The sequence below is a fragment of the Ischnura elegans genome, chromosome 9 (genome assembly GCF_921293095.1).
Source record: "Ischnura elegans chromosome 9, ioIscEleg1.1, whole genome shotgun sequence".
NCBI lineage: Eukaryota > Metazoa > Arthropoda > Insecta > Odonata > Coenagrionidae > Ischnura > Ischnura elegans.
In genome coordinates, this window is record NC_060254.1 from 96,605,904 (window position 1) to 96,677,992 (window position 72,089).

The 72,089-nt window shown below is 38.4% G+C and overlaps 2 protein-coding genes across 4 annotated transcripts; both read right to left on the minus strand.

Moving 5' to 3' along the window:
- Positions 1-2,830: 2,830 nt before the first annotated feature.
- LOC124166050 (ejaculatory bulb-specific protein 3-like) lies at positions 2,831-10,401 on the minus strand. The gene is made up of 3 exons (XM_046543643.1): positions 10,293-10,401; positions 4,958-5,180; positions 2,831-3,228 (listed from the first exon to the last, which is right to left on the minus strand). Exons 2-3 carry the CDS (start codon positions 5,163-5,165, stop codon positions 3,041-3,043), a joined length of 396 nt encoding a protein of 131 aa, XP_046399599.1. The 5' UTR covers positions 5,166-5,180; positions 10,293-10,401; the 3' UTR covers positions 2,831-3,040.
- A 9,779-nt stretch (positions 10,402-20,180) lies between these two features.
- On the minus strand, positions 20,181-47,878 carry LOC124166051 (allergen Tha p 1-like). Of its 3 annotated transcripts, none has more exons than XM_046543646.1 (3): positions 47,795-47,818; positions 21,604-21,826; positions 20,181-20,581 (listed from the first exon to the last, which is right to left on the minus strand). In XM_046543646.1, exons 2-3 carry the CDS (start codon positions 21,809-21,811, stop codon positions 20,394-20,396), a joined length of 396 nt encoding a protein of 131 aa, XP_046399602.1. In that variant the 5' UTR covers positions 21,812-21,826; positions 47,795-47,818; the 3' UTR covers positions 20,181-20,393. The 3 variants fall into 3 exon arrangements, with proteins under 3 accessions (XP_046399602.1, XP_046399601.1, XP_046399600.1); XM_046543645.1 differs by lacking the exon at positions 47,795-47,818 and adding an exon at positions 26,955-27,051; XM_046543644.1 differs by lacking the exons at positions 20,181-20,581; positions 21,604-21,826 and adding exons at positions 40,008-40,408; positions 43,204-43,426 and having other exon boundaries at positions 47,795-47,878.
- Positions 47,879-72,089: the final 24,211 nt, after the last annotated feature.

The window sequence follows — 72,089 nt, forward strand, 5'->3', positions numbered from 1 at the left end:
TGATGTATTACTTTGTACTATTTGACACATCAACAGGTGAGCGTCGAAGACCCTTTCCGTTACAGTAGTTGGCTTTTAATGCGTAAGATAGAAACAAAGAGTGAAAACCGGGGCAAATATGTAGTAGATGTACACAAAATAATCATTAAATTCAACATAAATTGAAACATAATGATATATTTGCAATTAAAAAGTAAAATTTCCCGTTGAGCGCGTATGTATTTAAGCACATACGAACTTAGCGATGTGTGGCCAAAGAAAACAAAAGGAGTAATGGAAACTAAATCCCATTGAGAAGCAGAAAAGACTTACATTAAAATGGCCCTCACAAATTCTATAACAGCCCATCTCTGAAGGAATATGCTGTCTCCGTGCAGCGTCGTACCACCGCCTTCCTCGGTCTGGGTCGTTTGGCACAACAAAAAAATTCTTTTCTTGTGTTTAACGAGAGGTAGATTCACATTAGGCACACAACAGTATACGTAAGGTTTCCTCCCACTCATTTAAAATTCTCCGTTTCATCTACTATTTATTTATACTCGAAATAACGCCTACGATAATGCACTCCTTATGCAAGCAATGCAGACATCATGAGGTTTACACGTCATCAACATGGCGTCGCCCGAGAAATACGTTTTTGGCGCGGAATTCAAGTTGAAACTTCAGACTCTTCTAGGGGCGAATTTATTCAGCGCTCAATGGTAAAATTTGGTGAGAGGCATTCTCACACCCATTACTTTATAAATCAAGCATAATATTCAGTAGTGTAATCCCTTCATGGTAATTAGGTTGCATAATCGTCAGGATACAACTGGACATAGTCATTTTCTCTTTGCGCAAGAAAAAATTTCACTTGGAAACCTCTGTCACATATCATCCGTGCTCAAGCCATAATGAGCCTTAGTGGCATAATATTTATTTCTTACGGAGCGGCTCATGTTTCATATTCGGTTTTCGCCTTGGCTTGCCTATTTGGTCCCATAAAATTCAGTTCCTATAAATTTTACAATCCGAGCCTACTCGGCCCAAAATCGCGTCATTTAATGGGCGCAACTTGATCGTGATATCACTCGTATATGTGCTCTGGTCCGTTACCCTCGAAGGAGGTTCTCCAAGTTCCCCGCCATGGTTGCACATTGCGGCATTCATTTTTTTCGGCAAATTTTGATATAATTTCTATAGGTTACGTTAGCTTCAGGATACCGCTGGTCTCAACCATTTTCTCTGCGCTGGAAAGAAACTCACATGAAAACCTCTGGCAAATAGACATCCGCCATCCAGGTAAAAAGTATAATATTTTTCCAAGGAGATATTGCTGTGACTATGTTTACCTGAAACAAAAACTGATTGCAAACAAAGATGAGCCTTACCTCTTTAAATTATTGTTGCTGGAAGAGTGCTTAAGTGAGTAATGTAACATCCAATGAAGGGAAACGAAATAGGGAGAGGAATTGTAATGATTATCCACGCCTAATCCCATTCACACGATGATGCAGAACTGATTCAGAAGCGTCTATGACTACCGTAGTCTGTTGAACGGTGCCGAGTTTCAGCGAATGGATCAGAGGGGGCACAATGGGGCGGGAACTTATTAAAGGCTTGCTGAAGACTTATGACGCAAATGAAGGTGGCAGAGATGAGAATGCTGAGATGGATTATGGGAAAACATGAGGATATTGGATTAGAAACAAGTCAATGAGGGAGACGGCAGGAGTGGATTTAGATCTGAAGGAAGGTGCAAAAGGGAAGGGTGTAATAGTTCGGTCATATTTTAAGAATTGATTAGGAAGGAGTATGTGGGGAGCAGAATTCGAAATTTAGAATGTATAAGGGAAGAGAAAGAGGGGAAGACCAAAGAGAAGATTGTGTCTAGAATAATTTGAGGGAGAAGGGTTTGATTGAAAGAGATGCCCTGAATTGAGTGACTTAGAGGCGATCAGCTAGGAAGAGCGACCCAAAACGGGAATAGATGTAGATGGCATTGACCTGTCTATGACCTTGGCATAATTTTCCCTGTGGTTATACCTATGAAATATTACTTTGAAATGCTAATAATGGTATATTCGTTGATCATTCTGTATGTTTAATTTGATTGTGAAGTGCACATTATCGTTTTTGAAATTATAAAGGAGATAGCAAACATTCTCAGCAAGCTCTAAGGAAGTGAAGGGTATTTCTATGAGTGGGGTAAGACTTATTGATTAAGTATCGCTGAGATGGAACATTTTAAATAAGTGCCTCTCTCTATCAATACCTCTAGAACTATGATAGTGTATATAATTGATAGAAATCATCGTAATTATTCCCTAAACGCATTGTTTTTAAACGTCTAATCCAGTACATGCAGTGATTTTAAGGGTTCAATTGGCATTAATTATATTATTTAAGTTTCATCTATGCCCTTTCCCCAACGGATTCCTTGGTAAGTCGGTGGGAAGTGAGGCAAGCGACAGCTTTTGTCGTTTGCGTCACAGGGAATGAAGGATGGAGAATAACCCGTCGTAGGCATTAGCCCTCTCTTTGCGAATGGCGCCTAGGAGACCACGGTTTAACGTTCCATCCAGCGGACGGAGTGTTGTACTAGAAGTGCTCCCCACAAAGCACTTAAGCAGTGATTGGTCAGCCTCTAAAAATCTCTACCGCTGCCGGGATTTGAACACGGGCCGAGTGGGGGGGATGCCAACGCTCTAGTTACCACACCAACCCGAGCCCCAAAAATATCTTTAAGTATTCAGGCTACTGAATCACGCTTTTTTCCATTTCAGCGCCAATTATATGCCCCCAACAGGTTTAGTCTCCACACTTATTCAATGAAACTTGAAACGAAAAATTTATTTCAAACGCATTTATTAGTCAATAATGTTGGTTAACAAAACAAAAGCTTGGTTAGGAACTATTCATTTGGTTTTAGTTTCCGTCTGTCGTGTTATCCAAGCCCGTGGTTTTAATCTTTGGTGTCCTCGTCCGGATCACGAAGTGGAAAAAAGACCCCTCACGCGCCTCTTCTCTAAGTCTTCTTCACTCGTCAGTCGCTCTCGCTTTAGTTCTTCTTCTCGAGGCGGTCGGCGTACTTCTTGCTGTATTCGCCGGAGGGGTCATACTTGTCGGACAGCTCCTTCCACATATCGGCCTTGTTCTTCATGAGGAAGGTGATCACCTTCTCGACTCCCTCCTTCTGCTTAGGGGTGCACTTGGCGCATTCGTTCTTCAGGGCATCGGGGATGTGGGCTGTGGAAAAAAAGAGACGAACGATGTAAACAAACGCTTTCAAAGTCCTCAGTGCCTTCCGGCGTACGAAAGCGAGTGATTGAAATGCATGATAAAAAAAGGAACGGAAAGGGTTATAAATGAACGGGTAACTAAGGATAGGGCTCGCTCTTCGTTCACATTTGGACCAGCGAAGGGTATGGCCGGTGAATTTAACGGATATATTGAAGACACAAATTTTAATATGGCTTCATTAAAGCAGTGATTTCTCACACGGAAAATTCCGATCAAACTTGATCGGGTTAGATCAAGAATTACATTAAGCCTGATTTAACTTGATAAGTTCTGTTTTGGAATTACATCAAGTCGGATATAACTTTTTCGGTTCTGATTTAGAATTGTATCAAGTATGATATTACGTATTCAAGTCTGATCAGGAATTATATCTCTGATTAAATTTGATCAGTTCTGATCGGGAATAATATCAAGTCTGATGAAACTTGATCATGAATAAAATAATTGAATTATGTGTGTATTTAAATTTAATTTTCTAATCTTTTAAGAAAATTATTGAATGACTCTCTTTATTTCCAGACCTGAAAACTCAAAATTAACCTCCAGCCAAGCAACAGTAATGGGATTATTGCTACGTGGCCTTAGTTAAAACCTTAAAGATGTTTCAGCTTACTCTTGCCGTGCGTGAGTCGTTGTGTCGTAAACACGTGTCGCTTCTTGACCACGTCTTCGTATTCTTGCGACTCAGTCCTAGACTTATAATTAAATTGCTAGCAATTGGTATAACAATAGGGTGGTTTCCTTTCATTTTTTCATTGCCTAAATCGAAAGATTACTACTCCTGGAGTACGTATTTCACGCTTTTAGAATTTTACATGACGATATCTATTTTTCGCGATTAAATGAAAGGTGAAAATTTTCTAGGGCGCCAAAACGCGACGCGCAAGTATGAATGCCGGGAAATCTCTCCGTATTTCTGGTCCCCGCCGCCGCCCTGTGAAGTGACCTTGAGGCGAAGCTGAGCGCTGATACGATGCAGGCTGCTAGCGGGTAGCTGAGTACCCTGCTGACTGGTATCGCTAGGCTTAAATAAGGATTATTAATACCTTATCAAACGAAGAAAACTTTCCGACTTTAGCCAGTTTTAATAAGTGATAATTAAGACATGTTTCCCTGAGCTCTGTGCCTCATGCATGCATTGGCCTCTGTGCCTCAGACGATGTATAACTCTTATCTTCTCGTATAGAAACTAGGTCCCTGTGACGTCACGAGGAGTGGCATCGCATGGGCGCATATCTGGCCCTTTTCAAATGAGGATAAAAACAGACCATTGCCATTCATCTAAACCGGTATTCCTAAAACGAAATAATTTGTATAATATGAATACCCTAATGGTGGGTAACGAATCGCAATCAATGCCTTTCGTTTTCCTTGATGAAGGAAACTGCCCTATTATTTTGTTGGAACTCCCTGCGTCATGCAAGAAAGATTCGATTCTAGTCGAATGTTTCATAAATAGAGCAGTAGATTAATCATTATTATGAGGAATAGGAGGAAAAATATAGGGTGCAGTTTTTAACGCTTATATACAGAAAAATAAATGTTCTGTATTGATCAATCTATCATCATCAACAATTTAGCCTGTCACCCATTTCGTAAGATGTGGAAACATATGGGTTTTTATAATGGGTGTTTTGGAGCGGGTTGCTGTTTCGCGTGCGTCAATGAAACTCACTCTTGAGCTCAGTTCCTTCGGCGGTGCAGGGTTTCCTGTCCATGAGGCAGTCGAAGTAGTTCTTGAGGAGGCGGTCGCTGGCCAGCACCTCGTCCAGGTTGATGCTGTCGAAGCGGGAGGTGTATGTGTCCCCTTCAGCCGGGGCGGCCAGGGCGACCTGGACGGCGGCCAAGGAGGCGACGAGGGCGAGTGCGAGAACAGCCTTCATGTTTGTTGCTGAGAACTGGAAAAGAGCAGAGGGAGAGAAGGATGGTTAAGACAGTGATCGTAAAAAGAATGTGAACTCGAGTCAGGTTACTCAATATAAGTGAAACTTATTGTAAAAAGGACGCATCACTACCACTTGATGTTCATTTTTCTTTCTTCATGGCATGTAGGTGCTCGTTCAAAACGTAAGTTGTAATCATAAAATTATTTCCGGTTGCGTACAATACATTCTTTTCAACATTTTCTCTGTGTCTTAAACATATATTATAGACTTGGAGAATACTTTTACATACTCACATAATTCAATTATTTTTATTCATGATCAAGTTTCATCGGACATTTTTTTCGCTTTATCTTGACCTCATTTAATTAATAATAAAATAATTCTATGAGTATAATAATAAGGTTTATTATCCGTGGGCAAAATACATTTGCATAGATTCGTCAAAAAGTACAATTATATAAAAATGATCAAGTCAGTTACATCACAAAACAAAATATACAACTTGTTGTAATGAGTTACAATTACAAAAAACACAGTATAGGTCAAATGCAAATAATGCAAAAAAGTTGTTAGCCAACGTTTCAGTTAGTTTTAAAACCATCATCAGGCCTTAGCTTTGCACATTTTTCTTGATATATTATTTAGACTTAATATTATTCCCGATCAGAACTGATCAAGTTTGAAGTGTTAAGTGTTGAAAAGGATCTTAGCCGAATTCATTCAATTATAATTTACTTCAATATAGACCTTTTACAAAAAATTTATATTAATTGATAAAAATTATAAACTTTGTATATATTTATACAATTAATAATATAATAACCATAATTTTTAGTAAGAAACTTGAAGTTTACTATGATCGAATCCTAGTTTAGCTCTGAAACTGAGATTTAACACGCAAATCCTGGCTGCCACTCACGCTTAGGATTATTAAAAAACTACAGTTTTTCATTTTCATTCGTGTTTTTAACTGCCAAGTATTGATGGATTCTGAAACATTGCGTGAATTGTTAAGAAATACTGTTTTTAGTGCTTGAATGTCGATAAATAAAGAAATTTACGTAGCCCTTTTATCGATTTGCGGAAGACCTACATTTTAGAAGATGCACTTGTACACTATGTAAATTGGAATATTCACTCTTAGTACCGTGGTGCATGTTAGGTTTTCATTTATATTCACAGTCATGCACATCTAAATATTTCCCCGCAAGCTGCTTCAATTGGCGGGGGTTGTAACGACGCCAGCTTTTTATAAATGAAAAGGAAATGCTCCAGCAAAGGTCCCCCTTGCATTTACAAAAGCCATTAACTGTTCCTGGGAAAAACGAAATCCTAACCCTATCCGTTCGGCCGAATATCTCTCTTAATCTGTCGTTTCTGCTGGAACGGAAAATATAGTGGGGTTCTAATATTATGTTATCCGTGTTTTTTTTAAGGTATCTATTCTCAATTGCTCAAGCAATCTAAGCCTAGCGCATAGCCTCCGAATTTCTAGCGGATCCTATCCTAATGAGTTTAAAATCTGTGTAACGCTTTCAGTCTGTGATATCCTATTCCGATGTCTTGCGTGCATTCAAGTCTCCGATGCTTGCTCCTCGCTCAACAACAACGTCTTCAATATCGAGTATTTCCCCCGCATTGCCATTGCGTGACTCTTTCGTTTCCTCATTGAAATAATCTCAATTCGAGTTTCTAGCTCTCTCATATCCCTCTTTAGGTCGCAGTTGCTAACTGATGGTTTTACCGAGAAGCCAATTAAGAACCAATTTGAGATTGCGCATATACATACCTACGAGTTATTGGTGAAGCCTTGCCTCTCCTTTTTTCCTCATGAAAATAATTCGTTCCCTTATGTTTTTCATCTGTTTAGCAACGTCGTTGAGAAAAATAAAAAGTTTTACTCAAGCGCGGAGATAGTTCATGCGTGTGAGACTAGATTGCGTTGCTGTGGCGTCCTAGAAGATTTTACTTGAAGCGGTGAGTGGTAAATCTGCAGGCCAGTGAACGTTAAACAGTGTCTCGCTCCATGGGATTATCGAGATATTCATGATAGCATTTTAGAGGATTGACTAAAAGGGCTGTTCTATAAGCTTTGTGCTTCTCACACAATCCAAAACTTTTATTTCACTTCACCGAACACGTCTTTTTTTTAAGAGAACGCATTGCTCCCTCTAAATCTTAGTTCTTTTGTTTTTTTGCGACTCATTTCCCATTCATTACTGGTGTTATCACATCGTATTTTTCCGGGCTCATAAAGAAGACTTTTCGTAGCATTTTCTTTATTAAAATAATGAGTAATTTTCAGTCGAAATTTTTGATACAGGCTAATGAGTCCACGCTCTATTCTGTATACCTTTTAAATTACAATATTTTAACATTTTTTTTAAGGAAGACTCCCATTCCATTTAAATATATATTAGAATATATTGACTTGAACGATTTCAAAAATTTTTCTCTAAATCATAAGAAACAATGAAAGTAGTTGATGTAACGCAGACGAATCAAAATGAATTATACCACAGTACGAACAGTAGTCAGTAAATTACGACCAGTGATCGATGGTATTGGCAATTGGAGGAAACGGCTGATGTCTAAGGTCATCGCAACCATTTAAGCTGTGAGAAAATTAGCTAAGTATGTTGAGGGCATTAGAAGTCTACATATGTGCAAGAGTAAACAATCCGTGTTTACCGTGAATCTATTCGAGGGAGGAAGTGAATCGTACAATCTCCTCATGAAAGCTACATGTGTGAACGTTGTGAATCTATCTGCGTGAAGGTGAAATATTTTGTCTTCTGCGCTTCGTAAAAGAGGAAAAGGAGAAAATTTAGTGCGCAACAATACGTAGAAATTTTTATTGGGCAGGTAATTATCTTCTCAGATGACTTGGCTTGTCGAACGCGCACTTAAAGTCATGGTTCCGAGACTAAACATTTTCATATTTTTATTGTTGATGAATGAAGGTGGAAAATGTTTCCGTCAACAACGTGCGCTGCTTGTGTCATTCCGTGGTCGTTTTGCCGTCCCACAGCTTTGCTTCAAATGCTCGCCAAAAAGGAATATCTGGATGAAATACCAATTGCCAATGAAAACCAAGAGAGACTGCTTAAGCAATCGGAAAAATAAAACGGAACCAGTTCTAACCGTAACTCTCATCTCGACAAGTGTAGTAAATAACCAAGTATCCGTTGCGCAAGTGGCTTGCGTAATGTTTTGGATTTTCTTGGCTAGAGTTAATTAAGAAATGATGGACTAGTGTGCACGGTTGATTGTGTGAGTAGTAACGTAGATGCATGTCTGCGTTCGCGAATATTCGTACGATTGTGTCTCCCTCTGTCCCCACCTAGTCTTGGGTGCGTGACGTGAAATGAGGTGGGGTATTGTGCTGAGGGGGTTGAGCTGCTGAATTGTGGGGGGTGAGGCTCTAAATGAAGAGTTTCAGGATTAAATCCAAGTAATCCTTGCGTACACTAAAACAAATTCACGTTGCGAGCTGGCCTGGGTATCGGCGAATGTCTAAATTTCACAAGAATTTAATTTAGCCCTGATGAGCCCTACTCTCACCCAATCAGATTTATCTCTGATGAATTATCGTGCGAGTGAATCAGTGAGAGTTAATTTTTTCCACTCAGAATACCCTGTAAATGTAAGATTTAAATATGTTTTTAAGGAAAGATTTTATCTAGCTATATACTAATTTAGTGACTATTACGAATTCTAAATATTTATTGGAATTATACAAAGCAATGTAAATAGTTGTAGTTACACTGAGGAATCAAAATGTCTGGCAAATATTTGTATCAAAATGTTTGTTGGTAGCAAGCCATTACGAGTTTTCGTGGAAATCGAATTTATTGAAAGATGATACTTAAAAGGCTTCGGACCGAATCTAATAGAAATTAGTGGGAATACGTGGAAGTGCCATGGAATGACAGCAAGTGAAGTTTGAACCAATCAGCAGATATTTATCTGGTATCAGTGTTAATCATTAGCTTGAAAACGACTTTAAACGTTCACTGAAACAACTAAAAAATAAATTTATACATTTTTCAAAAGTTTTGAACAATTAAAATGCCACAAAAAATAACCGATTGAGCGGGAGAAATGCGTAATCTTAAAAGAGAAAGCCGCTTGAATAGCCGATCGGAAGTGAAACTATGACATAATTAACGCGAATTTAAGACAAACGATAAATGCGCTCACTGATGAGATCAGGTTAGTAATGTCTTGCGGGTGAATTTGTATTTACTTCGAGGGCATCAGCAGCAAAAGGGAAAAGTAAATGATGGTGAGAAGAATTTTCAAAGGTTTAAGTGAAGTGGTGGTTGGGAAACGGGAAATGCGTCAAGTCTTTGGATGAAGGAAAAGTAGGGGAAGAGAAGTCGGATAGGAGGAGAATGTGGAGAAGGTTAAGACGGAAGATAATCAGGACCGGAATAATACACAATCATCGCTCCAAATTTTGTTGATGTGAAATACCGAACCTCAACTGCGTTGTGAAGGAAATCTTTGATTTCTAAACTTAAATCCCGTCCAGGTTACAGTTTATAGAGTTCTTTTGAGTGCTGTGCATTGAACCTAAAAAAATATACGACTTGCGCCCATTCTGATGTAATTGATTTGAACATAAAAATATAGCCACATCAAATACTGAGCAAATCTCCACGGAAAGGCCCCAGCTACTTACATGTAAGAAATAACTGCCCAAATAGATGACATGGCAGTACGTAAATGATAGCCTTACTCCAACCCTACGCAATGAGTCAGGTAGATGCAGTTACTTAGCCTGCACCTTAGTATATGCCTACTTTGTAGTAGCTAAACAAGCCAGAGTGGAGACCGATGCAGCATTAAAGCTGTAGGTACTCCACAAATTGAGCCAAGTGTTATTTCTACCGGAGCAAAACAAGCCGATGTGGATATAAGCGCAATACTGGAGCAGTAATCTAATACCAATAAATTCTCAATTACCCAGAGAAAGTCTCCTCAGGTCCTCCACCGCGACAGGTCTTTAATGGCCTAAGTTTCAGTGTGACAAAGTCGAGAACTGAAACGTCGCTGCTGGGCAACTTGACGCAGTGGAGAACTAATACTAATACTGGAATACTAATGCCTAAAACTCACCTGAATAGTTCCAATATAATATAAGACGAGGATGTGAGTTCACTGGGATGCTATGCCTTCAGCTGGTCTCTGGTAACTGTGCTTCTCCGATCCTGACGGAGGTGCTTATATACATCGCGACGAAAAGCAGAAATCACATTACACATCAATGTGACCCCTAGACTTCCACCCATCCCCCAACCTCCCCTTCATGACGTCGGGCTACACCTGGACTTCCGTTGAAAAATCCCACCCCCGTCTTTTTTAGAGTGACCACAAGTCTTGAGATGACCTCCACGGAGTTCCCGTCATGACAATCCCATATCCACCTCCCCACCATCCATCCTAATACCCCTCCTTCCTCCTCTCTATGCATAGTTTCTCTCCCATCCTCCAAATCAGATGATAACCTTCATTTTTACTTCCAAGATCGTACCCACCACTTCTCTCCCTCCCCCACCATAGACACTGTCTTCTCATTTCCACCATCGGTGCTTCTGTTGAGCAGAGCAAGGGTCTCCCATTCTTTCACACGTCCCCGAAGCACGTGGGTCGTGGGAGGAGTGTGCTATGGAGGCCGTGTGTGGCCATGGTTTGGCGACGGCGCGGAGGGGATGCATGCGTAGCCAAAGGGGAATATACTCGCGGTTGAAATTATGGAAAGTTAAAAATGAATTTTGCAGTACTTGGGTGTTATTGTTAAATCTCGAAAAGTGTAAATGAAGTGTCTCGACGTTATTCATGAATCCGTACAGGTGAGACTCTAAATATGGGCCAACTTTGGATGTAGAGCTCATAGGATACCAAGCAATTATCTTAGGAAATACCGTTAACAAATCTTAGGCATTTTTGGGCATTTTCTGATTTCTCTTGTTATTTTGTTGGTAAAAAGCTATCATAATGTCGTAAGTAGTATATTTTATATAGATATTCATATTTTAAAAATAAGAGTTGTCATTAAATCCTATAATTCATCATTTACTGCGACGGTGGTTTATAGGTGTAATGCGTTAAAGGTAACCAACCTATTACACTTTCTGTTTTATACTAGTGTTTTTTCATCGGAACTACGCATTTATGGTGATTGGGGAACCCTTTGAGTAATCGCCGTTAGCTAGTGGCGGATATTTCCGCTATAATTGATTTCTTCCTGAGTCTTTATTGCTATTTCTCGTTTTCCCTAGGTATCGAAATACCTCCTCGAAACTTAGTAAAATCTTCCTTGACATATCCTACTTGATTAAACAATTAAATTGCATTGGGGAAAAAGATTTTTAAAAAAGACGGCATGATAAACGTGCGACAGATTGGTTTGGGGCTCTGCGTGTCCATAAAAAATAAAATACGTAAACAGAACGTAAACCAATGATTCACGTAGAAGTGATCCACTCGCTCGTTTGCATTAGGTATCAACGTAGTTCGAGAAAACTCCAAGAGATGACGGTAGTTTACTATGCTTTCACGACCCGCGTTTCATCTGCGATACACCGTAGTGCATCGCCACGCCACGCCGAATTTCCTTTTTCATTATTCACTGTTCCCAGGCATTTGGCTGTCTACAGTGCATTCCATAAATTTTCATTTCTGTTGAGATTGATCAGGTATAGTCACAGTGTGGCAAAAAGTTATTTTTAAGGGGAGGGGAAACGGTGGGGGAGGAGAGCGTATTTAGGAGTTTTGTGCTTGCCGTGTTTAGCAGGGGAGTAGTTTCAAAGATTTAGTATCAAGTTATTTTCCGTTTCAGCCAGGGATTTTTCGAATTTGGGCAGTAGAGCTTTTAGGCTGCTATTCTGGATATGCGTGCAATAAATAGCATATGCTATTCCGCAGGTCATTATTGCAACGACCCCGTATTCTGAATGAAGCGTAGTAATAATTTTGTTCGGAATAGCATCATGCTATTTCTTGCGCGAGCTATTTGGAAGCTCCGCCTCTATCCGTATGAAAAACTTTCTGAACAGTTTTCGCAACCAATGAGGGAGAAGATATTTAATATATTTTTCTGTATTTTGCGGAATATTGACTTGCAATTACAAATAATTGCTTTATTTGCATTTAAAAATTATATTAAACCGTGGATGTACATATAATACGCTTTGAAAATCTCATTTAGGAAATCAGCTGTTTGTTGTGGTTGTGACATTGGCTTCAGACGGATGGGTTAAGCCATAATTTTATTGTTATAATGATGATTTATCGGGCATAAATATTTAATCATTTACCTATATCCGATCGGTCCTTTATCGTGAGATATATGTTATGCGAAATAATCATTGAAAGCTAAATATGTTTGATTTTCTTCGTAATTGTATTAGGCTTCGAAGTCTGTTTTTTCGTTGCATGTCAAAATAAATGTGTATCAACTTTTATTGCTGTGCTCGTGACGATATAGCTTTACTGTATGAACTAGAAGCTTTCGTTTCTAATACTAGCTTTATATTATATGACTCCCTAATTTCAGTATTCATTCTCTGTTTAGGAAATGAAGTAGGTGGCAACGTCACAGCTGTGCTTTCATGTATTATGATGGAATAGTATCGATATTTCAGCTGCAGATTTGGAAAAAGCAGAGGAAGGTGATGGTGAATTTGAGGATGGATGGAACAGCTGTGAAAAAGTGAATCTAACAATAGTGAATCGTGTGGAAAGTGCTGTTGTGTCACTTATTATTGTTTTTGTATAAGCTGATTTTAATATGTAAGATTTCACTTTTTCCCGGCGTATGATGGCGGTGAATTCTTCTCGGGTTTCCATCCGGGTGAGCTCCATCTCCATCGCTGCCGACGTTTCGATAGAATCCTTTTCTATCGTCATCAGGGCCGATGATGCCAGTAGGAAAGTGCCAGGTTTATATATCCTCGGTCGTTATGTTGGGTCGTTCTGATTGGCGGAGAAAGAGTGCGCTTTTCCCGCCACTTTCAAAATCGGGTTCCATGCCTTACTTAAGTTGAAACCCTCGTCTCTGTTGAAGTTTTTCTTGGAGAGTCGTATTTCAATTGCCTCCTTGGTGAGACGATCCCAGTAGCCGCTGGAGTGGCAGAGCATTTTGGTGTTTTCCCAGCGAATCGCGTGGTCGAGATTGATGGCGTGCTCCGCAACCGCCGATTTCGATGGTTGGCACAGCCGGAGATGACGCTTATGCTCTTTGATTCGGGTCTCGATCGTTCTTCCCGTTTCACCGATATACTCCTCACCACACTCGCATGATATGCTGTAGACACCAGGCAATTTCAGTCCTGCAGGGTCTTTGGCACGGACTAAGACTTGTCTTAGTTTTTTGTGAGGCAGATGCACTGTCCGTATGTTGTGTTTATGAAGAATGCGCGAAATCTTGCCGGATGCCGTAGAGACGTACGGCAGGTATGCGTTGGCCACCGGTTTCCGCTCTTCTTCATGTATCTTCCTTTTTCCTCTTGATTTTAATATGCTCACTGAAATTTTTGACAGACCCTGAACTGTGCCGATATACTGAAACTTAATTGTGTGAATAACTTAGTTGCCCATAGAGGAAACAATTTGTATTGAATTCCACAAAATATATATTGCATTAATGATGTACATGGATATTCAATTAAACGTTTGTGGTGAATCATATTTGTTCGGAAATTTTTTTTTAGTCGCAAGTCAAGTGAGAAATAAAATTATGAATTGTAAATATGTATAAAACACGGAAAATTTGGGCTAATCGTAGTAATTCTTTGCATCAATTGTTATTGTTTTCGTACTGTCGATGAAGCAAGCTTGTGCTTCATATATTAAGCTCGAATGTTAATTTCTACCCAATTCACTTAACTAGTTAAATATTCATCACTTATGCTACGATTATTTAATAAAAATAAAGCTGATATCATTTTTTTTTGCTATTATTCCATTTTTCAATACTTGATTACGTTACTTTAACTAGTGAAAAACAATTCGACATCGCAATGCGCACGTTTTCTGGGTTGCAGTACCGAATAGCTCGGCCTCGAAGACCGTGTATTGCAACCCTACCGGTTGCATTTCGCCGTTCAGAATTGTGAAATGCAACGGGGCTATGCTATTTTGAGAATTACGTCTTCCGGTGTAGTAAAAACACGAATTGCAACCGTTCTGAATACCGTATAGCATCTGGGTTGTAATACGCTATATTATTGCAACTTCGGTTGCAATATCGGCGAATAGCATAATGCTATTCCATCCAGAATAGCAGCCTTAGATCAGTAAGGATGGGTATAATTTTTAGATCCTTCCTGATATCTTTGTTTCGAATTAACCACCGTGCTCCCGCCAGGGGCGCAGCTAGGAATTAAGGCTAGGAGGTGTTTTAGGCACAACTAGTACTGGGGTGTTGGGGGTGTGGAATACCCGCCAGGGTAAGCGGGAGGTGCGGGGGCCCTCCACTAGGAAATTTTTCAGTTAAATGGTTCAAAATGGTGAGTTTTACGGCTTTCGGAGGGATATTTTATTGATATTTACACTATTCTGTAAGTAATATTAATCCAATTAAGTAAAATGAAAAAAAAACTTCTGAGCTCTGGGGGGGGGGGTTTATCCCCCAAATCACCCCCTTTGCTACCGCACTGGTTCCCGCAATTCTCCTGACTATCTTATTTTCCGCGGTTTGCCCAAAGTGTATAGAAATACGTGGAGATATGTTATCCAGGTTGAATCCCACGAGATACGCTGAAGGGAGCTCAGCAGAAAATACGTGGATGTGGGTATCTACTTACCCTCCTTCAATTAACACTGGAAAGGTTACACTGGTCCCTATAGACAAGAGTTGTCATTATTTTCCCGCGTGAGCACTCTGCTCACGTTCATCGCCGCTGAAGAGGTGGTGTATACATTATACACACCGGCAGCTGGCCTCTGGCTGGGTATATATAACACGGGCCATTTTGAGGAAGACGGACGGAATTATATTATATTATTTATATAATATATTTATATTATATTAATACTTAGCCGATAATAATTAAAAATGATGAACTGTGCAGTTGAGGAATGAGAATTTGTTAACAGTTCGCTGAACACATTGCTGTGCTTCTTAAAATTCAGAATATCGAACTAATTTGTGAGTAAAAATGATTCCCTTTTCGGCCATCTGCGTTTCATTTCGTGATTGAAGTGTTCTGAGGATATTTACCATATTAAAATAAAAATTATTACTGTACAAATACTTGGAAAATATTAGACAGTGTTCTAGATTCACGCTTGGATTTCGTGTTTTCATGTCTACGCAGCGATATTACTGGTTGAATTTGCACAAAACTGTGACGTGGTGGCAAAATTTTGGGTTTGAATTTGTTTTTTTAATGAAATTGCACTGTAGAAATAGCATTTCTATGCATGCTGCAAAAACTGTGGCGACCGGTGTTAGAATTCCAACTCATTTTCAGAATCATCTACATTAAATTAGCGGAACGCCTTTTATTTGCGCGAGTTATAGTTAGTCAGTTCAGTGACAGAGGCGCTTCGATCGGAGGGTTGCGACGATTGAGTATATAGAATAGAATAGAACAGCAGAGGATAACCTGAATGAGGACCAGTTCGCATTCAGGAAAAACAAAAGCACAAGATAAACAATATTGGCCATTAAGGTGCGTTTACACTGTGTAATATGTTATATAAAACAAGTTACATACATGTTTTACAAAAAAAAGTTAAAACAAGTTACACATAACATGTTTTACAAAAAGGTTTCAAATCCGTATGACATATTTCATGCAACATTGTGTTATAAAACAAAATATCGTGCTATATAACAAGTTTTTGGTTTCCTGCTTCATGTGATCAAGAAATATTCCTTCGAAAAGTCGGCAGACACAGAAGCCTAACAGGATTGGAATAGGGAGAAGAATTCACTGCAATGATTAACCAATAAAGCTTTTCCTCAGAATTCTCTTCAGGATGGAAATATAACATCATGTGTCCGCTTCGTGTGGGATTACGCTCAGGGATTGGGTGTACAAGTAGGCTCGAAACGCATGATCACTTTTTCCGCCCCTTCCGAGCGATTGCTCCAGTGATGTTGAAATCTGGGATGGCAAGTGAAGCGAAACGAAAATATTTAGCTTCGACCCGGAGGGTAATTAAAGTATGATGCCCAAGTTTAGTTTCGCTCCCGCACGAAATTAAAATCACCAAGGAGTTAAGTTTCGATCCGGGACGGAACTTTACTTCCAGGAACGAAACTAAATTAATCTAAACTCCGCTGCTCATGGTTAAGTTTCTATCCCAGAAGTTGAGTGGAGGGGGATAAGAGGGAATAGTTTCGACCCATTTCATGACAGAATATAGAGAAGTTAAACATTGATCTTAAAAATCGGATGGCCAGCTTGCGTTTCTCCTGTTTGTGGAAAAAAATATGAGTGCCCCATGCATCTAATTGCAGTAGGCCAAACCTTTACTACATTCAACCAATACTTCGAACTCGGCGTGTATGTTCAAACTAAACTGTTCGGAAGTGAAGGCACGTGGTCCCTCCGGTGCGAAAACATAATCTGTGTTTCGTTTCGTCACAGAAGTTTAGTTTAGTTTCGATCCGAAGTAGTTTTGACTCCGATTTCGTTTCGACCCCGAGTTTAATTATGTTTCGTTTCTACATTTCACTTCCGGGAAAGAAACTATTGAAATTTTATTGGTTCGACTTTCGTTTGGTTTCGATTGCCATTCCTGGTTGAAATATAATAGTTTCACACAGTCATTTTCCGCGATGCCTCCGAGGATAGAAATCCCATCCCGTTTTCCATCGCTGAAATAATCGCTGGTGTGTACCGTCTTTCATCCAATCAGAGTGCACGGCCGCCGCTAACAACGATTGCAACGCCACGTACGGCTTTTGACTTAAATACGGAAGTTGTAAATACGGAAGGTGACGATTGGAAATGCGATTGAAAAAGAGACGGTGGGAAAGATTCAGAAAATGGTTGTTCTATCAATCACTCTTATGGTCTCTGAAGAGCTAACGCTGGAGCTATCACTCCGAGGGAAGGAAAAAATGATCGTATGATAATATTTATATATTTTATATTTTTTAAATCAATTTTGATTTATAGTATTACAATATATTTTTCTGAAACCATCAATGTGAACTCCTTTATTACAGTTATTTGTGTTCGCCACCGCGAAATACACATATAAACCACATTGGTACGTAACATCAATTTTCTTATTTTTCATTTTTAACCCTTTTGTTAAAATGCCTAATTGGCTATTTTTACACTTAAAAATTAACATTCAATACTTGGCCACATTTTTACTTATTGTCACTCTTATCCTTATCATTATAAGCGATAAAAATGGAAAACAAACTTCCAAGGCGTCAGGAAATATGTTTGTTTATGAATTAACTTAACCTTGAGAGTTCATATTTAAATATTACCAAGAGAACATTAAAAAAATAAATATGTTGTGCGCAATGATATAATTCTGGAATGCGAGAATCCTTGCCAATCACGTGATCCAGTCTCTGCGGGCCAGGGCTAAGTGAGAATGGCAAGAACGTGTATCTCTCAAAGTTTATAGAATTGAATTCCATGGAATGTCTCCATAAATCTCTAGTTTTTAGAAATTAGTCAGAGAAAGGGGCCAAGAGGTTTAAACCCCCCGCAATGTCGGGATTTTATAAGCTACACTCCTCCAGCGATACCCCTCCGAATGAAAACCTCTGTTCGGTACTAGTCTTCCAAGTACTTCTGGTTGTCGGGTACATACGTACATCTAATTTCTGTCAGTGAAAATCGTTTATTCAGGATACATACCAATATGGATTTTCTTTGCATGTGGCAGAAGCTTTTGAGATGAGAGAAACCGTGAGATTTCACGTTAGACTGTGTTATCAGGAACCCACACTTATATCATCATGGATCATGGATCTAAAATATGTTAAAATCATAAATCGTAAATACCTAGAAGTATGCTAGGAGCGGTGGAATTTCATTCCCTTTAAAGTATTTGTTGGTCTATGATATAATACCCTTTTGCTGAAAACCCTAAAAATAACCGTAGAAGTTCCTTTAAAAGTTCTATAGGCATTGCTAAATGAAAGGTACCTATACATTGATGAACTGACATTTGCTGCAAGAGTAACAATTTAAGAAAATTTAAATAACACTAGTAAATATAAACTGACCGCAAAATGAAACGGGAAGGAGCAAGGAAAGAGACGCCGCCGCGATGAGAGCCCGACGACGCCTCCCGGGAGGGGTTAGGGAAGGAAGGGAAGGGACGAGGAATCCCGCACCGTCACAAAGGCGGGCGGGCCCTACTAACAGCGAAACCAAGCGAAACGCAATTAATATTCTACCAATCGTTGTGGATTATCCTATGAGGAAGAAAAATCCATCGATCGAATCGGTAGATGGCCGGATGGTAAGCACGCTTACGCTCACGTCCAACTCAGTGTGACTCGAAAGCGCCGCATGATATATTGGCGTGCATTAACCCTCTGTCTACTAGACGCCAAGCTATTTTCTTTCCTTTACCCACTTCGTATTTTCAAAGTTAGGAAACTCACCTCCCTTGTATTTTATTATTTTATGTTTCTGAATTAGTCACCAATGTGGTTATATGTTTTGTCAAATTTCTGGAAAAAATATTGATATTTCTTTGCGTTTGGAGTCTGGTAGACACCACGCCACAACTTAGTCTACAGTACGTTATATGCGATATAACCTATATGCTATATACCTTCGCGATCTTAATGGCAAATTTTTTAAATATGTTTATGATTATACAAACTGCTATTTAAAGAATGTAAAAGTTATTTCAACGGTTATTTTTATATTCAAACATGTTCATTAAATTTCGATGCAATTAAAACTGTTATGAGCGTCAAAATAAGTAGTATTCAGTCTTTTTAAAATACAAATATCTCCATCATTTTTACGCATAAATTTATTACTCATACATGAAATTAAATATTCTATGATTGAGTTTTCGTAGTTAAAACATTTATTTCTACTTGCATGCATTTTCTTTAACCATCCCAAAAGGGAGCTTCATGACAGATTGCGTTCCAAAATGTGACGCGATTAACGGAGGGATAAGCGATGTGACTAATAATATCTGTGCAAAATAAGGTATATCTTGTATTCCGTGTGTGGGCTTGGTCTGTTCGCCTGCGAGATGGAGTAAACATTGACGTGTTTAGTAACGATCTACATCAGCACGTTGACAGCAATGACACAATAAAGTGCACATTATCGTTGTTGAAATTATAAAGGAGATAGCAAACATTCTCAGCAAGCTCCTAGGCAGTGAAGGGTATTTCTATGAGTGGGGTAAGACTTATTGATTAAGTATCACTGCAATGGAACATTTTAAATAAGTGCCTCTCTCTATCAATACCTCTGGAACTATGATAGTGTATATAATTGATAGAAATCATCGCACTTATTCCCTAAACGCATTTTTTTTAAAGGTCTAATCCAGTACATGCAGTGATTTTAAGGGTTCAATTGGCATTAATTATATTATTTAAGTTTCATCTATGCCCTTCTGCCAACGGAGTCCTTGATAAGTCTGTGGGAAGTGAGGCAAGCGACAGCTTTTGTCGTTTGCGTCACAGGGAATGAAGGGTGGAGAAAATCCCGTCATCGTCATTATCCCGCTCTTTGCGAATTGCGCCAAGGAGACCACGGATTAACGTTCCATCCAACGGACGGATTGTTGTACTGGAAGTGCTCTCCACAAAGCACTTAAGCAGTGATTGGTTAGCCTCTGAAACCCTCAACTGCTGCAGGGATTTGAACCCGGGCCGAGTGGGGGGGATGCCAACGCTCTAGTTACCACACCAACCCGAGCCCCAAAAATATCTTCAAGTATTCAGGCTACTGAATCACGCTTTTTTCCATTTCAGCGCCAATTATATGCCCCCAATCGGTTTAGTCTCCATACTTATTCAATGAAACTTGAAACGAAAAATTTATTTCAAACGCATTTATTATTAGTCAATAATGTTGGTTAACAAAACAAAAGCTTGGTTAGGAACTATTCATTTGGTTTGAGTTTCCGTCTATCGTGTTATCCAAGCCCGTGGTTTTAATCTTTGGTGTCCTCTTCCGGATCACGAAGTGGAGAAAAGACTCCTCACGCGCCTCTTCTCTAAGTCTTCTTCACTCGTCGGTCGCTCTCGCTTTAGTTCTTCTTCTCGAGGCGGTCGGCGTATTTCTTGCTGTATTCGCCGGAGGGGTCGTACTTGTCGGACAGCTCCTTCCACATATCGGCCTTGTTCTTCATGAGGAAGGTGATCACCTTCTCGGCTCCCTCCTTCTGCTTAGGGGTGCACTTGGCGCATTCGTTCTGCAGGGCATCGGGGATGTGGGCTGTGGAAAAAAAGAGAGGAACGATGTAAACAAACGCTTTCAAAGTCCTCAGTGCCTTCCGGCGTACGAAAGCGAGGGATTGAAATTCCTGATAAAAAAAGGAACGGAAGGAATTATAAAGGAACGGGTAACTAAGGAGAGGGCTCGCTCTTCGTTCACATTCGGACCAGCGAAAGGTATGGTCGTTGAATTTAACGGATATATTGAAGACACAAATTTTAATATGGCATCATTAAAGCAGTGATTTCTCACACGGAAAATTCCGATCAAACTTGATCAGGTCAGATCAAAAATTACATTAAGCCTGATTTAACTTGATAAGTTCTGTTTTGGAATAACATCAAGTCGGATGTAACTTTTTCGGTTCTGATTTGGAATTGTATCAAGTCTGATATTACTTATTCAAGTCTGATCAGTAATTATATGTCTGATTAAACTTGATCAGTTCTGCTCGGGAATAATATCAAGTCTGATGAAATTTGATCATGAATAAAAGAATTGAATTATAAGTGTATTAAGAAAATTATTGAATGACTCTCTTTATTTCCAGACCTGAAAACTCAAAATTAACCTCCAGCCAAGCAACAGTGATGGGATTATTGCTACGTGACCTTAGTTAAAACCTTAAAGAAGTTTCAGCTTACTCTTGCCGTGCTTGAGTCGTGTCGTAAACACGTGTCGCTTCTTGACCACGTCTTCGTATTCTTGCGACACAGTCCTAGACTTATAATTAAATTGCTAGCAATTGGTATAACAACTATTTAGTCGGAACTCACTGCGTCATTCAAGAAAGATTTGATTCTAGTCGAGTGTTTCATAAATAGAGCAGTAGATTAATCATTATTAAGAGGAATAGGAGGAAATGTATGGGGTGCATGTTTATAACGCTTTTATACAGAAAAATAAATGTTCTGTATTGATCGATCTATCATCATCAACAATTTAGCCAGTCACACATCTCGTAAGATGTGGGAACATATTTTGGAGCGGGTTGCTGTTTCGCGTGCGTCAATGAAACTCACTCTTGAGCTCAGTTCCTTCGGCGGTGCAGGGTTTCCTGTCCATGAGGCAGTCGAAGTAGTTCTTGAGGAGGCGGTCGCTGGCCAGCACCTCGTCCAGGTTGATGCTGTCGAAGCGGGAGGTGTATGTGTCCCCTTCAGCCGGGGCGGCCAGGGCGACCTGGACGGCGGCCAAGGAGGCGACGAGGGCGAGTGCGAGAACAGCCTTCATGTTTGTTGCTGAGAACTGGAAAAGAGCAGAGGGAGAGAAGGATGGTTAAGACAGTGATCGTAAAAAGAATGTGAACTCGAGTCAGGTTACTCAATATAAGTGAAACTTATTGTAAAAAGGACGCATCACTACCACTTGATGTTCATTTTTCTTTCTTCATGGCATATAGGTGCTCGTTCAAAACGTAAGTTGTAATCATAAAATTATTTCCGGTTGCGTACAATACATTCTTTTCAACATTTTTTCTGTGTCTTAAACATATATTATAGACTTGGAGAATACTTTTACATACTCACATAATTCAATTATTTTTATTCATGATCAAGTTTCATCGGACTTTTTTTCGCTTTATCTTGACCTCATTTAATTAATAATAAAATAATTCTATGAGTATAATAATAATAATAAGGTTTATTATCCGTGGGCAAAATACATTTGCATAGATTCGTCAAAAAGTACAATTATATAAAAGTGATCAAGTCAGTTACATCACAAAACAAAATATACAACTTGTTGTAATGAGTTAAAATTACAAAAAAAAACAGCATTGGTCAAATGCAAATAATGCAAAAAAGTTGTTAGCCAACGTTTCAGTTAGTTTTAAAACCATCATCAGGCCTTAGCTTTGCACATTTTTCTTGATATATTAATTAGACTTAATATTATTCCCGATCAGAACTGATCAAGTTTGAAGTGTTAAGTGTTGAAAAGGATCTTAGCCGAATTCATTCAATTATAATTTACTTCAATATAGACCTTTTACAAAAAATTTATATTAATTGATAAAAATTATAAACTTTGTATATATTTATATAATTAATAATATAATAACCATAATTTTTAGTAAGAAACTTGAAGTATACTTCGATCGAATCCTAGTTTGGCTCTGAAACAAAGATTTAACACGCAAATCCTGGGTGCCACTCACGCTTAGAATTATTAAAAAACTGCAGTTTTTCATTTTCATTCGTCTTTTTAACTGCCAAGTATTGATGGATTCTGAAACATTGCGTGAATTGTTAAGAAATACTGTTTTTAGTGCTTGAATATCGATAAATAAAGAAATTTACGTAGCCCTTTTATCGATTTGCGGAAGACCTACATTTTAGAAGATGCACTTGTACACTATGTAAATTGGAATATTCACTCTTAGTACCGTGGTGCATGTTAGGTTTTCATTTATATTCACAGTCATGCACATCTAAATATTTCCCCGCAAGCTGCTTCAATGGGCGGGGGTTGTAACGACGCCAGCTTTTTATAAATGAAAAGGAAATGCTCCAGCAAAGGTCCGCCTTGCATTTACAAAAGCCATTAACTGTTCCTGGGAAAAACGAAATCCTAACCCTATCCGTTCGGCCGAATATCTCTCTTAATCTGTCGTTTCTGCTGGAACGGAAAATATAGTGGGGTTCTAATATTATGTTATCCGTTTTTTTTTTCTTAAAGGTATCTATTCTAAATTGCTCAAGCAATCTAAGCCTAGCGCATAGCCTCCGAATTTCTAGCGGCTCCTAGCCTAATGTGTTTAAAATCTGTATAACGCTTTCAGTCTGTGATATTCTATTCCGAATTCATGCGTGCATTCAAGTCTCCGATGCTTGCTCCTCGCTCAACAACAACGTCTTCAATATCGAGTATTTCCCCCACATTGCCATTGCGTGACTCTTTCGTTTCCTCATTGAAATAATCTCAATTCGAGTTTCTAGCTCTCTCATATCCCTCTTTAGGTCGCAGTTGCTAACTGATGGTTTTACCGAGAAGCCAATTAAGAACCAATTTGAGATTGCGCATATACATACCTACGAGTTATTGGTGAAGCCTTGCCTCTCCTTTTTTTCCTCATGAAAATAATTCGTTCCCTTTTGTTTTTCATCTGTTTAGCAACGTCGTTGAGAAAAAAAAAGTTTTACTTAAGCGCGGAGATAGTTCATGCGTGTGAGACTAGATTGCGTTGCTGTGGCGTCCTAGAAGATTTTACTATAAGCGGTGAGTGGTAAATCTGCGAGCTAGTGATCGTTAAACAGTGTCTCGCTCCATGGGATTATCGAGATATTCATGATAGCAGTTTAGAGGATTTACAAAAAGGGCTGTTCTATAAGCTTTGTGCTTCTCACACAATCCAAAACTTTGATTTCACTTCACCGAACTTGTCTTTTTTTTAAGAGAACGCATTGCTCCCTCTAAATCCTAGTTCTTTTGTTTTTTTGCCACTCATTTCCCATTCATTACTGGTGTTATTACATCGCATTCTTCCGGGCTCATAAAGAAGACTTTTCGTAGAATTTTCTTTATTTAAATAATGAGTAATTTTCAGTCGAATATTTTAATTCAGGCTAATGAGTCCACGCTCTATTCTGTATACCTTTTGAATTACAATATTTTAACATTTTTTTAAGGAAGACTCCCATTCCATTTAAATATATATTAGAATATATTGACTTGAACGATTTCAAAAATTTTTCTCTAAATCATAAGAAACAATGAAAGTAGTTGATGTAACGCAGACGAATCAAAGTGAATTATACCACAGTACGAACAGTAGTCAGTAAATTGCGACCAGTGATCGATGGTATTGGCAATTGGAGGAAACGGCTGATGTCTAAGGTCATCGCAACCATTTAAGCTGTGAGAAAATTAGCTAGGTATGTTGAGGGCATTAGAAGTCTTCATATGTGCAAGAGTAAACAATCCGTGTTTGCCGTTAATCTATTCGAGGGAGGAAGTGAATCGTACAATCTCCTCATGAAAGCTACATGTGTGAACGTTGTGAATGTATTTGCGTGAAGGTGAAATATTTTGTGTTCTGCGCTTCGTAAAAGAGGAAGAGAAGAAAATGTAGTGCACAACAATGCATAGAAATGTTTATTGGGCAGGTAATTATCTTCTCAGATGACTTGGATTGTCGACGCGCACTTAAAGTCATGGTTCCGAGACTAAAAATTTTCGTATTTTTATTGTTGATTTATGAAGGCGGAAAATGTTTCCGTCGACAACGTGCGCTGCTTGTGTCATTCCGTGGTCGTTTTGCCGTCCCACATCTTTGCTTCAAATGCTCGCCAAAAAGGAAAATCTGGGTGAAATAGCAATTGCCAATGAAAACCAAGAGAGACTGCTTAAGCAATCAGAGAAATAAAACGGAACCAGTTCTAACCGTAACTCTCATCTCGACAAGTGTAGTAAATAACCAAGTATCCGTTGCGCAAGTGGCTTGCGTAATTTTTTGGATTTTCTTGGCTAGAGTTAATTAAGAAATGATTGACTTGTGTGCACGGTTGATTTTGTGAGTAGTAACGTAGATGCATGTCTGCGTTCTCGAATATTCGTACGATTATGTCTCCCTCTGTCCCCACCTAGTCTTGGGTGCGTGACGTGAAATGAGGTGGGGTATTGTGCTGAGGGGGTTGAGCTGCTGAATTGTGGGGGGTGAGGCTCTAAATGAAGAGTATCAGGTTTAAATCCAAGTGAGCCTTGCGTACACTAAAAAAAATTCACGTTGCGAGCTGGCCTGGGTATCGGCGAATGACTAAATTTCACAAGAATTTGGTTTATCCTTAATGAGCCCTACTCTCACCCAATCAGATTTACCTCTGTCGAATTATCGTGAGTGAATCAGTGAGAGTTAATTTTTTCCACTCAGAATACCCTGTAAATGTAAGATTTAAATATGTTTTTAAGGAAAGATTTTATCTAGATATATACTAATTTAGTGACTATTACGAATTCTAAATATTTATTGGAATTATACAAAGCAATGTAAATAGTTGTAGTTACACTGAGGAATCAAAATGTTTGGCAAATATTTGTATCAAAATGTTTGTTGGTAGCAAGCCATTACGAGTTTTCGTGGAAATCGAATTTATTGAAAGATGATACTTAAAAGGCTTCGGACCGAATCTAATAGAAATTAGTGGGAATACGTGGAAGTGCCATGGAATGACAGCAAGTGAAGTTTGAACCAATCGGCAGATATTTATCTGGTATCAGTGTTAATCATTAGCTTGAAAACGACTTTAAACGTTCACTGAAACAACTAAAAATAAATTTATACATTTTTCAAAAGTTTTGAACAATTAAAATGCCACAAAAAATAACCGATTGAGCGGGAGAAATGCGTAATCTTAAAAGAGAAAGCCGCTTGAATAGCCGATCGGAAGTGAAACTATGACATAATTAACGCGAATTTAAGACCAACGATAAATGCGCTCACTGATGAGATCAGGTTAGTCATGTCTTGCGGGTGAATTTGTATTTACTTGAGGGCATCAGCAGCAAAAGGGAAAAGTAAATGATGGTGAGAAGAATTTTCAAAGGTTTAAGTGAAGTGGTGGTTGGGAAACGGGAAATGCGTCAAGTCTTTGGATGAAGGAAAAGTAGGGGAAGAGAAGTCGGATAGGAGGAGAATGTGGAGAAGGTTAAGACGGAAGATAATCAGGACCGGAATAATACACAATCATCGCTCAAAATTTTGTTGATGTGAAATACCGACCCTCAACTGCGTTGTGAAGGAAATCTTTGATTTCTAAACTTAAATCCCGTCCAGGTTACAGTTTGTAGAGTTCTTTTGAGTGCTGTGCATTGAACCTAAAAAAATATACAACTTGCGCCCATTCTGATGTAATTGATTTGAACATAAAAATATAGCCACTTCAAATACTGAGCAAATCTCCACGGAAAGGCCCCAGCTACTTACATGTAAGAAATAACTGCCCAAATAGATGACATGGCAGTACGTAAATGATAGCCTTACTCCAACCCTACGCAATGAGTCAGGTAGATGCAGTTACTTAGCCTGCACCTTAGTATATGCCTACTTTGTAGTAGCTAAACGAGCCAGAGTGGAGACCGATGCAGCATTAAAGCTGTAGGTACTCCACAAATTGAGCCAAGTGTTATTTCTACCGGAGCAAAACAAGCCGATGTGGATATAAGCGCATACTGGAGCAGTAATCTAATACCAATAAGTTCTCAAGCTGTTACGGTGAATTACCCAGAGAAAGTCTCCTCAGGTCCTCCACCGCGTCAGGTGTTTAATGGCGTAAGTTTCGGTTTGACAAAGTCGAGAACTGAAACGTCGCTGCTGGGCAACTTGACGCAGTGGAGAACTAATACTAATACTGGAATACTAATGCCTAAAACTCACCTGAATAGTTCCAATATAATATAAGACGAGGATATGAGTTCACTGGGATGCTATTCCTTCAGCTGGTCTCTGGTAACTGTGCTTCTCCGATCCTGACGGAGGTGCTTATATACATCGCGACGAAAAGCAGAAATCACATTACACATCAATGTGACCCCTAGACTTCCACCCATCCCCCAACCTCCCCTTCATGACGTCGGGCAACACCTGGACTTCCGTTGAAAAATCCCACCCCCGTCTTTTTTAGAGTGACCACAAGTCTTGAGATGACCTCCACGGAGTTCCCGTCATGACAATCCCATATCCACCTCCCCACCAACCATCCTAATACCCCTCCTTCCTCCTCTCTATGAATAGTTTCTCTCCCATCCTCCAAATCAGATGATAACCTTCATTTTTACTTCCAAGATCGTACCCACCTCTTCTCTCCCTCCCCCACCATAGACACTGTCTTCTCATTTCCACCATCAGTGCTTCTGTTGAGCAGAGCAAGGGTCTCCCATTCTTTCACACGTCCCCGAAGCACGTGGGTCGTGGGAGGAGTGTGCTTAGGAGGCCGTCTGTGGCCATGGTTTGGCGACGGCGCGGAGGGGATGCATGCGTAGCCAAAGGGGAATATACTCGCGGTTGAAATTATGGAAAGTTAAAAATGAATTTTGCAGTTCGTGGGTGTTATTGTTAAATCTCGAAAAGTGTAAATGAAGTGTCTCGACGTTATTCATGAATCCGTACAGGTGAGACTCTAAATATTGGCCAACTTTGGATGTAGAGCTCATAGGATACCAAGCAATTATCTTAGGAAATACCGTTAACAAATCTCAGGCATTTTTGGGCATTTTCTGATTTCTCTTGTTATTTTGTTGGTAAAAAGCTGATAGTAGTAGTAAGTAGTATACTTTATATAGATATTCATATTTTAAAAATAAGAGTTGTCATTAATTCCTATAATTCATCATTTACTGCGACGGTGGTTTATAGGTGTAATGCGTTAAAGGTAACCAACCTATTACACTTTCTGTTTTACACTAGTGTTTCTTCATCGGAACTACGCATTTATGGTGATTGGGGAACCCTTTGAGTAATCGCCGTTAGCTAGTGGCGGATATTTCCGCTATAATTGATTTCTTCCTTAGTCTTTATTGCTATTTCTCGTTGTCCCTAGGTATCGAAATACCTCCTCGAAACTAAGTAAAATCTTCCTTGACATATCCTACTTGATTAAACAATTAAATTGCATTGGGGAAATAGATTTTTAAAAAAGACGGCATGATAAACGTGCGACAGATTGGTTTGGGGCTCTGCGTGTCCATAAAAAATAAATTGCGTAAACAGAACGTAAACCAATGATTCACGTAGAAGTGATCCACTCGCTCGCTTGAATTAGGTATCAACGTAGTTCGAGAAAACTCCAAGAGATGACGGTAGTTTACTAGTCTTTCACGACCCGCGTTTCTTCTGCGATACACCGAAGTGCAAATTTCCTTTTTCATTATTCACTGTTCCCAGGCATTTGGCTGTCTACAGTGCATTCCATAAATTTTCATTTCTGTTGAGATTGATCAGGTATAGTCACAGTGTGGCAAAAAGTTATTTTTAGGGGGAGGGGAAACGGTGGGGGAGGAGAGCGTATTTAGGAGTTTTGTGCCTCCCGTGTTTAGCAGGGGAGTAGTTTCAAAGATTTAGTATCAAGTTATTTTCCGTTTCAGCCAGGGATATTTCGAATTTGGGCAGTAGAGCTTTTAGGCTGCTATTCTTGATATGCGTTGCAATAAATAGCATATGCTATTCCGCAGGTCATTATTGCAACGACCCCGTATTCTGAATGAAGCGTAGTAATAATTTTGTTCGGAATAGCATCATGCTATTTCTTACGCGAGCTATTTGGAAGCTCCGCCTCTATCCGTATGAAAAACTTTCTGAACAGTTTTCGCAACCAATGAGGGAGAAGATATTTTATATACTTTTCTGTATTTTACGGAATATTGACTTGCAATTACAAATAATTGCTTTATTTGCATTTAAAAATTATATTAAACCGTGGATGTACTATATAATACGCTTTGAAAATCTCATTTAGGAAATCAGCTGTTTGTTGTGGTTGTGACATTGGCTTCAGACGGATGGGTTAGGCCATAATTTTATTGTTATAATGATGATTTATCGGGCATAAATATTGAATCATTTACCTATATCCGATCGGTCCTTTATCGTGAGATATATGTTATCCGAAATAATCATTGAAAGCTAAATATGTTTGATTTTCTTCGTAATTGTGTTAGGCTTCGAAGTCTGTTTTTTCGTTGCATGTCAAAATAAATGTGTATCAACTTTTATTGCTGTGCTCGTGACGATATAGCTTTACTGTATGAACTAGAAGCTTTCGTTTCTCATACTAGCTTTATATTATATGACTCCCTAATTTCAGTATTCATTCTCTGTTTAGGAAATGAATTAGGTGGCAACGTTACAGTGGTGCTTTCATGTATTATGATGGAATAGTATCGATATTTCAGCTGCAGATTTGGAAAAAGCAGAGGGAGGTGATGGTGAATTAGAGGATGGATGGAACAGCTGTGAAAAAGTGAATCTAACAATAGTGAATCGTAAGGAAAGTGCTGTTGTGTCACTTATTATTGTTCTTGTATAAGCTGATTTTAATATGCTCACTGAAATTTTTGATAGACCCTGAACTGTGCCGATATACTGAAACTTAATTGTGTGAATAACTCACTTGCCCATAGAGGAAACAATTTGTATTGAATTCCACATAATATATATTGCTTTAATGATGTACATGGATATTCAATTAAACGTTTGTGGTGAATCATATTTGTTCGGAAACTTTTTTTTAGTCGCAAGTCAAGTGATGAAATAAAATTATGAATTGTAAATATGAATAAAACACGGAAAATTTGGGCTAATCGTAGTAATTCTTTGCATCAATTGTTATTGTTTTCGTACTGTCGATGAAGCAAGCTTGTGCTTCATATATTAAGCTCGAATGTTAATTTCTACCCAATTCACTTTACTAGTTAAATATTCATCACTTATGCTACGATTATTTAATAAAAATAAAGCTGCTATCATTTTATTTTTGGCTATTATTCCATTTTTCAATACTTGATTAGGTTACTTTAACTAGAGAAAAACAATTCGACATCGCAATGCGCACGTTTTCTGGGTTGCAATACCGAATAGCTCGGCCTCGAAGACCGTGTAATATTATTGCAACCATACCGGTTGCATTTCGCCGTTCAGAATTGTGAAACGCAACGGGGCTATGCTATTTTGAGAATTACGTCTTCCGGTGTAGTATAAACACGAATTGCAACCGTTCTGAATACCGTATATCATCTGGGTTGTAATACGCTATATTATTGCAACTTCGGTTGCAATATCGGCGAATAGCATAATGCTATTCCATCCAGAATAGCAGCCTTTGATCAGTTAGGATGGGTATAATTTTGAGATCCTTCCTGATATCTTTGTTTCGAATAAACCACCGTGCTCCCGCCAGGGGCGCAGCTAGGAATTAAGGCTAGGAGGTGTTTTAGGCACAACTAGTACTGGGGTGTTGGGGGTGTGGAATACCCGCCAGGGTAAGCGGGAGGTGCGGGGGCCCTCTACTAGAAAATTTTTCAGTTAAATGGTTCAAAATGGTGAGTTTTACGGCTTTCGGAGGGATATTTTATTGATATTTACACAATTGTGTAAGTAATATTTATCCAATTAAGTAAAATGAACAAAAAACTTTAAAACAATTTCTGAGCTCTGGGGGGGGGAGTTAATCCCCCTAATCACCCATTTTGCTACCGCACTGGTTCCCGCAATTCTCCTGACTATCTTATTTTCCGCGGTTTGCCCAAATTGCATAGAAATACGTGGAGATATCTTATGTTATCCAGGTTGAATCCCACGAGATACGCTGAAGGGAGCTCAGCAGAAAATACGTGGATGTGGGTGTCTCTACTTACCCTCCTTCAATTAACACTGGAAAGGTTACACTGGTCCCTATAGACAAGAGTTATCATTATTTTCCCGCGTGAGCACTCTGCTCACGTTCATCGCCGCTGAAGAGGTGGTGTATACATTATACACACCGGCAGCTGGCCTCTGGCTGGGTACATATAACCCGGGCCATTTTGAGGAAGACGGACGGAATTTATACTATATTATTTATATTATATATTTGTATTATATTAATACTTAGCCGATAATAATATAAAATGATGAACTGTGCGGTTGAGGAATGAGAATTTGTTAACAGTTTGCTGTTACCCTGAACTAAACTGCTGTTAACAGTTTGCTGAACACATTGCTGTGCTTCTTAAAATTCAGCATATCGAACTAATTTGTGAGTAAAAATGATTCCCTTTTCGGCCATCTGCGTTTCATTTCTTGATTGAAGTGTTCTGAGGATATTTACCATATTAAAATAAAATATTTTTTACTTAAATTATTACTGTGCAAATACTTGGAAAATATTAGACAGTGTTCTAGATTCACGCTTGGATTTCGTGTTTTCATGTCTACGCAGCGATATTACTGGATGAATTTGCACAAAACTGTGACGTGGTGGCAAAATTTTGGGTTTGAATTTGTTTTTTTTTATGAAATTGCACTGTAGAAATAGCATTTCTATGCATGCTGCAAAAACTGTGGCGACCAGTGTTATCATTCCAACTCATTTTCAGAATCATCTACATTAAATAAGCGGAACGCCTTTTATTTGCGCGAGTTATAGTTAGTCAGTTCAGTGATAGAGGCGCTTCGATCGGAGGGTTGCGACGATTGGGAATATAGAATAGAATAGAACAGCAGAGGAGAACCTGAATGAGGACCAGTTCGCATTCAGGGAAAACAAAAGCACAGGAGAAACAATATAGGCCATTAACGTGCGTTTACACTGTGTAATATGTTATATAAAACAAGTTACATACATGTTTTACAAAAAAATGTTAAAACAAGTCACACATAACATGTTTTACAAAAAGGTTTCAAATCCGTATAACATATTTCACGCAACATTGTGTTATAAAACAAAATATCGTTTTATACAACAAGGTTTTGTTTTCCCGCTTCATATGATCAAGAAATATTCCTTCGAAAAGTCGGCAGACACAGGAGCCTAACAGGATTGGAATAGTGAGAAGAATTCACTGCATTGATTAAACAAGAAAGCTTTTCCTCAGAAGTCTCTTCAGGGTGGAAATATAACATCATGTGTCCGCTTCGTGTGGGATTAGGCTGAGGGATTATGTGTACGATTAGGCTTGAAACACATGATCACTTTTTCCGCCCCTTCCGAGCGATTGCTCCAGTGATGTTGAAATCTGGGATGGCAAGTGAAACGAAACGAAAATATTTAGCTTCGACCCGGAGGGAAATTAAAGTATGATGCCCAAGTTTAGTTTCGCTCCCGCACGATATTAAAATCACCAAGGAGTTAAGTTTCGACCCGGGACGGAACTTTACTTCCAGGAACGAAACTAAATTAATCTAAACTCCGCTGCTCATGGTTAAGTTTCTATCCCAGAAGTTGAGTGGAGGGGGATAAGAGGGAATAGTTTCGACCCATTTCATGACAGAATATAGAGAAGTTAAACATTGATCTTAAAAATCGGATGGCCAGCTTGCGTTTCTCCTGTTTGTGGAAAAAAATATGAGTGCCCCATGCATCTAATTGCAGTAGGCCAAACCTTTACTACATTCAACCAATACTTCGAACTCGGCGTGTATGTTCAAACTAAACTGTTCGGAAGTGAAGGCACTTGGTCCCTCCGGTGCGAAAACATAATCTGTGTTTCGTTTCGTCACAGAAGTTTAGTTTAGTTTCGATCCGAAGTAGTTTTGACTCCGATTTCGTTTCGACCCCGAGTTTAATTATGTTTCGTTTCTACATTTCACTTCCGGGAAAGAAACTATTGAAATTTTATTGGTTCGACTTTCGTTTGGTTTCGATTGCCATTCCTGGTTGAAATATAATAGTTTCACACAGTCATTTTCCGCGATGCCTCCGAGGATAGAAATCCCATCCCGTTTTCCATCGCTGAAATAATCGCTGGTGTGTACCGTCTTTCATCCAATCAGAGTGCACGGCCGCCGCTAACAACGATTGCAACGCCACGTACGGCTTTTGACTTAAATACGGAAGTTGTAAATACGGAAGGTGACGATTGGAAATGCGATTGAAAAAGAGACGGTGGGAAAGATTCAGAAAATGGTTGTTCTATCAATCACTCTTATGGTCTCTGAAGAGCTAACGCTGGAGCTATCACTCCGAGGGAAGGAAAAAATGATCGTATGATAATATTTATATATTTTATATTTTTTAAATCAATTTTGATTTATAGTATTACAATATATTTTTCTGAAACCATCAATGTGAACTCCTTTATTACAGTTATTTGTGTTCGCCACCGCGAAATACACATATAAACCACATTGGTACGTAACATCAATTTTCTTATTTTTCATTTTTAACCCTTTTGTTAAAATGCCTAATTGGCTATTTTTACACTTAAAAATTAACATTCAATACTTGGCCACATTTTTACTTATTGTCACTCTTATCCTTTATCATTATAAGCGATAAAAATGGAAAACAAACTTCCAAGGCGTCAGAAAATATGTTTGTTTATGAATTAACTTAACCTCGAGAGTTCATATTTAAATATTATCAAGAGAACGTTAACAAAAAAAATATATCGTGCGCAATGATATAATTCTGAAATGCAAGAATCCTTGCCAATCACGTGATCCAGTCTCTGCGGGCCAGGGCTAAGTGAGAATGGCAAGAACGTGTGTCTCTCAAAGTTTATTGAATTGAATTTCATGGAAATGTCTCCATAAATCTCTAGTTTTTAGAACTTAGTCAGTGAAAGGGGCCAATATGTTTAAACCCCCCGCAATTTCGGGATTTTATAAGCTAAGCTCCTCCAGCGATACCTCTCCGAATGAAAGCCTCTGATCGGTACTAGTCTTCCAAGTACTTCTGGTTGTCGGGAACATACGTACATCTAATTTCTGTCAGTGGAAATCGTTTATTCAGGATACATACCAATATGGATTTTCTTTGCATTCGGCAAAAGCTGCACATTTTAAAATTCCCGTGAGATTTCACGTTAGGCTGTGTTATCAGGATCCCACACTTATTTTTAAAGCAAAGCCAATATGTGGGTACACTGTTCTCGGGATTCCCACCGGGTTAATTCTTTCATAATGGCCAACGTTTCAAGCTCCGTCTCGGCGCTCATCATCAGGGCTGAATGTTAGCATAACATAATAGCATATTGATAATATGCAGCCCTGATGATGAGCGCCAAGACGGAGCTTGAAACTTTGGGCGTTATGAAAGAATTAACCCGGTGGGAATCCCGAGAACAGTGTACCCATATAGCTGGCGGGGAAAGCATTAATCAAAGCCAATATGCTTTACATATTTATCGATCTTACCATTCTTTTACAGCAATATAGTATATATAATCAATATAATTTACATTAAATACTGGTGAAGGTTAGTTTGGCAGCTTCCACTGTCCAAAAACTGCATGAAGTTTAGAAAATTTAGGTTTTACAGAAAGTAAAAAAAATCTTAGAAAATTCAATTCTGACGAATATAACTTTATTGGAGCCTAATGTGACAAATTCGAATCAAAAGTTTTATTTTTTTAGCGTTGAATATGCAGAGAGCTATCTCACTTACTGCAATAATGAAGCTCCACAAAGTACCGGTCGCTTCCCTAACATATACTCCATGAAACATAAATTTTCACCAAGTTTATGTTTTATGGAATTTTTCCCTTAGTTATCATCGACAAATTAACTGCATAAGATTACCTATATTGTAAATGTTTTACTCTAGTAACTTAGGGTAATATCAGCTTCTCAGCTTACCCTTAAAACTTCATCACTGAGCAGGGACTGATCATTAACGTGGTTGTTCATTAAAAGCTTCAATTTAAAGTTTTGATGATACGCTTTTCGCGCATGCGTTACATATCAATTTTCTACGCGTAACTTTACACGCATTCACGCGCACAAGTGCAAAATAGCAAGGATGAAATTGGCAGCATGTGAGAGCTCAGGGGAGCCGTTCAAGGATACAACGCACCGGGGCTGGGAACCGAGCCCGTGGCTTATACGCCCAGACACCCGGGGAGGGGAAGGAAGGGAAGGAAAAAGGATAGAGGCGCCGCCGCGATGGGAGCCCGCCGACGACTCTGGGGTAGGGATAGGTACGGAAGGGACGGGACGAGGGAAAAACACCCCAACGCTATAGAAGCAAAGGGGGCCCTACTATTAGCGAAACCAAGCATAAGCAATTATTGTTCTAGCGATCGCAGTGGATTTTCCTATGAGGAAGAAAAATCCATCGATCGAATCGCTAGATGAAATTGGCAATGAAAACTTTTTTGGCTTACCGGGATTCGGGATTGTAGCATACCTGAGCGGTAATCGGGAGATCCAGGTTTGAATGCCGGGTAAGCCAAACGATTTTTCTTAGCGAATTTCATCCTGGTGTCTCCTGCTTCCAATATCGTCGACATATCTTGAGAAAAACATTTTTTAACTTGGTCAAGGTGAAGTTTTTAACGCATCTCTTTTTTCTTTCATTTTGTAACGATCCTCACAGTAGTAATTTTAAGGATCACCTGTTGACGACAGATTAATGCCAAAATCTTTAATCACAATTTCGCTGTATGTACAGAAAACCTCATGATACCGTGAAAGTTGTCGCAGCGAAAAACTTGAATCGTTAAGTGTGTCTCTAATCAGCTGATTCCGGAGATATTTTATTCATTTTCATCTTCGGGGTTACCCACAGTATTCTACAGTTTCAAGGCAGCGGCACTAATACCGCACGTCATTGGAGGCTATCGTTACGATTTCCTTTAATTTCTAATACATCTATCCTTTTAATCAAAATTCTACATTGCGAAAGCTTTCTGGTGAAGAGTGGCGTAATGAATGTTGAATGACAACCGTGGTCCATCGATTTACCGTACAACTTAGACTTAGCTAAAATCGCTTCCGTACTCGTTAGAGATCAATAAGACTGGATTTAGTGGCGTTAAATAGTTGCAATGAATCCATCAAAGAGGGCGCATGTGGTTGTAAAGCTGGCAGAGTCCTCTATATTGCCATATAATAACTGAGAGAGTAGTGTTGAGAGAGCAATCTAGAGGACTCTGTAAAGCTGGTTGAAAATGTCGCCATCTATGGAGCTGCGATGAAATTAGGAATAGCGAAGTGTATAAAGTTAAAATACATGATACTATTTATCTGGATCAGAAAAAAATTAAATTCCTTTGGATTGCGATATATTTATTTTTTAACGATTTTCTAGGAACTCTGTTCAAATATCTGAATTGATTGTGAATTTTCTTTGGTAAATTACAGTTTTTAATTTTTCTCAAGATGTGTCGACGATATTGGAAGCAGAAGACACCAGGATGAAATTCGCTAAGAAAAATCGTTTGGCTTACCCGGCATTCAAACCTGGATTTCCTGATTACCGCTCAGGTATGCTACAATCCCGAATCCCAGTAACCAAAAAAAGTTTTCATTGCCAATTTCATCCTTGCTATTTTGCACTTGTACGCGTGAATGCGTGTAAAGTTACGTGTAGAATATTGATATGTAACGAATACGCGAAAAGCATATCATTAAAACTTTAAATTGAACCTTTCAATGAACAACCACGTTAATGATCAGTCCCTGCTCAGTGATGAAGTTTTAAGGGTAAGCTGAGAGGCTGATATTACCCTAAGTTACTTGAGTAAAACATTTGCAATTTAAGTATTCTAATGCAGTTAATTTTTCGAAGATAACTAAGGGAAAAATTTCATAAAACATAAACTTGATGAAAGTACTTTGAAGGTACTTTGTGGAGCTTCATTATTGCAGTAAGTAAGATAACTCTCTGCATATTCAACGCTAAAAAAAATAAAAATTTTGATTCTCATTCGTCACATTAGGCTCCAATAAAGTTTTATTCGTCAGAATCGAATTTTCTAAGATTATTTTACTTTTTGTAAAACCTAAATTTTCTAAGAGCGTGTTGCATCGAAGCGTTCAGAGATTTGCGAACGTATGTAGCTGCCATGGAACAAACAGATGGCCGGATGGTAAGCACGCTTACGCTCACGTCCAATTCATTGTGACTCGAAAGCGACGCATGATATATCGAAGTGCATTAACCCTCCGTCTACTAGACGCCAAGCTTTTTCCTTTCCTCTACCCACTTCGTGTTTTCAAAGTTAGGAAACTCACCTCCCTTGTATCTTATTATTATTTTATGCTTCTGAATTAGTCACCAATGCGATTGTATGTTTTGTCAAATTTCTTGAAAAAAATTGATATTTTGTTGCGTTTGGAGTCTTGTAGAGGCCACACCACAACTTAGGCTACAATACGTTATATGCTAATACCTTCGCGATCTTAATTGCAAAGTTTTTTTATACGTTTGTTATTTAAACATACTCCTATTTAAGGAATGTACATGTTATTTCAACAGTTATTTTTCAAATCAAACATGCTCATTTAATTTCCATAAAAAATAAAACTGTTATGAGCTTCAAAATAAGTATATATTAAGTCTTTTTAATACAAATATCTCCATCATTTTTATGCATACATTTATTACTCATACATGAAATTAAATATTCTATGATTGAGTTTTCGTGGCTAAAACATTTATTTCTACTTGCATGGATTTTCTTTACCCATTCCAAAATGGCATCTGTGAGACGCCGCGCGACAGATTGCGTTCCAAAATGTGACGCGACTCACGGAGGGATAAGTTATGTGACTAATAATACCTGTGCAAAAGAAGCCATATCTTTTACTCCACGCTGTGTGAGGTCTTAGTCTGTCTGCCTGCGAGATGGAATAAAACATTGACGTGTTTAGTAACGATCTACATCAGCACGTTGACAACGATGACACAATAAACAAGCTTACTCTATCTCGTCAAGCTCCACTTCTTTCGGCAATTTTGGTAAAATTGTAATTAGGTTGCATAAGCGTCAGGATACCACAGGACTTCGTCATTTTCTCTTTGCGCAGGAAAAAAATCTCACTTGAAAGCCTCCGGCACATATCATCTGTGCTCCAGTCATAATGCGCTATAGTGACATAATATTTTTTTCTTAAGGAGTGGCTCATGTTTCAAATTCGGTTTTCGCCCTGGCTTGCCTATTTTGTCCCATAAAATTCAATTCTTATAAATTTTACAATCCGAGCCTACTCGGCCCAAAATCGCATGATGTAATAGGCGCAACTTGAGCGTGATATCACTCGTATATGTGCTCTGGTCCGTTACCTTCGAAGGAAGTTCTCTAAGTTCCCCGCCATGGTTGTTCATTGCGGCATTTATTTTTCCGGCAAATTTTGGTATAATTTCTATAGGTTACATAAGCTTCAGGATACCGCTGGTTCTCAACCATTTTCCCTTTGTCCTGGAATAAATCTCACTTGAAAACTTGTAGCAAATAGTCATCCTCCATCCAGGTAAAAAATATTAATATTTTTCCAAGGAGAGATTGCTGTGACTATGTCCACCTGAAACAAAAATTGATTGTAAACAAAGATGAGCCTTACCTACTTAAATTATTGTTGCTGGAAGAGTGCTGAAGAAAGTAATGTAACATCCAATGAAGGGGAACGAAATAAGGAAAGGAATTTTAATGATTTTCCACGCCTAATCTCATTCACACGATGATGCAAAACTGATTCATAAGCGTCTACGACTACCGTAGTCTGTTGAACGGTGACGAGTTTCAGCGAATGGTACAGAGGGGGCGCAATGGGGCGGGAACTTATTAGAGGCTTCCTGAAGTCTTATGACGAAAATGAAGGTGGCAGAGATGAGAATGCTGAGATGGATTATGGGAAAACATGAAGATATTGGATTAGGAATAAGTCAATGAGGGAGACGGCAGGAGTGGATTTATATCTGAAGGAAGGTGCAAGATGGAGGGATGTAATAGTCCGGTCATATTTTAAGAAGCGATTAGGAGTATGTGGGGAGCAGAATTCGAAATGTAGAAGGGAAGAGGAAGAGGGGAAGACCAAAGAGAAGATTGTGTCTAGAATGATTTGAGGGAGAAGGGTTTGATTGAAAGAGATGCCCTGAATTGAGTGACTTAGAGGCGATCGGCTAGGAAGAGCGACCCAAAACGGGAATAGATGTAGATGGCCTTGACCTGTCTATGACCTTGGCAAAATTTACCCAGTGGTTATACCTATGAAATATTACTTTGTAATGCTAATAATGGTATATTCGTTCATCATTCTGTATGATTAATTTGATTGTGAAGTGCACATTATCGTTGTTGAAATTATAAAGGAGATAGCAAATATTCTCAGCAAGCTCCAAGGCAGTGAAGGGTATTTCTATGAGTGGGGTTAGACTTATTGATTAAGTATCGCTGAGATGGAACATTATAAATAAGTGCCTCTCTCTATCAATACCTCTAGAACTATGATAGTGTATATAATTGATAGAAATCATCGCACTTATTCCCTAAACGCATTGTTTTTAAACGTCTAATCCAGTACATGCAGTGATTTTAAGGGTTCAATTGGCATTAATTATATTATTTAAGTGTCATCTATGCCCTTCTCCCAACGGATTCCTTGGTAAGTCTGTGGGAATTCAGGCAAGCGACAGCTTTTGTCGTTTGCGTCACAGGGAATGAAGGATGGAGAATAACCCGTCATCGGCATTATCCCGCTCTTTGCGAATTGCGCCAAGGAGACCACGGCTTAACGTTCCACCCAACGGACGGAGTGTTGTACTAGAAATGCTCCCCACAAAGCACTTAAGCAGTGATTGGTTAGCCTCTAAAAACCTCTACCGCTGCCGGGATTTGAACCCGGGCCGAGTGGGGGGGATGTCAACGCTCTAGTTACCACACCAATTCGAGCCCCAAAAATATCTTCAAGTATTCAGGCTACTGAATCACGCTTTTTTCCATTTCAGCGCCAATTATATGCCCCCAACAGGTTTAGTCTCTACACTTATTCAATGAAACTTGAAACGAAAAATTTATTTCAAACGCATTTATTAGTAGTCAATAATGTTGGTTAACAAAACAAAAGCTTGGTTAGGAACTATTCATTTGGTTTTAGTTTCCGTCTGTCGTGTTATCCAAGCCCGTGGTTTTAATCTTTGGTGTCCTCGTCCGGATCACGAAGTGGAAAAAAGACTCCTCACGCGCCTCTTCTCGAAGTCTTCTTCACTCGTCGGTCGCTCTCGCTTTAGTTCTTCTTCTCGAGGCGGTCGGCGTACTTCTTGGTGTATTGGCCGGAGGGGTCATACTTGTCGGACAGCTCCTTCCACATATCGGCCTTGTTCTTCATGAGGAAGGTGATCACCTTCTCGGCTCCCTCCTTCTGCTTAGGGGTGCACTTGGCGCATTCGTTCTGCAGGGCCTCGGGGATGCGGGCTGTGGATAAAAAGAGACGAACGATGTAAACAAACGCTTTCAAAGTCCTCAGTGCCTTCCAGCGCACGAAAGCGAGGGATTGGAATGCATGATAGGGGTTATAAATGAACGGGTAACTAAGGAGAGGGCTCGCTCTTCGTTTACATTCGGACCAGCGAAAGGTATGGCCGTTGAATTTAACGGATATATTGAAGACACAAATTTAAATTTGCACCATTAAAGCAGTGATTTCTCACACGGAAAATTCGAATCAAACATGATCAGGCCTGATCAGGATTGCATTAAGTCTAATTTAACTTGATAAGTTCTGACAAATATTTCTCGGGTTTGCATCCAGGTTAAAGCTTTTATGCAAGCCGACGTTTCGGAAGACGACTTGTCTTCCATCCTCAAGGCTGTGTTACTTTATCGAAGTTCAATTTCACACTAAGATAAGTTCTGATGTGGAATTACATCAAGTCGGATATGACTTGATCGGTTCTGATTTGGAACTGTATCAAGTCTGATATTACTTATTCATGTCTGATCAGGAATTATATAATGTCTGATTAAACTGGATCAGTTCTGATCGGGAATTATATCAAGTCTGATGAAACTTGATCATGAATAAAATAATTGAATTATGTGAGTATGTAAATTTAATTTTCTAGTCTTCTAAGAAAATTATTGAATGACTCTCTTTATTTCCAGACCTGAAAATTCAAAATTAACCTCCAGCCTGATCGGACTTGATAGTGATGGGAATATTGCTACGTGACCTTAGTTAAAACCTTAAAGAAGTTTCAGCTTACTATTGCCGTGCGTGAGTCGTTGTGTCGTAAACACGTGTCGCTTCTTGACCACGTCTTTGTAATCTTGCGACACAGTCCTAGACTTATAATTAAATTGCTAACAAAAAGTTGGAATTCCCTGCGTCATGCAAGAAAGATTCGATTCCAGTCGAGTGTTTCGTAAATAGAGCAATCGATTAATCTTGATTACGAGGAAGAGGAGGACAAAAATGGGGTGCAGTTTTTAACGCTTATATACCGAAAAAAAATGTTCTGTATCGATCAATTTATCACCATCAACAATTTATAAGCGGTCTTTTCTTTTGCGATTAACAGAATTCATTTAATATGTACGTATTATTTTTGATTTTTTTCGTGTGCATGAAATATTGGTTATTTTGAAAGCTAAAACAAATGCCTTCTTTATAGCATTCTTTCCATTTAAAGTCGTATACTGCAGCGAAGGGGGAAAATGTGTGAAAAACATGCGGCTGACTATACTGCTGGAGTTAAATCATGACGATAGTTATCAAGGCTATGACCTTGGCATAATTTACCCAGCGGACGTGCGATTTAAATTATTTATTTTAATGTGCTAAAAGTGGCATGTTCTTTCATCATTCTGTGTGTATTACTTTGCATATAGAGTGCACGTTATCGTCTTTGAAATATTTCATGCCTTCCGGTCTTATGATACCATTCGCTTCCGCGCAAGTGGTCGAGTCTCCCTTTTCCTTCGACACGCTCATTTTCTTTCTTGGGATCGCGTGGAGATTTTCCGCGATCGTACAATCATCAATCGAGAGGAAGTATTAATGGTATGTGCTATCTAGTGAATGCGTTGGATCTGCGTTCTCGATCTCGAGTTGAGGACGCGCTCTTTGGCGGAAGGACCTTCCGTGAATCTACCACCCCTCTCCCCATGTTTATACAAGGGCATATTCATATATGTTTGAAGGATTTCTATCATTCTTGTCATTGGAGGCAAATAAATGCCACGTTGGATTTAGATGGGAATAGTTGGAGGGTAGCGGCGTCGTAGATGTAGCCCTGGGTTGGTGAGCGAAAGGATCTGGGTTCACATCCAGTGTGAAGACCAAGACAATACTAGGATTTTAGGAATGGCCGATTGAAACGATTTATGCTCCGCTTGAGAGAGTGAAATTCACGCGTGTGAGGCTTTTTATCTTGTGCTCTTCGCTCTCACCTACCCTCACACCTTTGAACCTTTTTGGGCGGTAATTCTGCGGGTCACTCCGTAAAGTTATCACCAAGGCTAGTCTCGATATTTTACTTAAATTATGATAGAATAACCAGATGAGGCCTGGAATTTGCCTTTTTCCTGTCATCTAAGCTTCATCTCATCTCCGTTTTATGGTATGAAATATTTTAATGTGAAAATTTCTGCATCTAAATTGGGTCATTTCCGATACTACAACTCTATAGTGCTCTAGTTACCTCTAATTCCGAGATATTTTACCGGAGTAAAGGTTGAAATCGAAATGAGTTGTGGTTTGGTAAGAGGACCCCGTTATTACAACGGAAGGGAATTAAGTGATCCTACCGTTTACTGGATTTACATGAACGACTGGTTTCGGCTGTCATGCCATGTAGTGAAAAAATCTGTGAGCCGTATCTTCGATAAGGTGTTCCTTCCCATCTCTATAAACGAAAAATCTATTTTCGCCAGTGGTATCCCACGTCGCATTAATGATGGAGCGATTCCTTCCGTGCCTATCCTGACTGAAGGGCATCGTTGGACTCAGAATCGCGGCTATGCCTCTTTCCATCAATCCAACACTACTTAGAGATGTAGGGATTAAAAAAATCTCGGACTTGCATATACATCCGGCCTCGGGAGAGTTACCGCCTGCCAAGCTACCCACGGCTATTCAGCTTCATCTACTAGATTATGGTTGGGCAGCAGAAGCCTGTCACCCATCTCGTAAGATGTGGAAATATATGGGTTTTTATAATGGGTGTTTTGGAGCGGGTTGCTGTTTCGCGTGCGTCAATGAAACTCACCCTTGAGCTCAGTTCCTTCGGCGGTGCAGGGTTTCCTGTCCATGAGGCATTCTAAGTAGTTCTTGAGGAGGCGGTCGCTGGCCAGCACCTCGTCGAGGTTGATGCTGTCGAAGCGGGAGGTGTATGTGTCCCCTTCAGCCGGGGCGGCCAGGGCGACCTGGACGGCGGCCAAGGAGGCGACGAGGGCGAGCGCGAGAACAGCCTTCATGTTTGTTGCTGAGAACTGGAAAAGAGCAGAGGGAGAGAAGGATGGTTAAGACAGTGATCGTAAAAAGAATGTGAACTCGTTGCCAGGTTACTCAATATAAGTGAAACTTATTGTAAAATGGACGCATCACTACCGCTTGATGTTCATTTGTCTTTTTCCGTGGCATGTAGGTGCTCGTTGAAAACGTAAGTTGTAATCATAAAATTATTTCCAGGTACGTACAACACATTCTTTTCGACATTTTTCTGTATCTCAAACATATATTATAGACTTGGAGACCACTTTTACATGCTCACATAAATCAATTATTTTTATTCATGATCAAGTTTCATCGGACATTTTTTTTACTCTTCTCTTAACCTCATTTATGATAAAATAATTCTTGGAGTATAGGTCAAATGTATATAATGCAAATAAGTTTTTAGCCAACAATTCAGTTAATTTGAAAACCATCATAAGGGCTTAGCTTTGCACATATTTATTGATGTAATATTTAGACTTAATATGATTCCCGATCAGAACTGATCAAGTTTAATAAAACTTTTGCCTCCTATGAAATATAGAGGCTAAGTAATTTTCATGTTTAAGATACGGGTAAGTGTTGAAAAGGATCTTCGCCGAATTCATTCAATTATAATATACTTCAATGTAGACCTTTTATAAAAATTATATATTAATTGATAAACATGATAAACTTTGTAAATGTTTATACAATGATTAATATAATAACCATAATTTTAGTAAGAAACTTGAAGTTTACTTCGATCGAATCCTAGTTTGGCTCTGAAACAGGGATTTAACACGCAAATCCTGCCCGCACCTCTCGCTTAGGATTATCCGATTAGAAAAAACTACAGTTGTTCATTTTCATTCGTGTTTTTCACTGCCAAGTCTTGATGAATTCAGAAAATTGCGTGAATTGTTAAGAAATACTTTTTTTAGTGCTTGAATATCGATAAATAAAGAAATTTACGTAGCCCTTTTATCGATTTGCGGAAGACCTACATTTTAGAAGATGTACTTGTACACTATGTAAATTGGAATATTCACTCTTAGGGCCGTGGTGCATGTCAGGTTTTCATTTATATTCACAGTCATGCGCATCTAAATATTTCCCCGCAAGCCGCCTCAATGGGCGTGTGGCGGGGATTGTTAAGATGCCAGCTTTCTATAAATGCAAAGGAAATGCTACAGCAAAGTTCCGCCTTGCATTTATAAAAGCCACTAATTGTTCGTGGGAAAAACGTAATCCTATCCCTTTCCGTTCGGTCGAATATCTCTCTTTATCTGTCGTTTCTGTTGGAATGGAAAATATAGTGGGGTTCTAATATTATGTTATCCGTTTTTTTTTCTTAAAGGTATCTATTCTCAATTGCTCAAGCAATCTAAGCCTAGCGCATAGCCTCCGAATTTCTAGCGGATCCTATCCTAATGAGTTTAAAATCTGTATAACGCTTTCAGTCTGTGATATTCTATTCCGATGTCGTGCGTGCATTCAAGTCTCCGATGCTTGCTCCTCGCTCAACAACAACGTCTTCAATATCGAGTATTTCCCCCGCAATACCATTGCGTGACTCTTTCGTTTCCTCATTGAAATAATCTCAATTCGAGTTTCTAGCTCTCTCATATCCCTCTTTAGGTCGCAGTTGCTAACTGATGGTTTTACCGAGAAGCCAATTACGAACCAATTTGAGATTGCGCATATACATACCTACGAGTTATTGGTGAAGCCTTGCCTCTCCTTTTTTTTCCTTATGAAAATAATTCGTTCCCTTTTGTTTTTCATCTGTTTAGCAACGTCGTTGAGAAAAATAAAAAGTTTTACTTAAGCGCGGAGATAGTTCATGCGTGTGAGACTAGATTGCGTTGCTGTGGCGTCCTAGAAGATTTTACTTGAAGCGGTGAGTGGTAAATCTGCGAGCCAGTGATCGTTAAACAGTGTCTCGCTCCATGGGATTATCGAGATATTCATGATAGCATTTTAGAGGATTTACAAAAAGGGCTATTCTATAAGCTTTGTGCTTCTCACACAATCCAAAACTTTTATTTCACTTCACCGAACAAGTCTTTTTTTTAGATAACACATCGCTCCCTCTAAATCCTAGTTCTTTTGTATTTTTTGCGACTCATTTCTCATTCAATCCTGGTGTTATCACATCGCAATTTTCCGAGCTTATAAAGAAGACCTTTCGTAGCATTTTCTTTATTAAAATAATGAACCTGAGTAATTTTCAGTCAGGCTATTTACAAAATTTTAATTCAGGCTAATGAGTCCACGGTCTATTCAGTATACCTTTTAAATTACAATATTTTAACATTTTTTAAGGAAGACTCCCGATCTAATTAAATATATATTAGAATATATTGACTTGCACGAATTCTAAAATTTTTCTCTAAATCATAAGAAACAATGAAAGAAGTTGATGTAACGCAGACGAATCAAAGTGAATTATACCACAGTACGAACAGTAGTCAGTAAATTGCGACCAGTGATCGATGGTATTGGCAATTGGAGGAAACGGCTGATGTCTAAGGTCATCGCAACCATTTAAGCTGTGAGAAAATTAGCTAGGTATGTTGAGGGCATTAGAAGTCTTCATATGTGCAAGAGTAAACAATCCGTGTTTGCCGTTAATCTATTCGAGGGAGGAAGTGAATCGTACAATCTCCTCATGAAAGCTACATGTGTGAACGTTGTGAATGTATTTGCGTGAAGGTGAAATATTTTGTCTTCTGCGCTTCGTAAAAGAGGAAGAGAAGAAAATGTAGTGCACAACAATGCATAGAAATGTTTATTGGGCAGGTAATTATCTTCTCAGATGACTTGGCTTGTCGACGCGCACTTAAAGTCATAGTTCCGAGACTAAAAATTTTCGTATTTTTATTGTTGATTTATGAAGGCGGAAAATGTTTCCGTCGACAACGTGAGCTGCCTGTGTCTTTCCGTGGTCGTTTTGCCGTCCCACATCTTTGCTTCAAATGCTCGCCAAAAAGGAATATCTGGATGAAATACCCATTGCCAATGAAAACCAAGAGAGACTGCTTAAGCATTCGGAAAAATAAAACGGAACCTGTTTTAACCGTGACTCTCATCTCGACAAGTGTAGTAAATAACCAAGTATCCGTTGCGCAAGTGGCTTGCGTCATTTTTTGGATTTTCTTGGCTAGAGTTAATTCAGAAATGATGGACTAGTGTGCACGGTTGATTGTTTGAGTAGTAACGTAGATGCATGTCTGCGTTCGCGAATATTCGTACGATTGTGTCTCCCTCTGTCCCCACCAAGTCTTGGGTGCGTGACGTGAACTGAGGTGGGGTATTGTCCTGAGGGGGTTGAGCTGCTGAATTGTTGGTTGTTGGGGCTCTAAATGAAGAGTTTCAGGATTAAATCCAAGTAATCCTTGCGTACACTAAAAAAAATTCACGTTGCGAGCTGGCCTGGGTATCGGCGAATGTCTAAATTTCACAAGAATTTAATTTAGCCCTGATGAGCCCTACCCTCACCCAATCAGATTTATCTCTGATGAATTATCGTGCGAGTGAATCAGTGAGAGTTAACTTTTTCCACTCTGAATACCCTGTAAATGTAAGATTTGAATGAAAAATGATTACCAAATCCGTAAGAGAGATGATTATTAACGCGTAATAGTGAAGGCCAAAAAATAATTAAAATTCTCTATTTTGTCCTATGTAAAATATAATTCGACTTCAAACTAGTCCCTAACGTCAGCAAAAACGTTATGTTAAATAATTTGTAAATGATAAAATTGATGAAATATTTAATATTTATCCAATTTTCATGGCATCATTATTATAACTAAGCTAGGTGACGGCATGATTTCCTTTTTTTAAATAGAGTTCTTTCGAGTGCTGTGGATTGAGCCTAAAAAATATACCACTTGCGCCCATTCTGATGTAATTGAGCTGAACATAAATATATAGTCACTTTGAATACTGAGCAAATCTCCACGGAAGAGCCTCTAACTGCTTACATGTAAGAAATAATTGCCCAAATAGATGACATGGCAGTACGTATATGATATCCTTACTCCAGCCCTACGCAATGAGTCAGGTAGACGCAGATACTCAGCCTGCAGCTTAGTATATGCCTACTCTGTAGTAGCTAAACAAGCCAGAGTGGAGACCGATGCAACACTCAAGCTCTAGGTACTCCACGAATTGAGCCATTGAATTACCCAGAGAAATTCTCCTCGGGTCCTCCACCGCGTCAGGTCTTTAATGGCCTAAGTTTCAGTGTGACAAAGTCGAGAACTGAAACGTCGCCGTTGGACAACTTGACGCAGTGGAGAACCCGGAGAGAGTTGCTCCATTAATCTGGAACTGGACAGTTGCACTGTACTGGAATACTAATCCTTAAAACTCACCTGAATAGTTCCAATATAATATAAGACGAGGATGTGAGTTCACTGGGATGCTATTCCTTCAGCTGGTCTCTGGTAACTGTGCTTCTCCGATCCTGACGGAGGTGCTTATATACATCGCGACGAAAAGCAGAAATCACATTACACATCAATGTGACCCCTAGACTTCCACCCATCCCCCAACCACCCCTTCATGACGTCGGACAACACCTGGACTTCCGTTGAAAAATCCCACCCCCGTCTCTTTTTAGAGTGACCTCAAGTCTTGAGATGACCTCCACGGAGTTCCCGTCACGACAATCCCATATGCACCTCCCCACCCCCTCCCCCATCTAATACCCCTCCTTCCTCCTCTCTATGAATAGTTTCTCTCCCATCCTCCAAATCAGATGATAACCTTCATTTTTACTTCCAAGATCGTACCCACCTCTTCTCTCCCTCCCCCACCATAGACACTGTCTTCTCATTCCCACCATCGGTGCCTCTGTTGTGCAGAGCAAGGGTCTCCCATTCGTTCACACGTCCCCGAAGCACGTGGGTGGTGGGAAGAGTGTGCTAAGGAGGCCGTGTGTGGCCATGGTTTGGCGACGGCGCGGAAGGGATGCATGCGTAGCCAAAGGGGAATATACTCGCGGTTGACATTATGGGAAGTTAGAAATGAATTGTGCAGTACTTGGGTGTTATTGTTAAATCTCGAAAAGTGTAAATGAAGTGTCTCGACGTTATTCATGAATCCGTGCAAGTGAGACTCTAAATATTGGCCAACTTTGGATGTAGAGCTCGTGGGATACCAAGCAATTATCTCAGGAAATACCGTTAACAAATCTTAGGCATTTTTAGAAATTTTCTGATTTCTCTTGTTATTTTGTTGGTAAAAAGCTATCATAACGTCACATAAGTAGTATATTTTATGTATTCATATTTTAAAAATAAGAGTTGCCATTAGTTTCTATAATTCATCATTTACTGCGACGGCGGTTTATAGGTTTAAGGCGTTAAAGGTAACCAACCTATTACACTTTCTCTTCTCTACCATGATATTACCATCGTAGGGTTCATCTACATCTACATAATATCCCGCAAGCCGCCTAAAAGGCGTGCAGCAGGGGGTGTTAGGACACCAGCCGTTTACAGCTAAAAAAAATGAAGTGCTTTAACGAAGTTGGGACTATAGCGTTTATTAAAGTCCTTTATGGTTCGGGGGAAAAACGAATTCCCATATCTATCCGTTCGGCAAAACATCTCCCTTAATTTATCGCTTCTATCGGACCTGGAAATATAGTGTGGCTCTAATATTATGTTCTCTGTGTCGCTCTTAAAGATATCTATTCTCAATTGTTCAAGCAATCTAAGCCTAGGGCGCAGCCTCCAAGTATCCAGCGGCTCCCAGCCTAATTCGGTCAACATCTGGGTAACGCTGTCTGTCCGTAGCAGTTTTTGAAGAAACGCGCAGCCTTCCTTTTTATTTTATTCAGTTCGCGGATTAAGTCTTTCTGCCCCGGATCCCGTACCCTCGCTGCATATTCAAGGTGCGGTCGGACGAGAGCGAAATAGCACCTTTCTTTTACTTTCTCATCCGCAAATCTTCCCACAATACGCTTGAGGAATCCTAATATCTTCAGAGCTATGCCGCAAATATTCTTTATATGTGTTCCTCAAGTGAGGTTCGAGGTTATCGTAACTCCCAGGTACTTCACTTCGTCTGTTGCCTTTATGTTAATAGCATAAACATGCATAAGCATGGTTAGAAATGGACGAATTCCGCAATAAATATACCGTCATGCATTTGCTCAGATTAAGTTCGAGTTCCCACTCTTGGATCCACAAATGAACGTTATTTAAGCCCGATGATAGAATTTCATAGTAGGAGTGATAACTAATTTCGCGATAGATGACAGCGTCGTCAGCAAATAAACGTATTTTACTGCTAATGAGGGTTGGTACACTGAATTTCCCCTCGTGAAGTTCCATCGTATCCATGTGTTTCTTGTTCACTCAATTCTTCTCCACATTGATCCAAATTCTCTTGGGCATGTTACTCATTATAGGTAAGCGTTAGAAAAGGACTTCGCTACCTGTAATGAATGGTGCAGAACTTGGGAGTCAAAATTAAATGTTAAAAAGTGTATTGTGGTGACTTTTCGGGAAAAGGAGTTACACCACTAATAGGAGAAACACTGTAGAAACGCTAAAAATGGTGTCAAGAGGGATCATTTCTTACATGTTTATTAAGATGTTTGTTCATCCACCTACAATCGCACGTATAGTATTTGCTGGCTGCTCTTAAAAATTGTTTCCAACGCTTTACCATTTTTATATATCAGTTTATATCAATTTTTTAATTGATGTTTTTAGTGAATTTTTCCATTACAATTTTTTAAATTTATATTTCAGTAAAAGTTTCCCTTCCCCCGAACTGGTAGGCACTTTCAAATACGAAAAATTAGATTTTAGGAATCATTCATTTGAAGGCGAATTTTCCGTGAATTTTTTCGATTGTAGTTATGATGTGTCAGTCAATTAATTAGTTAAGGGGTCAATGAAAATATTTTTCTCATATCTGTTCTATTAATCTCACCAAAACCATGCGTGACGCAATTTAGTCCTCAGTGGAAAGTTTTAATGGGGTAGCTTCTTGACCTCGGCTGGCAGTTTTCACTTCGCTTTTCATTGCGGATTGGATGACGAGATCGCAGATTGATGCACTTCACCTAAGGTGAGATTAATGTTTAACTCAGTTAATAATGTTCTCACTTTGTAAAGCGATGGAGAGATTGTGATTCAAGCTAGACTCTTTGTATAACTTGTCATGAATTTTAATCGCGCCAGCGGTTTTCTGCTAGCGGCATTATGTAGCCAATTGAAAGATAGCGAAGCGACGTTGCAAGCCGTATAAACCGGATGGTATCAATTAAATGTGAGGAAAATTTTGCAAAAAATCAGTTGTGATTCACCATTCTGGTTCCGTTCGTTACGGAATTATTCCACATAGTCGTGCTTTAGCGAGAAAATTGAATCTATTCCGTGAAGGCCAAGTAACATTTGCCTTAGGATGAAGTAACCTTCAGGTTTTCCTGATGCTAACCAAGAAATATCTTTGTGCTGTGTGTTGCGGAGGCAGTGGGGAGAAATCCTCGCCTACCAAAACGAAGGTCGCAGGTTCGATTCCCGCCTGGATAGGTGGTCCCTAAACAGGGAATGGGTGCTTGTGTTCTGCATTGTTAGTGTTGGAAACCCCGTTGTAAAAGGCCGTTATGTGTTGTTTACAGGAAAGATGGAAATAATTATAAAAATAAAACTAATAAAGGGCTATAATTTGATTGATAAGTTTGTTCATCAATTGCGGAGCGGTAAGGGTACTGCGAGGAAACATTTTATGTCGACAAAAATGTCTGCCTCCGAATCACTCCGGTTGCAAATTAAAATATGAAAGCCGGTCTTAAAAATATAATCTTCTCCATACCGCAGTAATATTTTGGAATTAAATACTTCATGTTAGTATTGAGGAGAAAATTCATGTCATAACGTTGTCACATGCTACATATCACTCAATTAGTGACACCAGGTTAATGAATACTCACTAGCTATGTAGTTAAGCAAATCTGCTCAAAATTTGTTGCGATATTTTTACGCTGCTCCCCACCGATGGAGATATTATCTCCCCAAGCTTTGACGCCATTAATGACACAGTTAAAATTTTTGAACTTGGCTTTGAATTAGAAAGGGCTTATTTTTTTAACTACCTAAATATTTTCTTCCGCATATGGTAGCAATTATTTTTGGATTAAAATACCTTAAAATCGTGCCGTCAGAGATCATTTATATTATGTGCCTTAAGATTTTTCTTCATCCACAAACCTGCAATGGTACGCAACGTGTTTAACTGCTAAATTTTCAACTTGCATTTTTTTCAGTGTACTGAACTGCATTCTTTAAATACTCCCGGATGACAGAAATTTTATTTTAGTCTCACTCTTTTCTTTGAAAGAGCGTTTAAAGGAAGTTCTTCAGAGAACTTTGCGCTATAACTTAAGAGACCTTGGAAATTAAGCGAAGGGCATTCGAAATTCTGTCCATGGCTCAGAGAGAGAGGGGAACGGATAAATGCCTGATAGAATAAACATAGGAGAGATCCTCCTATTTCACTTCGACTACTGCCTCTACTGCTACTTGAGGTACAAATTAAGACGAAGGCCTCAAAGAATAGTACATTAGTATTCGCTAAAATGCAAACTGACGGGCATCCTGTTGTAGAAAGAGAACTATTGACAAAAATCGTTGAAGCTAAAAGCTAACCTTCTTGGGTTTTATTTACTGGAAATTATTATAATATAAAATTTAATAGTCCATTCTAATACGGTTTTGTATTATGACATAATGAATTAAAATATGTAAGTGGCGTGGCTTCGTAGTGGTCCGAACATAAGTAAATGCACAGCATTAATCAGTAAAGAAAGCCAAGAGCATACAACGTCGCTAGTCTTTTGCTAATTACAATAAATTGATGTTTTAATTTGTTCACATCGCTCTCCACAGTTCTCTTCTTTCGTATTGGCTCTGGAGTAACGTAGTCTGGTAAACGAAACGAAAGGATAGAAAATAGCAGAGTACGTGCTAGTAGCGATAGATTTTTAATAATTGTAAAACCCTGTAGTCTTGTGTACCTTTGCTGTCATAAATTAAACTATTACTTCCAATTTCGCATTTTTCTTTCGTACTGTTACATTTTATCCGTTATTTTGTCCATTCTAAGTTCCAAAATGTTGGTGGATAATCACTATGCTTTCAAAATTTTGTGACTCCACCGCTACCGATTGCAAAGCATTAATCTGCATCTACAAACGACCGTCTAAGCCGCCTCAAAAGGCGTGCTTTGTGGGGTGCTGGGATACCATTTGTTAGAAAGTGAAATGCTTTAACTAATATCCGCCTAGCATTTGTTGAAGCCCATTATTCCTGGGGGAAAAACGAATTCCTATGCCTATACGTTCGGCTAAATATATCTCTTAATATGTCGTTTTTGTCGGACCGGAAAATATATTGGGGTTCTTATATGATCTTCTCCGTGTCGCTCTGAAATTAATGCGTCCTAAATTACTCGAACAATCTGCAGTCTCCGAGTCTCCAGCGGCTCCCAGCTTAATGCGCTTAACATCTGTGTAACGTTTTCTGTATGTCCATAGCAGTTTTTGACGAATCGCTCAGCTTTCCGTTGCGTTTTAGAATGTTCACAAAATTATTTATTTCTGCGCCTGTGTATTATGTATTTTTGTCCTTGCTTTATATTCAAGGTGTGGTCGGACGAGTGCAAAATTGCAACTCTCTTTTACTTTCTCTTCCGAAAATCTTCCCGAAAAATGCTTGAAATCCGCCAGAGCAAGTAATTGTACGTATAATGAAAATGCGTTTACGTTAACATTTACTAGAGTATGTTTAAATTACAACTTTAAGAAAAAAGATCATTGGCCAAAAGCCTCTGTCACATTGACCTCTTGGAAATTGTTGGTAAAAGTATCAACTCGGAGCTACTATTTCCTTGAACATAGAACTAGTGTGCTATTGTAATGGAAACTGTTACTTTTATGCATTCAATTCTATTGAAATTGTTTGTTTTCAAATTGCTGTAATATCAATTTTTTTACAAAATTAAGACAATAATGATTAATGGGGAAGCGTGTTAGTCTGGCTGCTAGCCTTCACTGTTTGCCTTCTGACCGTAGGATATTGGATTCACATCTCGCATGATGCCTTCGAACGCCTCCAAAATCCTTGTAGTGCGAGGTGGTCTAGGTCATCAGGCTAACCTGATGGTTACTCCATCTTTATGTTAAAAAGCTATCTTGTAAAACTTTCTACTGGGGACAAAATAACGTCAGGTAATACGTGTGAATATTCATATACTCAGGTCCAGGCAGGGTTGATCTCTAACCCTCTCAACCATTCCCAATCTCCCATGAGACTTAATCCCTGAGTGAGCTGAAAGAAGGTCCAGCTAGTTTTGTGTATCTCTATCATTAACTGTCGTCATCAATCCTACGATTAATTCGCTCCCATTACCGGGGTACATCTCTCGCCAACAGTGGAAAAATGATCTCGTTAACCTCGATAACACCTGATTCGCAGAATTGGTATGGTGCAATGTGTCGGATTTATGCAAATTCGTTCATCAATTCCGTGTTGTCATTGTTTTTCCCAAACTCCCTTCCACCAATAGTCCTTTTCAGCGGAAATGTAAGGTGCTGATGTTTCTCCTCCAATGAGCTCCCTCTTAAATGACGTTCTTTGTCATTTTTTTGTCGTTGCGAATGGAAAGAAGTTTGCTTACGTTAAAGAGACTTCTGGGGATTTCACGCCCATAGGTATTGCATACCCTTTTTTTTATTTTCCAGAATGATTACTCATTACCAGTCGCCGGTGCAACTACGCCATCACCACTTCATAAACAACTAACTGCCGCGTTCAAGGTCTGCGGAGTTTTTATTCATGAGGCGACCTTGCTCCCTCTTGAGCGTAATCTGGTTTAAAATGCGGGGAAATGGTCAAGGGCCGATGCTTGGCTACTGCCCAAGTTCCAACTTTTAGCTTTTAGCTGTATTGTTCTCGCTAACGCTTCATATCAAAAGCAGCTAACTGTCCAAATTGAGGGCAAGCTAAGTGTCGTTCTGTGTGTTCTTAGTGGACCAACGTGTGCAATAATAATGAATTTATCTCTCTGTTGGACCCGTTGCCATGGAAACCTATAAACATACTTCACAATTGCTTAAATAGGTAGGTTTCTGACCGCGCGATTCAAAGTAAATATGTTTCGCATGTATACATTATATCCCATCTAAATGTTTCACTCTTTACACAACATCTGTCGAGGTTAGAAATCAAATAAGTGCATTCAGAATGTTGATTATTAGATCCTTATACGTCAAAGATAACACTTTTTGGAGTTTTTACAGCCAGCCTCTTCATTTTCATTTACCTGACGTGAATTGATTGCAGCCAAATTATTTACGAGCAGGTCCTTTACTTTTTGAGCCCTTATGAGCACTTCTGCGGCTCATCAGAAGGTTCTCTACCTTTTTTTAAAATGCATGCAATTAACATTTAACCAGTGATAATTTACATAGAATTGTACAATAATTATCACATTGTTATATTTGTCGTATTATCATTAAAACACAGTTCAAACATGATTTAATAAATTAACATCAGGACACCTATCATCACATTAAAAAACTTCACAATTGAAATTTTAAAAATATATTTATTAAATTACAGAACATTAATAGTTAATTTACGTAAAGTCAATTTTCTTGTGGGATTTCGTGTAACAACATCATTAAAGTTAAACGAATCTCAAGTTTTCGTATTGCCCACATTTTATTGATAGAGTGCTACACGTGTTTCAATTGTTACACCATCATCCTCAGGTACTAATAGAAACTGTTTTGTAGAAAATCTTCGTTACCCTGTAATTTACATAAAATAACAAATTCATTATACTTGAGCAATCAGGCAACATGCATTACAACATTAGTTTTAAATGATTGAAAAAACGTGATAAAAGCCTTAATAAGACAGGTGGAGAGGAAGTGATGTATCCCCTTAAGCTCACATATTCTAATTGTATGATCGAAGTATTTCAATTCTCTGATAAACACTCAATAAGCCAAATTACTCCGAGTTTACGCGGCTTAGCGATTGGAATAAAACGAAGCATTATTAATGTCGTGAGCTGATTGCAAAAACTAACTAATTTCATTAGTTGATTGGGCCAAAAGCTGGTGATACATGAAAGCGATAAATAAAATGGAGTTATTTAGAATTCTTCTCCGCGGCATTGTCAATTAAGGTGGGGAAAACTGCGAAGGTACGATGTCAATTAAAAATCGAGGTTACTTTTTTTTTCTCATGGAAATGGATTGAGAGAAATTTTCCTCTTCGTAATTCATGGAAAATCTAATGTCATGCTCGTCGATAAGTGAACTTGTACGAGCAATCCAAGAAATTTTTTGTAAATAAATTTTCATCTACAGCTATTTTATAAGTCTTATTTAACATTTGCGGTTCAAAGAAATCAGTAGAAAAGTAAATATTTTTTTTTATCTCTAAAAACATTTGAAATGTACTCTTTTGAATTTGTCCAATGTATTACATTTTTCTTGATTAAGTTGTGTAAACAGACAAAAAACAATTTCGTGGCTGTAATTTTTAATCATGCATCGTGTTCCATTGTAATTTTTATTACTGATTTCGGCATCCAATAATGAGCACTATCAACTTTTTGAATTCAGAGGGACCTTTTCGCACCCTCCCATTTTTATTATAAAACTTTCGACACGTTTTTTACAATGGCTCACATATCCCGTTTTGAAAAATTAGTCTTGGGTTGAGAATTAAATCGAAAAAATCTCTAAACATGATTTTTAATTGCCTTTATGAATCCTTATAGCAATTAGTTAATATTTCTACCCTTGAGTATAATTCTGCGAGGTCATAAGCGCGAGAGAAAATACAGTTGTTAGTCCTTATCCGTAATGTTATAAAAATCCCTATAATTTGATAAGTGTGTTACCTGGTGAAATATATATCGTGCTTTTCAAAAAAAAAATTTCCTAAAATCTCGTTAGTGAATTTAATCAATTTCTAGCATCTAATTGGATATTCTCCGAAAACATTCTTTTTCGACTTCAGTCCATTTTTTGAATGTATTTAATATGTTAATGTGATAAAACATAAAACGCATTTAAAACCTGTGAGTACCTTGGTTTCTACCATGACATCCCGTCTTTTATATGTTTTTACACCCGTAAAATATTTATTTTTTCTTTATGATAAATCATAAAATGCGTTGAAAACCTGTGAGTGTTTTGTTTCTACACTGAGATCCCATCTTTTATCATTTTTTTTATTCCTGTAAAATATTATTTTTATTCTTTTACATTTTCTCTTTGATGTCAGATCGTACCCAGAATTTAGGGTTTGTGTATTTATTGCTATTAGAGCTATACTAAATTTCACTTGAAAGGCTTGGAGAATTATTATCACGCCATTATTGTTTCGTTGGAAAGGAAAGCCTTCAATTTAGTCGAAAAGACGCTTTCCTAGGTTAAATTTTTATTCCCTTGAACGCTCTAGAAATTTCCGGGATATTGCATGATTCTTCTCTTCACCACGGATTCGTGACTCACCCTTGAGAAAGACGAGATTCCCAGTTTTCGGGCATTGTTGAAATGAAAAATTAAATGGGCACGTTTTACCTCGTGTAACCTTGGTTTCTTTGGCGATCTCAAAACTAAATGTGTCCGGTCTTTATTTTTTGTGTGTTTCAGGCTGCGGCATTTCCTTTAGTATTTATGCAGAGTGCCAAATAATTAAATTTTCAAGGAAAAGTATTCTTTCCAGTGTCTCGTGGAAGGCATTATTATCTAAAATACTTGTGTACAGCTCTTCCTGAACAATTTTTTTAACATATATACAAAAATATATTTAAGCTAAATAAATAGGGAGGGTTTACCACATTCTTGTAAAGAATTACTTTTTACCTTCCGTTTTTTTAATTTGTAAATACTCGCTGAAAATAAGCCCATTTTTTTTCACCCATTCTACGTTAACGAAACACAAAAATTATATATATGTTATAATAAAAATATTGAATTAAATCTCGACTTACCAGTATTTACGAATGAAGATATCGGATTAATTTTACCTATTCATAACGATATCTGTAAAAGATGGTATATATTTCAATCGAAAGGTGTTTCAGGTAATCGCATACGCCGTTTTGGAAAAAAGCGTGTGCATTTCCTAACATAGATCAAATTTTGTGAATTATACATTTGAGTTATCTCCTTGGATACTTTAGTTGGCAGTGACACATTTGTGCCTAAAATTTTCTAAATTTCTACTTCTTATATTTCTAAACTTTTCCTCTTTTTTAATTCCACTACTGTGGCTGTAGAGTTGTGATTATCTGATGTCAAAAATATTTTGTGTAAGGTATCACATTTAAGGTACATGTAGTCTTGTAGGATATATCAAGATCACTTCATCCATAGGTTTGCTCTTCGCAGGTCGTCAGTTATCCGTGGTTTTGCTCATCGTTTTTTGTTGGCTGGTGAGACATTTGAGAATTGTTTGTATATAAAGTACTCTTATTTGCCCTTTTGATATTTTCAGAGGATTATCCAATATATATTTAGAAAATAAAATGCATTATTTTACAACATTTAAAGGGATGTTGCTTAGAGATTTTCTTGATCTAATTTTTATGCCATAGATCTTTGTTTGAGATATTACGGGAAAAACCAAGTTGAATACTGTTTTATTGCTCTATTCGCTCCCTTTTGAATAATATATTTTTTAATGCTGTATCTATGTTTTGAATAGAATAAGAGATGTTTATATATAGATGCACCAGCGCGTAAATCGTAAAATTCACTAAATTCGGTGCTCTGTAACTTTCGTATTAATTACTGTATACTTTTGGAATTTGGTATTTTTTCATGGCTTACAACTGTCACCAAATCTGCCCCATTTGAAAGGAATCAATGCGGCTTAATTGAGTAGTGTGTTGAATCCACAAGGAACAACCCATAACAATAGTTTTACCAAAAGAGTTCCGGGAAACGCCAAAAATTTCGGCCCTCGCCGGTCAAGCCTGGATCACACGACCATTTTTTTCCGTCCCTCTTGAGTGATGGCTGTAGTGATAGATTTTCAGGGACCAAAAGAGTAATCGCTCGTTGTCGCATCATTTTCTGAATTACACGGTCATCCCCACCGTCCCTTTTTTTTCGCTTATTCCGTCAATATCCGTATTTAGACCCCTCGTCCAATTAAAAGCGAAGAGTCAAGGGCGTACCTACCAAGGATCATAACTAGGGGGTGGGGAGAGCCAATTTGTGCCATTTTAGCATGGAAGAGGTGAATGAAACCAGCATTTTAAGAAAATTATAATAGCGCTTTATTATTTATTATGAGATTATTTCCTTTAAAAAAAAAGTTTTATTTTAGTCGCATATCTTATACGTACTAATGCATATTATTTTTGGTGGGTTTAAAGAAATTTTTTTAATACTTCCCTTTCCATTTAGTACTGATTTTGCTTGAAGACTTTTGCGATTTTTGCTTTTAGGGGGGGGGAGCAGCTGTCCCCCCTGCCCCTCGCTGGGTACCCCCATGCCAAGAATGGCGTTGAAATCGCTGAAAGCGGCCGTGCGTTCTGATTGGCTGAAAGATGGTACCAGCGATGGTTTCAGCGAGAATACAAAGGGGCGTGCCAAGAGATGGGAAAAGATATACGATTTCCATTCCTCGAGCCATCATGGGAGATGACGGCGTGAAACGGTAATAGGGTAGTTTCCTTCATCAAAGAAAACGAACGGCAGTGATTGCGATTCGTTACCCACCATTAGTGCATTCATAATATAAAAATTATTTGGTTTTAGAAATCACAGTTTAGACGAATGGCAATGGTCAATTTTAGCCTCATTTGAAAAAGGCCAGATTGGCGCCCATGCGATGCCACTTCACGTGACGTCACAGGGACCTAGTTTCTATACGAGTAGATAGGAGTTTTACATCGTCTGAGATTACCAATGCATGAATGAGTCATAAAGCTCAGGGAAACATGTCTTAATAATCACCTATTAAAACTGGCTGAGGTCGGAAAGTTTTCTTCGTTTAATAAGGTATTAATAATCCTTATTTAAGCCAAGCACTACCAGCTAGCAGGATACTCTGCTACCTGCTAGCATCCTGCGTCGTATCAGCGCTCAAGACCTCGCCCCAAGGTCACCTCACTTGCGGCAGCGGGAACCAGAACGACGTCACACGGGGTTTTCCCAGCATTCATACTTAGCCGTCGCGTTTTCGCGCGCTTGAAAATTTTCACTTTTCATTTAATCGCGAAAAATAGATATCGTCATTTAAAAATCTAAAAGCGTGAAATACGCACTCCAGGATTAATCATCTTTCGATTTAGGCAATAAAAAATAATAGTAAACCACCCTATTTTTACGCCCTCGTTGGAAGGATCGCTGGTTAGGCTTTTGTTACAACCTGCGGCTCGGTGGCATGGAAATGTTTCCGACCCCTACACTCTCTCGTAATCTTTAAATCATATTTTTCGTTGGTTCTTAAGTGTGTGACGAAATTGAAATTGTGGTTTCTCTCTTTTACGATTACGTGTCTCTCGGTGTTCGTACGAGTGCCTCAGTAGTTCGTGAGATAGCCTTTACCTTTCCATTGTTTGGAAATAAGAGCATTTCCCTGGGATGGATATTGACACGCCAGGGATGCCCAGCCACCCACGACCGACGCGTCACGCCCTTTCCGCCATGGAACGCGACGCACGGCCGATGCTCAGCTTTTTTCCGCGTGGAATCAATGTCTCTTACACAGTTTCGTGCGCTGCCTTCGCATGCAGCGATTCACCTTGTTCCAAGAGGGCACACGGCCGCTTGACATTCATTCACAGACGCGCTAATTGCCGAGTCCTTGTTTATATATCTCGACCTTCGTCTGTTGACACGTTGTATAAGCGACTTACCGTTTTTTTTCGTTGCCTCGCAAGTAGCGGAAGTACTGATAATATTTAGAAGCTTTCTATCTAGGAATAATATATGCAGATTTTATTGCAGTTGTTATGTCAGTTCCAAAAATATTTTGCATAATTAGCTGTATTTAAATTAGACGTAGGGAACATGAAAATCATTAGTGTTAGGCAAAACATGATGGAACTCCTTATTGGTAGTGTGTAATCCTGATTTTATATTCGGTGCTGTGTATGTAACTTTATTCTATTCTCCTGTAATTACATTTTTGCCAGCGCGAAAGAAATGAAATAGGTCATCTTTCATTGGTTATTTGCTAACAGCGTGAATCATTGGTGGATTGCCTCAAAATCAAATCAAATATATTCAAATAGGTTCAAAATATTAGAAAATTCAACTGATTATCCAGATGTAGAAAATGTTCACTTGTGAGCAATCTTCACGGGGCTTATAGTAGGAAAAATTGCTTACAGATAGTATATCAGCCATTATTGGTGGATTTGAAATCAGTGATGATCCATATTTTAAGGAGATTCGAAGAGCTGGAAAATACAGCTGTTTTGGCTAAAGAAAACGACCGTTGCTCATCGACAAACTCTTCGCGGGCATTCCAGCGGCTAATTTTCATCCATAATTATTACTCCACCATCAAGACGTCGATAACAATCGGCGTCTTGATGGTAGAGTCAAGCAAGTTTCGATGCTTGACCCTAACATCAAAACTTTAGTAATGCCAGAGCAATTTACCTGGTTGAAGATTCGAGAAGACTTCACTTACCTACCTACATTTTACTCCAAGAGAGTATTGCAGTTTTTTATTTTTCAACCGATGCCTTTTGACCGCAGTTGTCTATTCGAAAAAAGTAATGACCAATACAACAGTACAAACTCGAAATTTGAATTTTGAAATTCACATAAAATTCTTGTGCCATATTTGATCTCCGAGCAACATTTTGTACCTGAACTTATCGTCGCAAAACTAATTATGTTTGGTAAACTAGACTTCAGCAGCTTAAATTTATTAAAAAAAAGCTCTTTTCATTGGATTTTTGTGAAATTATTTCACCAAGAAATATGCCATCATGTTACAATGGGTGAAAGATCTTCTTCGTACATTTTCTGTCATTTACGGATTGTATTTCTTTAATGTATGAAAGCGACCTCTTCAAGTTGGTAACTACTTTTCAATCGTGATTAATTATGTATTAAAATTAATGTACATAACATAATTAGATTTTGCGAAAATATAGAGAGATTTTATATCACCCTGAAACAATGCAAACTTGGTTATAAAATTTAGCTAGAAAATGGTGGAATCGTATACGATGGAAACTCTCCAAGCGGCACATTAAACATGAAATTATTTATTAGGCAAAATCTTTCCAATGAGTTGCAAATTCTGTAATTTTACATTTATGAATGTATTTTTTGTAGACCTATTTCTTTTATGTAATTAGTTTAATTGTGCTGTGCATATGATTTTATTGTGTTTTCCCATTATTATATTTTAGCCAGCACAAAATAAATTAAAGGGTCTTCTTTTTTATCGTTAATTCATGCTCTGAATTGTGCTTCGTTGAGCATTTATTTTAGTGAATTTTTATGTGTATCATATCTTGTTTAAATTGCTTCATTGGTTCTAATGCTTCCTCTGGTTGCTTCTACGGCAAGTTGCTACCCATTCTGCACTTTGTCACTTTTTTCAGTATGAATTACTAATGCAACCCTGACCAGAATATAATCTCATTATTCTGTGATGTTCACGTCATAACACGGACACCATTCCATTCTCTGCAATGTTATCGAAGGAAACTTACAATCGCCGGAAATACGCTTGAGTACAGATATCATCTATCAAAATCATTCAGGAAACGGTGTCCTTAGGAAAGTTAATTAAACGTTGGAAAGTTATATTGCTCCTCACCGGGATATCTAAACGTATAAACAGTCATGTGAATAGAAAGTAGGTCATGTAATAAAATGATTTCATTTGTGTCTCTAATCAGCTTTTATGTGTTTGTACGTATTTGTTTCATAATATTACCTATAATTTCTTTATTTCGTACTGTTTCTCCCAATCACAGGCGATTTAACATCGGACAACCTTTTAAATCCATTCCCTGGCTAGGTCATTTCTACCCAGCCGTGACTCGAAACCACGACCTCCGGAGTGGCAAGCGACGACTTAACCTTACGTCCACCGAGGCCGGCTAATGAGCAATTTTTCTGATCAGTAGGCTTTGTAAAGCATCCAGCAAAAACAAATAAAGTTGAAATCTGTTCTGGGTACTCTTTAACATAGGGAGAAATAAACACAGAGGATGAAGTTCGGCATGACAAAATATTTGCCGTAGTGGATTGCGAACGGATCTCCCGATTGTCTGTCAGGCGTGCTAACTAATTACACCACCAAACCACAGATTACGGCTGCATTTTTATCTCTTTCTATGCAACATCTTCTTGTTTCATTATTTTGCGATCCTTAGCTTGTAGAAAAAAATTCTTTCATCAAAAAAGGTTAGAATGATTTTACTTCTAATTTTAATAAAAAAAACTTTCGATTGAATATTAACAATCGGGCAATATTATTCAAGTGGCAGCTACAGCGTTGGCTTCCCACCCAGTGGATCTGGGTTTACATCCCGTTGGCGGTAGAGAGTTGTCAAAGACTGCCCTATCGCTACTAGAGTGTTTTGTGGGGGGCACTTCAATGCAGCACTTTAAGCTGTGGGTCGCCTCCTTCAAATACCATACCAACATTATCTGTGACAAAAAGTAAGAGCTGAGGCTGTTTTGATGGCTAAGTTGCCAAAAAAAATCCCTGATCAAATAAAGCTTGAATGACTTTAGTTCGCATTAAAATGAAGCTTTCTCATGGTGCAGAAGCGTGTTCAAATCATAGTGATCGTGGAACCTGTGAGAAATTCTTCATCGGAGCCAGTAGGAAAATCTCAATCTCTCTTGGATAGATAAGTGCGCGATTACTTAACTGCACGATAGGACTGTAATATTACATGCGCAATATAAACTCAGCTTAGCTATTTAAGAGTGAATAAAATTAATCATAGTAAAAAAACTTAGTAGATGGGGTACTTAGTGGGTATTCTCAATTAATTAATGTCGCAAATGACTCTGTAGTCGATGCACTCCTAAACGTATTTCTATGAATGAATGCTCAACATAGCACACTGCAGAGGATGAATTACCAATTAAATATGACCTGTTTCATTGCGTTTGCGCTGGCTAAACAATTGTAACTATGGGAGTGAACAATGGAGAGGGTTAGTATTTCCAATGATTTCTTTTCTTGTGAGGGGGGACACTTAAAATCGTATCTTCCGAAATTTTTGGGGATTTTTCAATCCCAAAATCGCCACTACCTTGAAAAAACCATGAGTTCAATTCAGTCATCTTATGAATTTGGTCTTATGCTAAATTCAGTTGGTTGTGTGAATTTTTTGAACAAAAATTAAACGGAAGAAAAGGATCTCAAAAGAAAAATAATTATGCGCTCAAGCTGTATAGGTGGTCATATTACGAGGATGTATTATATAATAGTATATTTAGCCTCAGAAATTCAAGTTCGATGTAGCATTGAATTGTAGCATAATCATCATCATTAGTCATCATTTTTCAGCAATCCTAAGATTGGTTTGAGCAAGCTCTCCATTCCTCTCACCTATCCACTAGCCCTTTCATAGCGTCATGTCTTTTCATTAAAAAGTGGAGTAGCTGCGACTCCTCGGGAAATTAATGTGGTGGTGGCCCCTTGCCTTCTACATCGCAGTACTACAGCCGTTAAAGTGAATGTTACGAGGCATGCAGTGAGATGTGTGTCGCCTTATCGACCACTGCTGATGCTATCTTCACTCGTATGAAGAAGCGCTGTTGCCCTCTCCCCAGGTTATGGGAGTGTTTTTGATCATCACGCGTTATTTTTTCGTTATATTTCCCCGATGTAAAGGCCTTAAATGCTCTGTTTTCGGGGCGGTGAAGCTAAATAAATGGTACATGCCTTGCCCTTTAAAACTTCTATCATTAGCTGCCCTCATTTCCGACGAATCAAAAAAATAATTGTTTATATTCCATGCTCATTATGCACTAATTAGAGGGATAAATAATATGATTAACCTTTTCAAATAACTCGAATATTCTAAGTTTACAACTACGATTGGCGTTGGTTTTGAGGCTCCAGCAGATAGAAGAGAGTCTCAGGTGCAAAACAAATGAGCAGTTTGATTTTATGGCCGTTGGAATACAGTTAGTGACTATCTATTACTCTAGTGACTTAAAGATAGCATCGTAATTTTTATGTTTTGTATGTGAGACTAGCAGAATAGAGTCAACAGTCTCATTTTTGAACGTTTCATTTTGGTTTATTTTTTGTCAATTGCTTTTTAATATCTGTTCTTTCTTCAGGTCAAGAAAGGCTAAGATGCCTGAAATAATTCACTACCATGTATCTGCGTAGGTCCTCCTCGGCATACACATTGCATCAGTCAGTTCGTATTAGTTCGATGTTATTACACTTTTGCCTTCTTTCCATATGACTGCTTTTTGTAAAAAAAAAAAAGGCCCTATTAGATCACGGTAGAGAAATTGAGCCTAATTACCAATGTAACCAAAGAGAGAATGTCATAGCAAAAGCTAACTATATTTTAATGTAGACAAAAGACTTTGGCATGGCTGGCATTGTAAGCGAATAGAATTTTTCCTCTAGCAATTATGATTGTCTATTGTTTCCCGTGAAACAAATGAATTCACCGAATCTTTTCTTATAGGAGGGCGGGCTGCTGTTAATACTCTCCATATTCGGCACATCGTGGAAGGTCGTGAATGGTGAATGAGGCTCGTTTACGGTTTCGGTTACAACCTACATGTTTTCACTTCCTCTGGATTGGAAGTTAGTGTCTTTGACATTATTTAAACTATTACATTGACATTATGTTCTTAATACTAGTGTACCTGCCCTAATATTATGCATATAAAGCATTCGAGGTTGAACTGCAGGTATGTCTATGCGTGTTTTATGCTACGTTTCTCGTTATTATGGAGGTGGTCTTGACATTTGCGCAAAAAGCATTAACGTGCGGCCTTTCGTCGTGGGATTTCGCTGTCACACGCTGCCTATCTGCCCGGAGTTGAGTGAGAAATGTTTAATGGATTAAAATGGAGGGCATGATCAACGGCCTGTCATTGAGTTCAACCTACGATTTTATTGCCGTGACCTACACGTTCAAAGATGACTCAGATATAATAGTGTGTGAAGGATTCGCCTTATTTCGTCTGACCCAATGCCCTATTAAATTATTAGTTCAAACCTCAATTGCAGTCTAAATAACGTTTTTTTGCATTTTCATCTACATCTACTAACTTCCCCGCAAGCAGCCTAAAAAGGCGAGTGGCAGGAGGAGTTAGGACACCAGCCGTCAATATGTATAAAAATCAAATGCTCAAACAAAATGACGGAAAGTATTTATTAAAATCCTTTATGGTTCGGGGGAAAAAGGAATTCCCATATCTATCCGTTCGGCAAAGTATCTCTCTCAATTTATCGCTTCTCAGACCTGGAAATATAGTTGGGCACTAACATGATGTTCTCCGTGTCGTTCCGAAAGATATCTGTTCTCAATTATTCAATCCTAATCCTAGCGCGCTACCTCAAACATTTAATTCTACGCCTCAAAAAATTTACTAAAATAATTTCCCTCAGAATGGAGTGAAACAAATTTGTACCTGAACCATTGCATCCATCGTTTCATTAATGCCCTATTCTTTTATGTTTATTCATAATCATGAATCACAATATATATTTATTTTTTATTAATAAATTAATCATTTATAAAGAAACGCACTCAATTGAATTATACACGAAAGTGTTGCGATCGCTGAAATGATCCTGATTTATATATTTATTCATATTTATCAAATAATTACCGAAACATTACAGAACCTAACAACGAAATCAAGCAAAATACTGAGGTTTTGAATGAACATTTGGTAGTTAAAAACAGATTTATCATTTTTGGGAAAAGACAATTTTCTTTGTATTTCATGCGACCGCCGTGCGATCGATTTCTCCTATCGTACCCAAAATATTCTTTTTCTTTATATAGGTTTCACAAACAAAAAAATTTTATTATTGGGGACTCATTGAATATTCACTTCGCATTGAATCATCATCATTGAATAGTGTCATCCTGGGGAAAATCCATTTAATGGCTTCCTAGTAGCTAAAATCTGAGGCTAACATTGAAACCCCAACTTCTTTATTATGAAATCAACATAAAACCCTGCGAGCCAGCTACAGGGTGTTTGGCAGGGGGTGACCAATCACCAGCATGAAATAGGTTCACCACATGCATACCAAAAGTTCATAATAAATTTACACATAACAACGAAAAAAAATAAGTTTTCAGAGGCAAAACTTGCTTACGGTTGGTAATTCCTACACTAAATTCATGCAAGAAGAGAGAAATAGCAAAATAAAAACATGGAATTAGTCATCTTACAATTAGTGAGTGATGTTGTTAATGTTGTTTATCGAGACACCGCTGCCATCATTAATAGTACGATTACCCGAAGTATTCCCTTATACTGGGGACTCATTGAATATTAACTTCGCATTGAATCATCATCATTGAATAGTGTCATGGCTTCCCTGTTACTTGGGCACCCGAATATTTCACTTGGATACTCAAACGATTAATGAGTTCTCCGATCGTTCCACAAATTTTCAAAAATCATTTGTTGTCGCCGCCTCCCAAACATGGAACAACTTCCTTATCCAATAAAAGATTCTTCAACCCTGTAAAAATTCAGAAAAAAGTATACTTATTGCCTACTATCCCAACCTAACAGACCAATTCAACGCCGCATAATCATTTATATTTGCTATGCATTTTTTTCTATATTCCTGTTTGTCACTGATTTCAAATCATTATTATAGCATGATATTAAAATCCAGACTGAGCCTTGAACTGTTTGAAAACCATTTGCCAAACGGATGCAATTATCTGAGAACAATAAATGAATTATTACATAATTCATTTATTATTCTGATGTAATTATTATGTAATGTTATTATTATGTAATAATTCATTTATTGTTCTGAGATTATTGCATTATAATTCCTGGAGTTACGTACTGCACTTGACTTGAGCTCATATTACCTTTTATGGCACAAATAAATGTGAGGTATCCTTTATATATAAATGTGAAATTATAATTTGGCGATAATTTTCATAAGTACTCTAATTAGGATTTGTCAGGCGTATTGTGGGAAGATTTTCGGATGAGAAAGTAGAAGAAAGGTGCTATTTCGCTCTCTCCCGACCACACCTTGGATGTGCAGCGAGCGTATGGGATACGGTGCAGAGAGACTTAATCTGTGAACTGAATAAAATTCAAAGGGAAGCTGCGCTAATCGTAAAAAAAATTGCAACGGGCGAAAAGACATCGTTACCCAAATGTTAAGCGAATGAGGCTGGGAGCCGCTGGATACTCGGAGGCTGCGCTCTAGGCTTAGATTGCTTGAGCAATTGAAAATAGACATCTTTCAGAGCGACACGAAGAACATCATCTTACAACAGAAAAACGAACATTAAACATACCCGAGAAACAAATAGCACAACTTTAAAAAAGGAAATTTAGCTTAAAAAATGAAAAAGAACTAAATTGCTACTTCTCACACAATAATGGATACTAATCACATCAATGAGCTGATAAATGAATTACATGATCAGTATTCATGGGTCGCCAGAGAGTAAGTGGGGGACAATCCTCTTCTTAAATATTTCCTGTGATGCATTGTCTTTTTCCTGTTTCGGCAAATCATTCCACAGCTTTGAGGCAACAACAGTAAATGATTTCTGAACTGTAGCTGTGCGGAACTGTGAGACGTACAAAAAACAGGGGTCTTATCTTGTAACAACATTAGTGTGTTTACAACAAGAGAGAAAAAGATCCTTTAAATACAGAGGGCCACCATATTTGAAGAGATTGAGCATAAAACAAGTCATGTTATATTTTCTCCTTGATTAAAGATCAAACCAGGACAGCTTTTTAAAATAAGGTGTAATGTTTTCATCTCGCCGTAAATTAAAGATGAATCTCACACCGGAGTTCAACAGACGTTGTTGCTTAATATTCAACTCCTCAGTTAAGTCATTGTACACAAGACTACAGTATAGTCTAAGTAAGGGAGAATGAGTGCGGTAACTAGTTTCTTTTTTAGCTGAAGTGGCAGTAAATTTCTATGTATTTTTAATTGATGTAGAATTGGCTTAAAAGTAAGAGAGATATAGTGCCGAACGGATGGATGTGAGAATTTGTATTTCCCCCAAGCCATAAAGTACTTTAATAAATGCTAGTCGTAATTCTGTTTGAGCATAGACTTCCAATATCTGGACGACTGGTATACTGTACTAACACCCCCCGCCACACGCCTTTTTAAGGCGGCTTGCGGGGTAATACGTTGATTTAGATTTAACGTAAAAATTTCTTCTGCCTATTGAATGCAATGGTATTCAATATATTCTGTGTAATCTGCATTCTGTGTAGCCTTCCTCTTGGCAGTCTCCATATATATCTGAGTGGAAACTGCGAAGGTTACAATGCATAGCCTCTATTCCCCCTCATCTCAACCCTGACTTTCCTATTTTACGACCCTCATCGAGGTGAGTTTCACTTGGAAATTTCCAAGTCGACTTCCCATCTTCCTCTCTCGCTACCTACTCTCCCCTTCTGCCCCTCCTCGCCTTATACTCCTTCTCCTCCCAAGCCATGGCTTTGTAAACTGACGGTAACATTTTTCACGAATAACTAAGCATGTCGGAAACCACGCTCCATGAGAAATTCATTCCAATGGCTTGAGAAGCTTACCAATGAATGGTTCTATTTATCTATTTAAGTTGATTCACATACAGCATTTCTGCTAATTTAAAGTGAAACACTAACAATTTATATAATATATAAGAAGTTTTAAATATAGATAACAGCAAAAACATAAGAGACAGGATTACAAAGATACAATTTTTTTTTAATTCAACGAAAATACTGTAATAAGAAATTTTGTCTTTTTCCACTTCGTATTACGCCCCACGTCGTAGGAGCCAAAATGTAAAAGGTATTATTACAGATTAATGCGCGTAATGCCACACGTTGTGGATAAACATGAAACACGAAAAACTATTGATTCTTATACCTGGAAAGAAATCACGATTGCGATATCTTCTCCTACCTTATATTTTTATTACTTCTGCCCCAGCTTGCTCGTCGGAAAATAAAATACATGAAACATTCCAGGTTTAGAGATACGTTTGCAATTTACTTGACAAAATTAATTATTCAATTTACAAACAATTTAAATAATCAAAATAATTTCTTATACCCTTAGGTCATGACCAACTGTTCTGATTTAGACACATATTTGGTTTATGAATAATTATCCTTCTTTTAAGTATATAGTCTAATTATTTGCCACACTCCATCATTTAAACTTCTCACAAAATCCAATTACTTGATAGAAAGGGATACCAGTCGCAAACTTTATTCTTGGCCAATTAAAACCTCTTGCCTTATGGCTTCTTGAATCTTCTATGAAAATAAAAGTTTATAGTTACAACAAAATTATTTTACGACACATGTTAGTATGTCCCTATGTGGTTTAGAAAATCCTCTCAGCCTGCGTGGTGTTCGTCCTTGGTGGGCTATCAGCTTTTTGGGTCTCGTGGCCAAAAACATTACCTACTCGTAATGCCGTCCATATAGCCGACCTAGCGAAGTAATTCATATCGTCTACTTAATTGAATGGCATTAGTTAATTTAGATCGTTAATTAAGTTGGAAGTAGTGTAAATGAGTTTTTTGACAGCGATACGGTTTGAGATGTAACTTTTGCCGTCATAGAATATCAGGCGACCTTAAAGCATTCAAGGTCATTGGTGATGTCGGGGGAGAAATGTAGCGGTGGCCGAGTTGCGTATGCATAGCATCAACTCGCGTCGCTTCGCGCGCGCTCGCTATACAGCTATGGCCCTGCGCCATAAATTCATAATCTCATCTGATTGCAAATCGAAGTTTACACAACATTGCTTTATTTGATTAGAATTAGAATTCTTTGGAACTCCGTTTGGTTCGGGAATTTTAAACTGCGAGTTGGTGTTTTAAATGCTGCGATTGCAGATGAATCTGAAATTGCTGATAACACAGTCGCCGAAATATTTTCTGATTAACTCCAAGCTGTATTTGTGGCTCTTTTCTTGACTAGTTTTTAATGTTGACAAGTCGGGTTTTATACGGAATAGAATGCCATCTCGTTCATTCATTTCGAGGGAAGAAAACCTGGGTCGGAACTGAAGGCGAGTTTAAGTTGCTGCTTTGTGCTAATGTCTCGGGAGACGTCAAATTAAAGCCAGTATGATTTATCATTCACTAACTCCGCGAGCAATAAAAGAGAATTCAAAGTAGCATTAGTCAGTCATTTGAATGAGCTAAAAAAGGGCCTGGTTAACACAAGAATTTTTTTTAGATCTGTTTTTTTTTTATTCGTCCACTGCCAGCAATGCATTACGAACCCCTTAGATGACATGCATATTTTTCTTAATGTTACCCCACCCGCGCGAAAGGAGTGAATTTCAAAAGTACGTACGATTTTATTTTACAATATAAAGCTTCTTTGAATGAAGTTCCCACTGTCTTTAAAGGTATTTTAAGCTATAAATTTTTTATTAATAAGATTTTTCGAGACAAAAAATAGGAAATAAAGATTAAAAACAATATATTTTATGGGAAATTCGATTCCCAACATCTATTTTACCGTTAACGCATCTCTATCTTCCAAATGTTAAAGTGGTCTTCAATTACGCAAATTCGATTAGCTCAAAGACCCCAAGGAACACATTCCTCGCGCTAAGCGAGGCATGGGTGTATTGGTTTTTGATAGGTGGGTGCTAAAGAAAAAATATGGTCCAGTCCAGGACGAATTAAAAAGAGTTAACAAAATTTTACCCAATGGTTAGGAAAATATTAGTGAGAGTGAAAAATATGAGAGATGAATGAAATAGTAAGGATTGTATTGAGTTGCTGCTGTCGAGAAAAAATTATGCTATTCGTGTCATATGCAGCGCAATAAAATTATTGGGGAGTTGAATGAACTATTCTTGCATCAATATCTATTACATGTACTCGTCTTGAATATTTCAATCTTACAATCATCGGGTTCTTCAGCCATCAACAAATCACGCCATTTTTTATAATAATAATGTGTGGTTTTATATCATTCGTTTACATCATTTAAGCATAAAGTATGCATTTGCAGTAATAGAATGAAATTAGGCACCTCAGAAGAGCATTCTTTTGGTTGGGTTGCCATCAGATACATAAGGAAGCACAAACAAACAAAAAAAAAACCACCAAGGCAAGGTCATACACAAAAAGTGTTCGTATTTAAAAAAAAAAAATATCAAAATCAATTCACAATAGAAACAAAGTGGAAATCTTTATAACAAAAAAATTATGATTACGGAGGCTTCCGCGGTGAGTTAATTGGTGATTGTTTTTCGGGTGCGTTCCGCTTTGACTCATACTTTGCGGACGACAGTTTCGGGCGCGTTCCAGCTCCCGTCTTCGGGTGCAAAATGGGTCTTTTTGGACCTGAAGACGGGAGTTGAAACGCGCTCGAAACTGTCGTTCGCAAAATATAAGTCAACGCGGAATGAACCCGAAAAACAATCACTAAAATACTTTATG

Coding starts and splice junctions, on each gene's coding strand:
- LOC124166051 (XM_046543646.1), bottom strand. CDS start 21,811: ATGAAGGCTGTTCTCGCACTCGCCCTCGTCGCCTCCTTGGCCGCCGTC. Junction 20,582..21,603: donor CGAAGGAACTGAGCTCAAGA/GTGAGTTTCATT, acceptor TTTTTTCCACAG/CCCACATCCCCGATGCCCTG.
- LOC124166050 (XM_046543643.1), bottom strand. CDS start 5,165: ATGAAGGCTGTTCTCGCACTCGCCCTCGTCGCCTCCTTGGCCGCCGTC. Junction 3,229..4,957: donor CGAAGGAACTGAGCTCAAGA/GTGAGTTTCATT, acceptor TTTTTTCCACAG/CCCACATCCCCGATGCCCTG.